Consider the following 70,844-nt stretch of genomic DNA (forward strand, 5'->3'; position numbering starts at 1 on the left):
AGGTGAAGGCAGAAGCTGCTTGATCTTATATTCAAACTTTTACAATGTAAATAAAGCAGAACAGCTGACTAACAACAGACAGAATAGCATCTTGATATTTTCATTCTGAATCTCATGTTTTTAAAGATCAGATCTCTTTTACCTCAGGTGACATGTAGCTCAGTCTGCGAATTTTCAAAAGAGGAGGAGCAACTCAGTACATACATGATTAATAGTCAGTATCCCAAGTGAGAGAACCTGTGAATTTTGAACTTTGTGTGAACCTCAAACAGAACTTCCTTCTAGTTAAGCAGGTTGGTTGAGGATTTTTGGTCTTCTCTGCTTAGAACTATCTCATTCTCTTACATGAACTTAGAATATTATACACTCCACTTATGCTGTCTAATTTCTAACAAGAATGAAATGTGAGACTCTACAATAATAATAATCACAGTATTATTCCTATTACTGCTTATCAGTGTTAGTATTATGGCATTTTTCCTAGTGCGACCCACTGCGAAAATTCCCTCCTCTCTCACACACAGTTAATACTTTTACCTTGCTTTTAATATACAGAATGGACATAGGACAGCCAAATATTTTATCATTAATGGGGGTTACTTAGCCCAAAAATGAATCAACTGTTCATCTACGTAGTCTCTGTGGTAGGCTGACAAGTGAAAAGAAATAGATTAAGAGTTCCATCCTTCTTCCTGGTCAAAAGTATGGATGCATGGTTGGTTACACAGACAAGGGATAAATCACTACTAATTCAGAAGAAAAAGATCCTGAGCAGGACAGCTTCCACTTTATATCTTTCTAAGAGCTGTAATGAAACTGCATGAAAGCCAATTAAGAATGATATTCCACAATGCCTAGTCCAAAGTTTTGCTGAAACAAGGTTATTCCTAGCATTTTGTTCCTCAAAAGCCTTTAAACTTGACTCTAGTTGTCTCAACGAAAAGTTTGAAATACTCTGTAAACTCATGGTTTGGGGATAAGAGTAGTCTGTTGGTCTGACATCAAAGTGAATCAATGAGCTAGCTGTGCATTTCAATCCAGTGCTTTAGCCATATATTCTTTTGCAAGTGTCTAGGAGCTGTCACCCTGCTATGCTGTGATAAAAATAATTGAATAGAGTTCCCACTTCATTTATTCCCTTATGATACTGCTGCTGGTAAAGAATACTCAAAACTGATGGCTCCAAAGGCAAGTTTGAAACTTCAAAAGCCAAGTGTTCTCATGTGCTGAGCTGCTTGTCTCCAAGGAAATTTGCAAAGAGCTGCACCATATATCAAAGAGAAGCCGTCCCCCCATATGAATGATGTGCAGAAAGAAGGTACAGTCAAGGATCTAAATAGCGAGGAACTCGGTACTCAAATTGGGAATCAGGAGAACCAAATCATTGTGGAGGAAGGGAAGGCTGTATAGAAATGAGGAGATAGAAAATAAAAGTACAAATCCAGTGAAAAAAAAAAAAAAAACATTTAGTAATTTGTGACTCCTAAGCCACATGCCCTTATGCTTTGGGGTTTTTGTTTCATTTTGTTTTTTCTCATTCAGTGCAGGAATTTACAATAGTCCTATAGGTTTGAATACTGCATATAAACACGCTGGGTTTGCCACAGCTTAGTGAAATTTGTACTGTGTGACAAACTATGTTTCAGCAAGATGGTGTCCTGACCTGTTGAGAACCTAGTGATGGGGAAATTGCTGAGAATCCTATCTGCTTAATACTGCTGCTTCTCAGCCAAGCACTGCTCATGGAAGCTCAACAGACATTCAACAAACCAGACATTTTTGTGGGTTGCAAGGTTACTAGATGTGCTCTGGATGCCATGTTTTCAGAGCATATTGATACCACATTTATTTCTTGGCCAAAACAGCAAAGGTCAGTGTGGAAATTTCAGCTTCCTATTAAAAAACAAAGCCAAAAACAAAACCAACAAAACCCAAAAAACTCTAATTTCAAATCTTTGTTAAATTATGTAGGCTCTACAATGTTTTTATCAAATTATGGCTGACAAATACCACTGCTCTGAACTGATGTTTTTATTTTATTTATACTGAAACTAAATTTATTCTAGTTCCTGAACAGGAAAAATACAAAGGCAGCACAACAGCCTACATATCTGTTTGATGGCACCACTTCAGAGAACAGCCCCAGAAATGGGAACTTGGGAGCAAAATCACTCCTGACACTTCTGCAGGAATGTGGACTTTGAACTGGGTTTTGCAGCTGGAGCTATCTGAGACCTTCTTCCGGGTAAGAAAATCTTTTGCAGGCAAAATTGCCCAAGACATCTCTTCCTTGGCATTGCATTTTATGCTATTAATTTTGCAGAGCTATCCATGACAATATCCCACAGAGTTCTTGCTACTTTTCACATACACACAATGGTACCATAACCAGATGGACAGCACAAGCTTGAATGAATTTATTCTAACCACTAAATTTCACTAGCATTATAGGAAGACAAATAGCAAGCAATTTACTTAAAAGTTTAAAGATATATCCCTTCACCCGATGTTTTGTTGGTTTGGTTTTTTTAAATCCCACATCCCATTTTTAAACAAAAATGAGTATGTTTGAGCTGGCCACATTTTTTTTTTCCAGGAGTAATTCAGAGCCTCAAATATCCTTCTCTCTCTTAGGTTATTAATAAAAAAATAAATCAAATTGCCTGAATGAAGGGCAAAAACCTTACAGTCGGATCTTTCAGTGCCTGCAGTTGTTCTGATTTTTTTTCATTGTTAATTTGTACTGTAACATGGCCAATATCTGTCTAAGGCCATGCAAAGAGCAAAGGGCTCACTCCCAGAATGTCATATGCAACGTATGTAAATAGGGGTGGTAAGACTGAGGTAAGCAATCATTAGGATTGTGCAAGACAGAGATAATAAGCAAGTAAACAACCTCTTCCCAAAACAAAGCACAAAATTACAGCTTTCATTAGAAAAATAGATGGGGTTTTTTGGTTGTTTTTTTTGGGGGGGGGGTGTTTGGTTTTTTTTTTCCTTGGTAAATATCCAACAGGTTTCCATCCTTGTTCCTCACTACTATGTCCTGTTGTGCTGGGAAGCCAGTGGTGTGATAAGAGTTTTACTGTGCATTGATCAACTAAAGGCATTGGTAAGTAAAGAACTTTTGCTGTGATAAGTATTTAACCATACTGAGGCCATGCAATTCTTGCAGGTGCAGACATGCTGGTTGAAAAGGACTTCTGTAAGATGCCTTACTGAAGCACAGCAAGCTGATGAGGAGGACTGTCTATCAGTCCAACAGCATTCTGTGCCTGATTGTTTTCTGTATAAATGTAAAACCTGCTTTTGAGAAGCACTTTCACTAGTACTTGACTTCAGTTGGGCTGTCAGACTCTCAGGTTTCAGTCTAATGGCTCAAAGCTGTCACCTCCATGATGAGGAACAAGGGTTCCCTGCTGTCTCTTCCAAGATCACTTCACTGATGTGACCTGAACTGGGTGAATCATGTCTTAAAGCACATTTTGTGGTGGAATAAAAGAATTACCTAAGATTTATCTCATTAAAAGGACTTCCAGAACTAGCTACCTCCTAAATATAAAAGTTTCATGGCATCTTTCAAGGCCTGGTTCTGATCTCTGCTGATAAAGTCTGCAACTGTGTAAGCCTTGGGACCTGAGGACTGTCATTAAGTTCCACACTTGGCATGATTCTCAGTATTTGATTGTCTATCAAATGTTGACTGCAAAACCTGTCTATGAAAACCTACTTTTTCTATTTCAGATCCCTAATGTTTATTCCACTTTTGTGAGAAATTTGTAGCATTTTGATTTTTATCTAAACCATTGTTGGTCAAATTATCATTTCTGTCTTTGGGAAATTATTTCATTGTTAGGAAACCCTGCCACAAGTTTGCCAAAGGTAAACAGGCACTTCAGCTCTCATAGAATTTTGGGGTGGTAGACTTAGATAACTTTGGAAGTAAATACATCTTAGCTCCTGACAGGCAAACCAACAAAGGTTTGTGTGAGGTTGAATCTCTGTAGGGAGTGGACTTCTCTGAAAGCTTGACATTTAGTTTTCAAGATTTCTTTTATTGTGCCATTCTTTTGATCTTTGTCTTACTGAATTCATGGGAGACAGCTTTAATGACAACTGCCCTGGTAGTGGGTAATTAAGATAGTATAAAAATTGAGGAAATCCTCAGAGGGCTGTTAAGAACTGGTTTGAGTCCATGAAGCTGGATCAGAAATATATACCAGGATTCAAGTTTTGTTTAACTAGTTAGCTGAATAACTTTCCTTATTTTATTTTGGTGTATGCCATTGCTGCACGTTTTGATGTGAGCTTAAAGGAGGAAGCACAAAGTAGCATACAGAGAAGTGGTGCTTCTTAAATTGCTTTTTATCCTAATGATAATGTTCTCACAGTAATATGCTAGTGATTATATTTATATTGTACTTTATCAGATGAAACATAACATGAAGCTGCTCTCTGTGGGTTATCTTTTCTGAAGCTTAAAATAAAGAGAAATAATTGAGTAACAAAATTCATGCTGGATTTTATTTTCTTTCCTTATCCCAAACTGTCAACCAAATAGTGCTTTTTTTTTCATTTTGACTGGTAGAACTGGTAGAAAATAAGTTCGATTGACTTTAGTACGTAACTTATTTACCTTGAAACTTTGCCAGCTCACTTATGTGGTCATTTCATTTTGTTTTTTGAGTTAGACACAGAATACACGGGAAATGATTACCTCAGATTTGACCCTCATATTAAAATAAAGGACAATTACTGTGGTGCAAATTGTCAGAATGTCACGTAGAGCTTTACCTTTTGACATTACTGCCTGTTACTGTTGTTCTGCTCAGAGAGGGCAGCAAAATATTGCAAATCTAGGATCCAATAGGACTTTGGCTCTGAAGCAGAATACCGAGGAAGTAACGTATCTTATACAAGATCTGAAAGGAGAAATTAAGAGGCAAGCAGATCATTACTATTTAAATTCACTTAAGCTTTTTACTCTTTAAGCTATGTGTGTTTGCTTATAGCGGAGATGCTATCAACAGAAACAGCTTAATCACTCCAAGTTTAGACACACAGCAGTCCTAATAGCCGTGGAAAGAAGAGTCCCAGCAGAAACACGATAGCTGGAGAGCTCAGGATTCATCCCAAACTGGAATACCGTATGACTCATTTGGCATGAATTCTTTAAATTTAGACATACAGTGAACAAAACATTGAAATGGATTTGCAGCACATTGAGATTGATGGCTGTGTTATATTAGGTGTTTTCATTACACCTTGAGATTTTCAGATTCTTATCAGCTTGCTTGCTTCTTTTCTGGTTTCCATACATAAAGATTACAATCAGAGGATAGATGAAATGGTTCAGACACTATACCTTGGTTTTGGTCTTTTCCTGAAGATGGGAGTCTATTTCCTACACAATGTAGGCAACTCTTTCCTAAGCAACCCTTTAAAATATAAACAGATAAATTTATTAAACTACTCTGCTTGATTTGTCACAGATCTGTGAACTTAGCAATTACTCTTCTGCCTTTCAGAGACTTGGTATTTTGGCTTTCACTGATGATGGTAACAAGTTCAGTTAACACAGGTAAACCTGCAGTGCTCCTGCTGTCAATGGCTTACCAGGCAGAGTTGGAAGAGGTCCCAAAGCTGACAAAGGATAACCAGGTACAGAGCTATGACCATTTAGCAACATTGTACTTTCAACACTCATCATCTCTTTAGTCTTGTTTCATGCCTCCTTCATTCTTTCATTTTGTCTTTATTCTTCTCTCCTTTACTTCTGCACCATAAGCCTTTTGAAGGCTCTGCACAATTTCAGGGAGCTGAAAATGCTTTCTGCATTTATAGTGCTACTCTAGATACTTGGATTTTAATAAAAAAATAAATAAAAAAGATATGCAATGATATTTTAACCCAGTTGTACCATTTAGACTCTAAATCACGTACAGAGTTTCCTGCAATACCCTACTAAATGATTATTGGTTTTCCTTTCCAGGGGCCAGCTCTCAAAACCAGAAATTGTGCTTGTAAGAGTTGTCTTCTAATATGATGGTCATAACTTGATTGCTTCATACTCACCAAGTCCCAAGAACAGAATTCCCCGAAGGCATGATTTGTCATTTAGGTAACTTTTTCATGCACTACTGCAAACAGCAAATAGATCAGCAAGTGATTTCTGTCATGTGGTAGAACCAAAGTCACCTGCACTCCCAAGTTCCCAAATAAGTTTCTGCCCAAATAATTAATAAGTATGTATGGAACTGTATACTTTGTTACTGTATGCTGTCTGTGGTGTTATGTAGATACCATCACACATCTTGGAATTAGGTAACTGCAAACTCCCATCGTTATCAATGACTCCTGATATGAACTATGACATAAAATTTTTCAGTGACATATATTAATATTCTGTATAGACATTTTCTGGTCCACATACACTCAGTATGTCCTCTGCAATTTCACAGTTGTAATAAATAAAGCCAGCACTATCCGTTCCAACAAACTGCTTCAGAAGTATCCTTCTGATTTAGCTAATTTTCTAGCTCATATACTGTGATGTGTGACTGGATTACAGCTGAAGGATATTGGGTTTCTGGTTTTAGAGCACATGTACCTCTGAAATAACATGAGATGGCATTTACTTCATTGGATATTCAGGGTCATAAGTTGATACAGTAAAGAATTTTTTTCATCAAAGTAATGCATTTCCTAGTAACTGCAGCTTGCCATAGAAACAATACAATTTCCCTGAGATATTTTTATTTTCCTGGGGGTGGGAAAGAGTCAGTGTTTGGTACTCTCTCTAAATACTAAGAAAACATAGTGGGAGAAAAACTTATAAAACATTTTAAAAACTTTATTTTAATTGAACTTTAGGAGAAGAATTGAGAGGTCTACGGGGTTTCCAGGTATAAAAGGAGATTTAGGACCTCAAGGAGTGAAAGTGGAAGAAGGAGATCATAGGAGAAATAAATTTCTCATGTTTCTATAATCTGGGTTTCAACCTTACAGTTTATCTTTCAAACAAAAATATAGGTGTTAATGTCCAGTATTCTTGTAACACCATTTGAGGAAAATTGTGTTTTCCAGAAGTGTGAGGAGCAGAAAGATAACCCATCTGTTACACAGGAGGTGAATTGACCAACATAACCGGGGAGAAAAAGCGTCTGGAATGAGTCACTAGTTTATCGTTGTCTGTGAGTGAAATAACAAACACCCTATTTCATGTTATAAAGAGTATTTTTTTCCCATTCTTTTCCTGTTCATGTGGTTTATACTTCAAGTTTGATTCATTTAAAAACATTTACACATGTGTTTTGCCTTTGAGAACTGGGATTTTACCCTTGAACAGAAGATGATTTGACAGAATTTAAGGCCCACCCAGTCTTCCTGGTCAGGAAGTCATTTCAAGTGGGAAAAATTCCCATGGAACCACTCTGCAATGTGGCCTGTGGTTTCTGTTCTGGAAACCAAATAGCTATCTCACATGGCACCAGGTCACAGGAGACCTAAGCATCTCAGAGACACTTGTGTAGTATAAATTACTAAATAACTTGTAGTAACCAATGACTTGCAGAGACAAGCAGGTTCAGTTACTGTTCTCTGGGTGCTCATGCTTTCAGCATTGCATTACATTTCTCTTACTGCCTCGGTTCTAGATCATTTTCTATGAGTAGACATGGATTGGGATGCTCTCTGCCTGGGCCTGGCTGCAAGTACTTGCTCAAGAGGTACTGTATGAAAACTTTCAAAGAATAGCCCACCAGTGCACTACTACCATGGTACAAATGCTGGATTAGGAAAAACACAAGGTCCATCAATGTTCTTAAACTAACAGGAGAAAACTACACAGGCTGCAATTTACCACATCATGAGCATCAGTAGAACAGCTCATATCATCACATAGCTCCACACCTTCCAAGGGGTGTCTCCCCTGCAGAGAGAACAACTTTGAAGTCATAGTCGTGTGTAGGGCTTGAAAGCTAACCTGAAATTGGGGCAAGAAACTGAAGAACATAGAGAGGCTGAAGAGCTGATAGCAGTAATCACTTCACCCATTTCCTTTTTGTCAGTGCTTATGTATCAGCACCCTAGAAAAGGCTGTCTGAAACCATCGTGAAGGTTTTACCTGGCACAGAATCATAGTGGGGGTTCGCTGCCCACAAGAGCATTGTGCTGGCACTATGCCCAAAACACCAGAGGAAAATTTAACTATGCATATGTCCCAGTGTTCATATCATTGTTATAAAGTGGTGGAGTGCCTTAACATTAATCCCAGAAACCTGCTAAAGACAATAACATAAAGTAACTTGCTCATTAAAGACAGTAACTGTTTCAAAAGAACTGCTGCTAGCAGTTTTATCTGCTAAATGAACAAGAGCTTCACTTTCCAATATTTTATCATGAAAGCCTGTCAAGCATGTAAGCTTGACTTTCCCGCTTCTCCTAAGATAATTTATACTTTCTGGAGGCTCAGTTTCCTAGCCCCTTTAGAGCTGTACCTATATCTCCTCTTCCTGCTCTGCTGTTTTAGGCCCTGAATTCTATTAGAGCTCCTCAGCTTTGGTTTCTGTGCTAAGGCTGATGGGTACAGAAGATCTGCAGCTCAGTTGTCTTATATGATTTTAATTGATCTGGCAAGCTATTTTGTCATTATTGCTGTTTGAGTGGGAATTGCTACAGATCCTGATTCAAGAGCTGCAGTACTATTTGAACTGGAAATGGAAAACCTTAGAATGAGACCAGTGATCCAGTTTCTTGTGAAATCCCAGTTTTCTTGAAATGTAGGTGTGGTATTTCCAGGTGTCTATTTTGCTTGACTTCTGTTGGATTCTCCCTACTACTTCAAGAATTAGTCTGTTTATAGCTGGTATTAGCTACTTCCGAACTACAATTGCGATAAGGATAAATAGCTAAAACACGATCAATTTTTTGTATAATACAGCTATGTTCACTTTTATTTCTAGGTTTGATTTTAAAGAATATCAAGAGTATTGATAAAAGAAAATTGTCTCAACTGGAAAATAAGATACTTCTGTAAATTGAAAGTCTTGTTGTACAAAAGCTGGAAATACACTTGCCTCTCCTAGGAGCAATGCTGAAAACATAGCCTTAAAACACTTAACACCTTGGAAGCAGGGTTATATGCTCTGATGAACAGACTGAAGACAGGTTTCTGTATCTGAATGGAGGAGCTGTAACTTACAGAAACTGGAATGCTGAAGAACCAAATAGTTTAAAAAATGAAGACTGTGGAATAATACAGGACTCTAGGAAATGGAATAACATTAATTGTTCAAATTCACATGCCTTAATTATTTGTGAATTCTTGACCTTATGAATCTGAGAAAACCCAAAGTTTTTGCTTTCAGTTATGTGGCTGACAGAAGTTTGTTCCTATAAAAGTGGCCTGGACTAAACAGAATTGGCGTATATTTATAATTGCCTTCTCTTTGACATTCAGTTTTGAATTTCCTAATAAAAAACAGATTTAATTTTTTTCAACCGTTATTAATTATATGTTATCTTACTGGTAGTAAGGCTAATAAACTATGGCATGCTCAGCATGCTGCTTGTACCTTCCTATGAGTTCCTCACAAATGCAGCATGGGGGAAGCAGCTTTTAATAATCTTGAAACTAATGAAAATCTTTTATGCATTCTGTATTTGAGCTTAGCTGTAAACTTGAAGAGATTACTTTCCCCATGTTGCTTCTGATATGTTCTTTTATCGTGTAAAAAATGGACAGTGAATACAGTTATTTCAGTATTTAGTCATGGCTTTGCTCCTACTCCACTTTTACTGTAGTTCTAAAAATTACTGGTAATGATCTCTTGGAGTATAGAGTGATATTTGTCATCTGGGTACAGAGGTGCATCGTACACAAGTGATTACTGACATCCAAATAATATATTTTTTGAGGTTTTAGCGATTTTTGTGCTGTTTTTCCCACATGATAGGAAAACTAAATGTGCTGTAACTACACAGAGGAATAAGACAGTAAAACACCCAGGTAGGTTTCTTTGTGTTCAATAGAACAATCACAACAGAACAAGATGTGTTCTGGCAAACTATAGCTGTCATTTGAATTACACAAGATATAGATCAAGATTTAAATGAAGAAGAAAGCAGAAATTTTTTGTCTGAAATTAAACACATGAGCCTGCTGGTGAAATGTGCTCCAAGTGGAATTTAGCTCATACAGAAAACCAGCAAACCCCTTATTTATGTGAATAGGTCCTTAATGTGAAAGAAGTTATACCATAGTTTTTTATTCTTTTCTTAATGGGAGCTTCTTTCACCTCAAGTGAAATACAAAAAGGTGATTAGCTAGGAATAGGTAAATACCCCAACAACAAAGCTGCTCAGTTACCAATACTGAAATTTTGACAATTAAGAAAAATGTTTACACACAGGCTTTAAGTTTTCAACCATGCAAGAATAGAAGATTTTCAATTCCTCCCTCAGCGATTTTAAGACATATAAGCTAAATACCTCTATAGAAAGAAGGACTGTGTCTATACTGGCAAGTTATGTGCACCATGAGAACATAGAAATGTATCTGTATAGAGGGGCAATGAGCTTGGTGCCAAACTCATCTGGTTTATAACTGTTATTTTCATATTGCATACCTATCTTTATAAATAATGACATTTCTTTTCTCTGCACCAGGTTATACAGGTATATCAAAAAAACAATTATTCAAATTGGTGAAAGGTGTGAATTTTCTAGAGTATGATTTATCTGCTGCTCTGCATTGTGTTCTCTTGTCATTACGAATGTATCTTTGCAGTTCTCAAGTGAGCTACATTCCTTTTAATCGGTGTCCTGCAACCATGAAAACTAAAACTTTTTAAATTTTGCCTGGGAGTTTTTTATCAATATTTATTACATGAAAATGCAGGATATGGTGCAATATCTGTAAGACAGATTTAGGTTCGTTTAGGACAAGAAAGAGACATTCTCGAGAGTAGGTACAGTCCTGTTGTGCTTCCAGGTTTAGAGATCAGTGGTAATTCAGGCTCCAATGCATTTATTTTGAATGATTATGTAAGTGTACTTTTTGAGATTGTATCCAAAAAACACTGTGACATATTTTGCCTGGAGCTGGACTAAAAGCAGCAATGTATTATGCCCCCAGTGGGCCAGCCAAAAGGTTACAATGACTAAACTGCTGATTTGAAAAAGACTTGGAGTACTATTGCGCAGATGTGAAAGGTTGTGTTCTTTCAACTGATGATTTTTTTTTTTTAGAAATGCTATTCCTAAATGCCATATCCATCACTCTCTAGAGATTCCAGCTCTGAAATGTAATTTAGACTAATTTTTATATGATTTTGCCTAGAAAATCTCCAGTACAGTTAGTTAGAAATTTATGAAGCTTCTTGTAACCTTATGCTAAGACTGTGTTCAGAAGGACTTACATCGTTCAAATGGGATCTATACAAACTGCAAAACTATTTGCAGGTAAGTGCAAAGATAATCTTATGTTAAATCATTGGGAGTTCACAAAAGCAGAATGGGAAAACATTCATATTGTGTGCTCAGTTTCATACAGTCTAAAGCTGTCAGACTGTATACATGAAAGGTGTACTTGCCCCAGCAAGGATGGTGTATATAACAAATCCAAGTTGCATTTCTCAGTTCATCTTTTGGGTCCTTAAGCTCACAGGCTTCAGTCTGGTATCAGTTCTTCTGTACCCAGCATCCCCCATCTTATTGGTTTACCCTGGTGTAAACTATCACAAGGTTTACATCTTGCAGGTTCCCCAAGCCGCTAGCTTGCCTTCCTTTCTAGAAACTCTGCTCAGTTACATTGATGAAAATTACACTGATGAAAATCCATCTCTGGTGGAGTTGCCCTGGAAATGAAGCTGTGTAAGCAAAATTATAGCTCTATTAATCTGATTTTAAACAGTAAAGTGTCCTGAACTGTTGCTCAGAGGAGCAGAATAGCAGTGCTGATATCTGTGAGATATGGCAGGCCATTGCATGGGAGAAGGATGATATTATGGCTTGGCAAAAATCCACAGGACAGGAACAAGACATGGAAATAGAAAATGAGCTTTTAGTAAGTCATATTACTTGAAACTTTAAAACTCAGGAAAGCACTGAGTTCTGACCTTTCTTACCGTGTGTGTTAGGGGCACCTTTCCTTAGGGACATCTTTATTTGGTAGGTGGTGAAAAGAGAGAAAGAGTTTAAAAATGTGGCCTGTTATTTTCCAAGAAGCTTCAATCAGCATCCCTGATGACCACTTAATTTTGCATTAATTAGAAGCTAATCTGTATTTGCTGCTATAAGCCTGATTAAAAGCATCTCATTTGGTGCTAATATGACCTCTGCAGAGCATTTGAGTAACTCAGGATGAGAGCAATATTTGTTAATCAGCTCCTGGGTTTATCTTTCTAAAACACAATTTCAGGCTAAGTACAGGCTTAGGAAGAGTTATCCTGACACATGTGAAAAAAAAAAAAAACCAAACCAAAAACAAAAAAAAAAAAAAAAAAAAGCTCTTTTCCTTCTCATTATATCACAAGTGCCAATATTCAGTGGTATCTGCAAGGTGGAAACAGGAAGCTATTTTAATCAGTAGCAACTTATACTTACTGCTTTAGTTTTTAATTACAACACATAAATATGGGAATATGGGGGAAGGGGTGGTTAACTTGTGCTCTGAGCAGATGACAAATGTTCCCTTACCTCTGGCTTGTTTCCACTGTGAAGGCATCACACTCTTGTGTGAAATATGCAGAGAACCATGCCAAGTGCAAGGTCCTACACCTGTGTCGGAGCAATCCCAGGCACAGCTACAGGTTGGGCAGAGAAGAGATTCAGAACAGCCCTGAGGAGAAGGACTTCTGGTGTTGGTCGACGAGAAACTTAACATGAGCTGGTAGTGTGCACTCGCAGCCCAGAAAGCCAACTGTATCCTGGGCTGCATCAAAAGGAGCGTGACCAGCAGGTCAAGGGAGGTGATCCTGCCCCTCTACTCTGCTCTTGTGAGACCTCACTTGGAGTATTGTGTGCAGTTCTGGTGTCCTCAACATAAAAAGGACATGGAACTGTTGGAACAAGTTCAGAGGAGGGCCACGAGGATGATCAGGGGACTGGAGCACCTCCCGTATGAAGACAGGCTGAGAAAGTGGGGGCTGTTCAGGCTGAAGAAGAGAAGGCTGCATGGAGACCTCATAGCAGCCTTCCAGTACCTGAAGGAGGCCTATAGGGATGCTGGGGATGGACTTTTCATTAGGGACTGTAGTGACAGGACAAGGGGTAATGGGTTCAACCAGGGGAAGTTTAGATTGGATATAAGGAAGAAATTATTTACTGTGAGGGTGGTGAGGCACTGGAATGGGTTTCCCAGGGAAGTTGTGAATGTTCCATCCTCTTGGTGTTCAAGGCCAGGTTGGACGAAGCCTTGGGTGACATGATTTAGTGGGAGGTGTCCCTGCCCATGCCAGGGGTGTTGGAACTTGATGACCTTAAGGTCCTTTCCAACCCTGATTATTCTATGATCCTATGAACTGTTACACAGTGAAGTCTGTGGCTTTAGCACTACCAAAGTGGTTCTACCTTTTGGCCTATCAGCTGGAGACATAAGGAAAGAGAAACGATTCCTGGATTGCAGTTTGACCAAAAATGCCCAGGAAAAGAAATAATGCAGGAGAGCCCAGAAACCTAGGTACAGTCAAATAATCTCTTTTTTTTTTAAGCTCTCTGCCAAACCTCTCAGCATTAGCAGCATGACTGGATTCTCTGTGTTATCTCTAGGGAATGAGTTTATCCTGAGGCACTTACAGTTAACATTTCTTTTTATGGTCTGTGATCCTAGTGATGTTTCAGGCATCAGTAGCTTGAGCTGTTTAGATCAGTTTTTCAGAGTAGTTAGTTGTGAGAGCTTTTTCCTGGCTGTGTGCTCTGGTTTATGTCTTCAAATAGCAGCACAGTTTGTTCCATGGAGCTGAGCTTGTGCATTAATCCTGCAAGGAGCTTCTGGCAGCTTTGCAGTGGGAGGAAGACTCTGTGGTGTTGAACTGGTTAGCATCCTCTTCCAGGGTGTTTAAATACAGGTAGAACTCCAAGCAACTGGATTAAATATATGTAACGTGAAAGCAGTAGTTAATCCATATTTAGGTGTCTGATATCAGAGACACCAATTGTGCTAACACTGGGATTCGTTGAAATGAGCCTGCATCAGCTCAGCAGCGCAGCAGTCTGAATTTCAGAGTTTTCATGCCACCTTAACAGAAAATATTACTACAGAGCCACAAAAAATGCAGGAGTATGTACATTGTCTCACAACTTTCAAAGCTGCCCCAAAACTGCCCTCTGTTCCTGCGTTGCTTTGCCTTAGTTTGGTCTCTTATTTACCCTCTTGTTTGGATACTCACAGCAACCGTATCATTATGAGTCCCAGTTGTTTACATCCCTAACTGTCCTACTCCACCTACATAGCTTGTACATGAACACATTTCAGAGATGCACCGAAGGCAGTGGGAAGGGGAAGGAAGGATTAAACCATCTGCTCGCGTTGCTATGCTTCAGCTTTCCCCCTCAGGCTTTCTGTGCTCTCCTGAGAGAGCTCTGGACAGCATCTCTTCTTCTTTCTGCCATCTGTACTGTTGGGCTACAACTATTGGCCCCCTTTGTCCTGTTCTTGAGATACATACAGAACAAGGATCTGGTGCTCCCCCACTGCCCCAGTAATTATTCCTAAGCATGTTTTTGAATCAAACTTTAGTTTTGATACAAGGACAACTAAACTACTGCAAGCTGCTTTAGCTGAGCATAATACTTCACCAAATTTAGTTGGGAATCCTGAAACCTCCTAAGCAATATCATAATGAATACATTCGTTACTCTTGATTACCTCTCACGTAGCACTTTACGCATTCAAAACACCTGTGCAAGAATGTCCCCTGCAGAACTGGCTTGATCAATGCTACTTTGCTTACAGATCACAACCTTTTAACCCCTCTATTCCTTTATGCCCTTTCCACCCTGCTTAATCAGCTACATACATCCAGAGAAGCAAGATAAAGGGGGTAATGACAGAAAAAGAGAAAGGCGGGAGGAAGTGATACATTTTTTAAAATCTTTTTACCTCTTTCACTTTTATTACAGAGATCTACAGCTAAACTGGAAAAAAGGGGGGTATTAACAGTACTTCCTAAGCCTGCTAAGTAGATGCTTTATTTGTGCATCAAAAACTAGTAGAACAAATATTACCCTGAAGCCTCAGATTGCGCTCTATGCGCTGTTATTTTCTAGTACCTGGTAGTTATCTTAAAGCTGCAATTGCAAGCATCTGGAGAATCTCAGCTTTCATTTTCAAGACTAAAATGAATTTCTAGCTTTCATAAGGAATGGTGAAAAAAGGTTAAAAGCCTTCCAATTGGAAAGTTCTACAAAGAAAATGAAAATGTTTGTTTCCTTTTAATCTCATGTTTTAAAGTCTATCTTAAAGCAGAATACTTAAAAGTATTTTTAAGAAACAGGAATTAAGTGTTGTGAACAGTATGTCAGGGCTCTATGGCAAGAAAAGTTGTGAGCTCATCGCACAATAGCAGTTGTAAAAGCTCTTCATGAAATGTTTCAAATGTCTGCAACACTTCAGTGTATTATAAATCGCTTCACTGAAAATTGTATACTCCACTCTGTCTCGAGTTACTGGGAGGTTTTAAGTGGCTTTAAATACTGCAGTTCTGAAATTTATCTTTGTCAAATGCTCTCAGAATAGTTCAGAATCTGGCCTTTATTCTGGCAAACGGTTTTAGTTGTTGGAAAGTGGCACTGTATGTTCCTCGAGCAAGGTAAAAGAACATGAAAGACAGGAGTTATTAGACAGTTGAAATCCATGGGTGTGGAATCATAGCTGGGAAAATAGATGCTAGAGAAATGGACTGTATCTTTTGCATGGTGACACTGGTACTGAAATAGTCAGGAGCACAGCTGCTCTTTCCAAGCTGTGAAAACTAAATTTTAGAAGTTAATACTTAAATATCCACTTCAGCTTTAAAGGACTGTCCAAGAAAATGGTGGAAATGGACTGACCTTGTGAAAGAGGCACTCCGTACACCCAGCAGGCTGGGCTCTGCACAGGCCTGAATACACATCCGAAAAGGAACAGTTAGGAAAAACCTTTGCTACACTTATTTTCTAGCTTGAACCCCTGGGACAGCCGAGTAAGACAGACAAGCAATGAGACTACTTTAAAATTAAGCATATTTGAAGTGCTTTTCCGTAGATTCTCACTCCTGACAAACAAGTATATTCCTGCCTGCCAGCTGCCGCTGTTTGCAGGTGTGTCTGTCGCAGTCCATTCCCTCACAAACTAGACGCCGTAAGATGCCACAGCCTGCTTTTATAGAGGGAATGCTACAACCTGCTTCCCTCTCATGGACATAGACAAGAGTATTCAGAGGACAGGCAAATATATGATTGGTGATAGACACCAGAAACTACCCTGGGTTTCAGGAGATGGGAGAAAAAACGGGTGTTATGTTTTAGACTCAGTTGTATATTCCTACCTGATTATGTATTGTTCCCTGAATCATTCTGTTACGTACAAAGATATTCTTTACTGGTTAAGAGATGATAAAAAAAAAAATCAGGAACTTGCCACTATTTTGTTCTGTTCCATGTGGATATCTTACTGAAATCTTCAAATAAACAGACAATGAAAAAATACTATTGGATGTCCAATGCTTTTTAAAATGTCATAGATTTGTCTGCTTGAATTTCAGTTGCATTGCAGCGATCTGAATGAATACAGCTAATTGTGCTGATCTTTCCAGTTCTGAATATTAGCTTTCACATTTTTTAATCAGAACAAAAGTCTTCGTACAGCCGAGACTTTAATAATAACAAGGTGCAATACGAGTATCATTTCAGCAACAATAATCTAAGAATATAAACATATCAAATGTTTGCAAGCAGAGCTCATACATTTTATAATGCCAACAGGCATAGGCCTTAAGCTTCTATTTTGGATGTGAAGAATTTCTGTGGTTAAAACTTGCCATTTCTACTGTATCAAAATGGTGAAAATATGAGCCCTCATTCTTTAGGGGACATCTCAAAATACATCCTGAAGCAACGCAACAAGTGTTGCAAATAATGCCAGTTTGATCTTAAATAAGCCATGCTTCTACTGAGAGAGTTCTCCCAATTTTAACTTATTTCCTTACCCAGTTGCTAATTATGAAACAAACTTTTCCCCCAATTACATCCTCTGCTTTATTTCTGTTAGTAGATGAGTAGTTTTGATCAAATCTCACTTTATGGGAAAACACAAATGATTTCAACAAACCGTGGGTTGGGTTTTTTTAAGATTTGGCTTGCAAAGTCTTTCAGAGAACTTAGCAATTGGCTAAGGCTTAGAAATCGGCTTGTAATTAAGGAGTAAAACTACAAGCATCTTTTAAAACATTAATAACCTTTTAGTCTAAGATTTTTTTTAAATGAATAATAAACAGAATTGCTGCAGATAACTACAAATACAGCTCTATTCAGTATTTGGGCTCCAGAATATTCTGTTCTGGAAGACCACCTACAGTCAGGGTGAAAGGAAAAGGGTTTTAAAAATACATGGATATAGCTGAACTTTTCTTTTTCTTCTTCCCTTACAGGAATCTTCCAAGAATATCCCTCCACTGAAGCCTCTACAATAACTGCACCTTATATAGTTTCAAGTCAGCACGGATAAGGTAAGGAGATTTATCTGCTTTCTTGGGCACTTCAGTCTGTGTTCTTTGCTTGGCATCTCGGTCCTCTAGGTGTCCTGCCAGCACCCCTAACATGGCTAGTCTGAAGCTGCCAGGGATTTACAGGCAGAAGTTCCAGTTTTGTCATGTGGAGCAGCATGCCTTTGTCACAATATCGTGCTGCTTGTAAGCAGAGTGTGATGCAGCCACTGAGCACAGCAAGGGCTGGGGACCCAAAGCAGGCTTGCTGCTGCTGCCTGACTCCCCTGACCCTGGGTAGCAAGATCCACTCCTGCAGAGGTGAAGCACAAAACTGCTGTGTTGAATTTCGGGAGCTGGATAAACACATGGTTGTGCTTCACCAGCCCAGTCAGGTGCCCAGAAGCTCTGCTTTTCATGGAAACTGAAATAATGAAGTGCCTTAATAATGCTTTAAGATGAAGTGCATCTGTCTGCTATGAAAGAGATACAAAGTGTTCCTCTATGCTTTTGCACTAATTAGCATCTAAAAATGTGCCATTACAAAAGAAACAGATTCAATATATTATGTACTACATGCTTCAAACAACACAATCAGCTAAAACATACAGAATTTTCTGCTCAATAACCTCGAAAGTTCTGTGCAAAATTAAATTTGGTAATACCTGTCATCTTAGGTTTTAGCTCACAGCAGCAATAACCACAATATGTGGTGTTTCCTGGGAATGTATTACCATTTGAGGTCCCTTCAGTAAGACACAAAGCAGCTTCACTTCACTGTGACCATCAGACCTTAAGAGCAGCTAGATGAGCTTATTATTTTAATGTGTAACTCTGTATTTTCTGCCATGTGTTTTCAATAACAAGTTTTTTCCCCAAGTACTTTGAATTTCAATTGCAATGACAATGCTTTTGGATACATATTTTTGAACACCTATCAGCAAGACATTAGGTGGGCCGTTTCCCAGCAATAACAGTGTAATAACAGCAGGATTGTTATGCTATCTGCAGGCTAGATTATATTTATTTTAAATTGATAACAAGGGCCAGGTGGCTGTTTATAAGGGCAAGATATGAATTATAAGTGTATGTTTCCAAGGCAATGTTGGCCACTGGGTGTTCAAGCACAAATTGCATCCTATTACCACTTCTGATAGGAGGAACTTGGGTACAGTTCATCTCCATGGGAACACAGTATGGCAGGACACCTCTATGATTATTCTTTGCACCGTTTCCAGTGGAAAAAGAGCAATATTTGCTCCATCCTGACACTACTAATTAATATTGCAGGTAGTAATTTTGTTGTGTTGTTGACCAAGGATCAGGAATCATTTCCCATAGTGGGGTGTAGTATTCCTGTAGAGGGCTACGTGCTTAGCATGGAAGATACAGGGAGAAATTACAAAGATGGTAATACAGCCTGTGGGATAGAAAAGTGAACTGATGCTTTGAAAAAAAAAAAAAAAGCTTCCTCCTCAATTATCCTAGGGATAGCATCTCTAAACTTTAGTTTCTCTAGCTGTGCAGCAGGTAAGATACAGACCTTCATTATCAGGTTGTGAAGTTAGAATGAGATAATTTCCAGGTTTCTGTTTGTTTGTTTCTAAAAGGACAGACAGAAGCTGCTGACCTTACGGTTAAATTTTTACTAAATCTGGAGACAGACTATGGGGAGGAAGAATGGGAGAGTACTTGTCCTGCCTGAAGAAAGGAGGAATGCTGTGTCTAAAAATCTGCCATGTTATTTCAAAGCAGGAGCCACACAGAAATACTGGTTCAGTCTAAATTACTTGTCTAGCAACTTGCCTACCATTTTCATTTAATCCAAGAGGATGCTTTGCTGATGCCCCGTAGTATGCTGAATATGAATCTGTGGTTTACATCAGTTGATTCACGTATATGAGAAAGAAGGAATCAGATATAATCTGAAAACAAAGGATAAGTAGTACTTCTGTTAAGATAGTTTTACATTTTTGGCAGGAGACAACCATGCTTGGTTTTTTAACAAAAGCTCTGAAAAACCTTGATAGTACAATTTGAATTTGCTTTTGCTAGAATGGAAAATACATTGAAAGACATCTAGATTTTTTTTTTAATTGAATTGCCTCAAGGCTTTTTTTCCTTTTTTTTTTTGTCTCAAGCTTAGATTTTCTGTACTTTGCAGGAACAATTCTGTGCAACGGTTTCTCGGTACAGACAGGCGGAACCAGCTCTTTAAAATCCAGCCTCTGTTCCTCATCTCTGCTGTCCTCTCTTTAGGAACCTCGTAATCTATATTCAGCATTCCTTCTTCTCTTCTATTTCCCTGCTTACACTTAGGCAAGCCTAGAAATCTCTGCCTGGGATCCATTCCCCAAAATAACAGTGTATTATTAAACTGATAGCACGTCACTGATACCATGTTTGTTCATAAATACAAGCATGTCTCATCAGCACTTACCTTCTTCCTGGAAGATGCTTAACCTCAAGTTGAAGCAGCATAAGTCTAGAGTACACATAGCACTAATGCAAATTTTAAGACTAATCCACAGCAGAACTTGTCTTCTGTCAATATTAGCAGTGTAGTAAGGTACCATACTGTATACGGTTTTCATCTTGTTCCTGCATCAGTGCACTGTAAATTAACAAAAGAAAGTATTTCTTATTTTCCAATGGCAGGAAGACTGTTGACCTTCCCATTTAGACTTGTCTCTCAGTAAAATCAAGCTGCAGGTGGGGAGGAGGCAGCACTTTACCCATTGGATTATTTCATCACTTAATAAATGGCAGTTTAGCTCCCTATGCTTCTGATGAAGGATTATGCTGATGCAGTGTCTTCTTAAAACTGATTATAAGTTCCTATGTCTTGATGATTTTAAGATCTGTATCAGCAAAGTAAATACAGTGGAAATACTAGGCAAATATAAAAATTAATGTTGTTTTGAAGGTAAAGATGGAGAATTGAACACACCTGCTTACCACACAGAGCAGCTATCAGGAACTTGCAGCACTGTGACATATTTAGGATTAACATCTTGAAGATTGCTAAAATAGACTACTGTGGCTGTACAGCACTGCATTTACATGAGTGTACAGCACAGCTCTATGCAGATTGTGCTATGATAAGGTTGTTAGGAATCAGCTCATTTCAAAACAATGTGCTGAGCAAAATGGAAAGTTCACCATGTTTTCTGTAAATTAGAGGTTTGAAGGCTATACAAAATGGGTTCTGGTTTTGAAATCACCTTGGCAGTTATTAGTTTTGAAGTTACTTTTTTTTTGAGGGTAGCATGAACAGCTGCTGTGCAAAGCAGCAGTCTTTCTGGGTACACAGCATCTCTGAAAATCAGATTCTGGGTTTGGGTTTTTTTCCAAGTTCTCTTTTGCTAATAGCTGAGCAGGGTTTGGGTTTAAATCACAAGCATTAGCAGCACAGCATATTTAGTGCATTAGGAAACATCAGAAGGAATCTTATTGTTCTGCTTCATGACAGCAAGGACACAGCAAATGGGGTTCACTGAAACCACTAGAGTACCCTGGCTGTTTTTGTGGGTGTTACCCAGTTAAAGATCTTCAGCCATTACCCCTCAGGTTTATCTGTAAATTTCAGAATACCAAGCCTCATAGCTATTCTACACGGGTGCCCGGTTACAGAAAAAATATTTACTTTCTTCCTTATTCTAGTGTATTTGTTTTCCCTAATTCTCTGCCACATAATAAGGAAAGTAAATCTAATGACTAAGTAATCTCTCACATTGGATTATGTTTTAAACTTCTTATCAGCTTCTATTGTGTAAGTATAATCTGATTTATGGGGAAAGAACTGTTACCAAATGTACGTTTCGTTGAAATTTTGGTAAAAGGTAAAAATATATGAAGTTTTTTTACATCTTAAGCCATTATTAGCAATGTTTTGCTCATGCCACACCTTCCTGATTGGACAGAGAAAGTGTGTAGCCAGTGGGGCTTTACTGACTTCCCTGATTAACGTTTCCAATTATTTTGGAATTGGAATTCTTTTTTTTCTTTTCTTTTTTTTTTTTTTTTTTTTTTTTTTTTAGTACTCTGTGTGTGATGTTGTTCCTGTATTAAAGTTGCATGTATAGTTGTGGGAAGGATGTGTATGGGCAGTGATGCCACAGAACAGTATTAACCATTACAACTCTTGCAGAGCTGCTTAGAAACCGGATCTACGTGAGATTGTGTTCTGGCAAGTTCAATTCCCAAGAACCTGGACATCTAATAATTTAAAATAATGCTTCAGGATATCTGGATCCATTAAATTCCATCTTATCATGCAACTGAAATTATTTCTTATAGCTGCAGGGATGCCAGAGGACTGCTGCCATTCAGAAACAGAATTACCCATGTCTTGATTGTGCTGAATTACCTGGCATCTCTGCATTACCAAACCACAGTAGGACTCAGAAACAGTGTTTCACTGACTGTGTACTATCTAATCCACATCTTATATGCTTAACGCCAGGTCTTTTCATCTATCTCATCTGGACTATAGAAGGAAATAGTTTCAACTGGTGGGTTTAGATGTTTTGTAAAATGAGTACGCTACATTCAAAGATTTGCTGCATATCAGGTAGAGGAAGGACTTCCGGATAGATTGTTTATAGCATACATTTATGGGTGTTGATAGACTATTTGTCTTCCCCCTCCCCCCGCCCTTTATTTTTTTTTTGAGATGACAGACCATGCTGAGCACTTTTAACTGCAGGATGAGGCTCATAGTTGTGAATGGAAGAGGATTTACATGACTAAGTACTTCTGATGGGAATCCTAAACATATTTTCTACTTTGGTATTTTCTCTTAGCTAGGTCAGCCAGTTGATATTAGACATTTCTGTATTTGTTGAACAAGGAGCCCAAAGATGTTAACTTACACCTGTGAATACTGGTGGGTAGAACACATTATAGCTAGGGATCATGACAAAACCCAAATAGATTTTGTAAAATAAAATTGAAAAGGAGAAATCACTCTATCCTTAAGAGATAACTGTAAATTGGCAAAACAGAGAAAAACTATGAAGCAGAGGTATTTCTGTCTTACAGGTGAGCGACTGATGTGTTGGCTTGCTGAGGTTCATAAAACAAACCTCAGCTAGGATCAAACATAAGTGTCCTTACAAAAGGTGGCATTGGAACCAGAAGGAAGTTACTCCCAAGATCCCAGTTGTTATTGCTAGGAAACCAGACGACCAAGGCTCTTGTCTGGTTTTCACTTGAAAATCTTTATATGCATGTATACAGATTTTTCCAGGATCCACCTCTGACCAAGTGGGGATTAGCTGTAATCTACATACAAAAGAGAATAAATGCTCACAGTGCTCACAGAAACACTGAGCATACATACAGCTAAAAAAGGATACGAAGATAAGTACATCAGATACAGAGATGGGAAGCAAAGTTTAGAATTCTGATCATCAGATCAGACTCTATTTGCACAGTAGCCTGCTTCCCTAACTAACAAGAGCACTTCTACAAAAGCCACTGGTGGTCACATGCCATTCTTTCTTTTTTAAAACAATAAAAATAATTGTTACAATATCACTTAGAATCACCAAAAGTTTCCTTAAATTTTTATAAGTGTCTACAAATCTGGAGTGATCTGTTAGTTCTAGATTGGTTTTTCTCCAACTTTGACTTTCTATTCTTATAAAAGAAATTTCTCAACCCTTATAATTGTCCCCAGTATTTGCATGAAAAGTGTGTAAGCAAAACTGAAAAGGCTCATTCCTATCCTCATTATTCAGTCTTCACTTCAGCGATGTCATTAAACAAACAAACACTATATAAAGGGGACTTGTGTGAACTGCTCTTTCATTTCACTTTGAAGCAGAACGGTAAGTTGAATTTCCTTTTAATAAATCACAAGGAGCTTCAGCTAGAAGGCAAACCTGTTCCTTTCCATTTCTGTGGTCATATTTACATTTTTAAATTAAGTTTTCCTTTATTAGTTTTTGGGGTTTTTTACTTTGCCTATATTAGCAATTTTAGTAGATGAGGAGATGCCTAAAGGACACCAGATTGTAATGACTGATGAAGGTCATTAAAACTGAATTAAAACTGAGCAGCTGCTTTTTCCATTTTGATATATAACTGATCAGGACTGTGACTCTGCATCATAATACAATTATGAGCCAAATGTGGTAGTCCATTCAAATGTAATTCCCTGAATGATCAGCACCAGACAAAGAGTACCTGTTGTAATTGTATTTCCTTATCTCAGGGTGGTAAGTCTTCCTAGTTACCTAACGTAGGTTTCTGTTAGAGGTTTTAATAACCTGCTTTCCAAGTAATTGGCTATCATTGCCAGAGGTGTCTGCTAGCCTTCAATATAGTAAAAGGTATACAACTTGAGATACTTCAGATTCAACACGTGAAATTTGACGATGCTTTTAATACAGCACATGTGTTCTCAGATGGATTTGAAATTTCCACTTCTTAAAGCGGAAATTTTTGACCATGAAGAATGGATGCTGCTAGTACTTAAACAGATTCTATATGAAGTGAAATAAAATTTTTGGCAGAAGTGTATATTCATACATTCAAGTGTATGTCCCACTGATTTCATTTTGATGAGACGTTCCTCTAGAAAAACAAGTAAACTTTACCCTTAAAAAAGTTGGTATTGTTGCAAATTTAGAATAATGTCAAAAGCCTTCTATAACAGAGACAGACTGGAAGAAATAAAAAATATTTTAGGTTTTTAAAAGCTCAGTTCAATTTTACCAACTTGGTCTAGTGGAAGGGGTCCCTGCCTATGGCAGGGGGTTTGGAACCGGATGATCTTTAAGGTTCCTTCCAACCCAAACCGCTCTATGATTCTATAATTTAACACTTGGTAATAAAAATAAACTGATATTTTGATTCTGCCTGGCATATATGCTTCAAAACAAATACCATGTTTTGTCTGATAAACTAAGGTGTTAATAATCTTGCAGCATTCAAAGCAACCAAGATTTTATTCTCAACTTTAAGTGGAGCTGGATTTAGAACATACTATATGTCATTTCTGATTTTCACTTTTAAGAATGGAAGATTTTAAGAGAATGTAGTACATGATCCTCTCTAATTCATGCTGAAAGAAAGGTGAAGTTGGGTATTATATAGTTTGAGAGTCAACCCAACAGGGTCATCTTATTAGAAAGCAATATCCATTTCAGCATCTTGAACCCTTCTTTATCTCTCATTATTTTAACTAAATGATGGCAATAACTAGATAACTCCATGCTATGGTGTCTGATAGTCCATCAGTTCAGGTTTTATAACCACGTAGCATAACCAGTGCTGCATACTCACTATCTGCATTGTAAACCCATGATCTATAGGATAGAAGTGTTTTATAGTCATGGTCTCTTGGCACTGAGATCATAACATTACTTAATGTTATATCTGAAAGGATAAAATTAGATTAATAGGCTTATTGCCAACCAGCAAAAATGCATTTTCTACAAGATTGATGTTTTCAAGCTTATGGAATTTTGTTCAAAAAAGATAGGAAAGATAACGGAGCTATAAAAATTTGCCCTTGTGTAAAAAACTATCACTCTGCTTATTTCAAAGAAATGTGCTTAAATAACACTGTGCTTAAAGAGACTGCTAACTAGCTCTGAACATCACAGCAACTACTGTAACAGACTGTGCTTTTCAGATTGGTAACATATACACCCATGTTTCATTGAATAAGTATATCCTTTAAAAACAGCTAATGGCTTAAGAGCTGTCAGTTACATATGAGCACATCATTTTTCAAGGATTAATCCAACAAATAGTGATAGCAAAAAGGAAAAAAAAATAATTTTTAAGATGGGGGCGAGGAAGAAGATGGGGGGAGAATATTCAGTTCTATAAGCAAATGTCTACAACTTCCTACAGAATCATTGCCTGACAAATACACTGGTTTTCTTACAGCTGGCCTGAGCAACCATGTTGTCTTACTCATCCTACATGCTTACAGCAGTAGCTGCTTTGTTAGTGACTTGCAATGCACTGCCTAAATATCCAGGAATCCCTGGGCTGCCTGGTATCCCTGGGCTGCCTGGTATCCCTGGGCTGCCTGGCAGAGATGACTTAACAGGACAGACACGTCTATCAGGTAATTAAACATCCCTTTATTTGCAACAAATCCTTGTCATGAGGATGCATGAATAAAACGAGTTAACACACAAGGACATGTGCCATTGAGGAAGCAGGTGTGCTAAGCAGAGAAGGGAAAACTAAATTAAGGACCTGGTTTAATTTTGCTTTTCTAGAAGAGAACCCTTCTCTCTCTCCTCTGTTGAAATGAGCAGGTTATCAATACTTAAACATATAACTGTAGTACACATAAACATACATGTATCTATCTTTGAAGTGCTTTTCCACTGACTTTCCAAACAATATGGTTTCTTTCACAGCAGAAGCTTTTTTTTTTAAGTATGAAGAAAATGTTATTACAGCATTTACAAGTGTAATTAAAAGGCTTCTGGCATGTTTCTGCAGTATTCAAAGAAGCTATGTGCAAAAGTAGCCTGGGAAGGAACACTTTGCACCGTGTAGTTTTCTTCCCATGTAGAAACACTTTCTCTGGATCCATTACCAAGTCTAAAGCACTATCAAATTCACAGATGTAATACATTTCAGTTTGATATTAAGTTCTGTTTCATCCTGAAGTTTCTAGAATGTGCATCAATTGGAAAGAAAAATATGCTGCTTTTTTCTCCAGGTCACAGGGGAGCTTCCAGAAGCCTGGTGAGGCCTCCTGTAGAACAACTTACTTGTCCACAAGGTGAGAAACAAGAAATAGGGGATACTGTATCATCATGTGAAACAGGCTGATGTCCTAGTAATATCCTGTCAGTCAAATGGACTTTTTATTGGGTCAAATATGTTGTTTTTTCACTGACTGTGCAGTGAAGTATGAGTTGCAACATGCAACTAAGAATGAAGGATATGCAGCATATTTTGTGCTTCCACACCATCATTTGTTTTAGTTGTGAATAATGGGATTACAGTCATGGAAGCACACTCATAACTTTATTCTATATGTAGGACCTTTGTTACCCATAGAGATTTGATGGGAAAAATAAAAAATAAAAAAAAAAGTTATCTACTGTTACAGTCAGTTCCTATCATTAGCAAGCAGTGCTGGATGGACTGTATTTCACACAATCTAGACCCTCCCCTACCAGTGTTTGTGGTGTCCACTGAGATAAGATCCTACTGTAAAGAAACAAAGCATCCACCCAACCCAGCAGGTTAAAAAGAAAATGGTATGGTGCCATAGAAATTATTCCCTCCCAAAAATCTCTCTTGTGCCTGTTCATTATTTAGAATGAAACAAATTGTTTGACAAACATAAAGCTTCAACCTAGAAAAATTCATTTTCTTCTGTGTAGAGGGGAATTATCATATTTTAATATGATAATTAGCATATTTCAATAGGTTGGAGGATTTTATTTGCTTTACTATAGGCTAACAATAGTGTAAAAACTACTGTGAAAATATTTATTTTACACCAGATGATGTTAAAAAAACACATTGTGTGCCAGTTAGCTTTGGAAAGTGATTGGTTTTATCCAAGGAATTATTCCTATTAGCAGTGCCTGCTTGATTGTATAATTTTATTATTTTTTTTACTTTGTAGGTCTAGCCAATTCTCTGAACACTGAACTCCACAAAGTTTTAGTAAATTTGAAACACCGACTTTCCAGACTTAAAGGCGGTAATTTTCCCCATTTTTACTTTTTCAGCTCACAATCAGTTTTAAGTGCAAGAGGCAAAATTACAGCATCATGACTTGCAAGAAAGGAATTGCAATTGAAAATGGTACTACATTCCAAAACTCAATTTCCTCCTCCAAAGCAAGGGAGATCAGAACTCATTTTCCCTGGAGAAGCAGATTTCTCTCAGGAACACTGATGTGCATTTATTCAAATATGATTTATAAAACAAAAATAATCTGAATGATGTTGGACTTTCCACATGAATTCATGGGAACTCCTCAGCCTTTTACCATTGCTTTTAATTTTCTCTTCATCTTTTCATTTCTCTTTCTTTGCTTGCTTATCAATATGCAATAGGAAGTTGAAAAAGCTAACTATTTGGGTTTTTTTTTCTTTATGTTTTAGTGCTTGTTTTGAAGGGGAAAATAAGAGAAGTGGGAGAAAAAATACTTGCCAGCAACGGGAAAAAAGTTGATTTTGCATCTGCATTAGCATCCTGTGAAGACGCTAGAGGAACTCTTGCAACTCCTATGAATGAAGAGGAGAATAAAGCTATTTTGGGTATTGTGAAAAAGTATAACCAATATGCTTACCTGGGCATTAAAGAGGGTGAGGATTCAGGTCAATTTAAGTACCTAAATGGCATGCCTGTGAATTACACCAAGTGGCACCAAAAGGAGCCTAATGGCAAAAGGACTGAAAAATGTGTAGAGATGTACACAGATGGGAGCTGGAATGACAAAAAATGCAACCTGCATCACCTCACAATCTGTGAATTTTAAAGAATGACCTTTCAGCCACCTCAGAGAATCAAGACAATGAAATATCCTGTGTTTCAGGTTTATGCAGCTTCTGAAATTATTCTATGTCAAAAAAATCTAAAATTAATCATATTATGGTAATTTTTATCCTACAGAAAACATCAAATGTGGTATGTGATTAACATAATTAAAATGTATCTAATCTGATGTGTTTATCTCTTTTATAGGGTTGTGAATAGCTCAGAATTCATTTTTCATGGCAAAATGTCTCTGTGCACTGTGCCTTTGTGAAGATAAAATTAAAATGTCCAAGGTTTACCTTGGGATAAGGGAAAGTCTGAGACTAAAGTTGCCCATAACATAATAGTGGAAGCATTTCCAAGTATTTAATAGTTTCTGCCTTAAGAGGTGCACAGAGATTTACTTCACTGGAGCAATTATAGTCTTAGGTTTTGTATGTCTCCTTGAATTACAGGGCTTTTAACTGTGTCATACTGAAGCACGCACTGATTCATTCAGCATTCATATTTAACTTTCATTTTATAAAAATATTACCAGTCCCAGACAGAACTAATTTTCTTAGTTTCTGAAGCTATTCTATATAAAACACTAATATAAACACTGCATTAGGTCTGTGTAGATATAGAAATACATATATAAAATACAAAAGATGGTATTTTCTTCCTTAAACATCACATTTCCTCACAAAACTATGACTGTTGCAGTGTTAAGGGCCACCTCTCTTCTCCCAAACCACTGAACATCCATATCTGGGGGAAGCAGGTAAGATCTGGAAGTTCAACCAGTTCAAACACCAGCTATTTCTCTGCTGATGTTATGCCAAGCACACACACAGACAGTGAGTCAAATCCACTGGGATCAAGCAGCATCTTTTCACAAATTATTTTCACCACTACCCAGTTTGGGGAATCTGGCGAGCAGTGGGAGCTCAATAAAGTACCATGAGTAGTGAATTCTCACACATTTTCCTTGCAGTGAGGAAATCCTGGGCTCATCAGTTATCATTTTCACACCACCTAAGAGGAAAAAAAAAAAAAAAGAAAAAAGGAAGCGCTGAAGTTAACATACACACATAAAGACTTCTACTTCATCTTCCCCTCCTTCCCCACATTTGGCTCTGTGGAGGGAGCCTACAGGAGCCTGGACTTGAATCTGGGTGGTGGTGTCCCTTGTCTCTAGCCTGCATTGAGGAAGAGATGGGATCTATCAACACGGTAATTTCAAGCCCTCTCAAGCGGGAAAGTGTTAACATCTTCAGATGCAAGAGATAAGGGATATTTTTGGCCGTAGAGGATTTTGGTACAGCACTGTATATAGCACTCCAGGTCATCTGAGAGCAGACAGGGACTTCGAAATGGAAAAAGTACACCCAGTATCATGTTGGATAGATCTCAAAACATGAACCTACTTTACAAAACAGCTCATTTTGAGAACTATGACCATGATACCATTTTGGCCAAAAATCTCAAATAGGAAGAGATTAAATCATGCCACGCCAAAAATTCTGACTTTGGGGTTACTTTGAGAAAAGATAAGGCTAAACTAGTACCCTTTAATTTTCCTCAGCTTAGCTCCAACTAGCTGCACTAAATCTGCTAGAAAGAGTTGAAGTTTCATTTAAAACTACCTCTATTTCTGGTGATTTAATTATTAGTAATTTAATGTGTAAACATTGTTAGCCATTTCTGAGCCTTTTATACACATCCTTTCTTAGAGCAAGATGATTACCTGGCATAAGAAGGCATCATGTTGAAGGAAGTGGAAAAACTAAACTAAAATCACTCTGCTAACATGATCTTCAAGACACTCGGATGCTTTTATTCCGGTTAAGAAAATTATTACTTTCTGTCAAAAGCTACTTTTTATTACATCAACAAGCAAAGCATCCAGCTTAGGTCTCAAAGACCAGTTTCTTTCTGCTTAACCCATTAATATTGGTGGGACAACAGAGGAGAGCACACAACAAATTAAACATGCATATGCTGCATAAAAATAAAACCTCTTCAGATTCAGTCAAAGAACTGCCAGGCAGCACTTTCCTCTCTGTGGTTCACACTGAGTTCTGTAAAATTTGAGGTAATTGGATGAAACACCTTGGTTATTTTCATAGAATATCTCCACATAACATCATAATCAGCCATTCTCTTGCTATGCACTAGCCTTCCCCTTACACCCTTCTGTAGCAACCATCCTTGTTCTGTGTCCAAAGTCTTCACTAGGCCTGATATTGAAAATATCAAGAGGAGGTCCTGCATGTTTATAAAAACATGCCCACATTCTTTTGCATGGATTTTATCTCCTAATTTTGATGAACTTCAGAGGGGGGAATAAACAAAGTCCAGTGTCAACCATCATACGTGGAAGAAATAAAATCCCCTAATAAAAGTAATATTCTACCAACAGGTTTGGAAAGCATTTTTATCTCATGGGATTCATATGTGATAATTAAAGTCCTGGTGAAGCTACATACTCAGTAGAATGTTACTTGGTTATTCTTTGCAGTTTCATAGAGGAACAGAAAAATATCCAGAAATCATTATTTTAGTCTTTTAGATGGCTTTCGTGTGTGTGTGTGTATGTGTAACCTTAGCATTTTAAACCTTGAAATGCTGCTTAAAGCACTTCATAGCATTTTTGTCTATTTTGCATGAAAGATCCAAATTATGCATTTATGCATCAACAGATTTTATTTTTTCTTAAATGGACAGAGAGGTGAGGCACAAGAAACACATTTTTTTTTCTCTGTTCTGTTACTGTAGGATAAATAATTTTGATAAAATCTATCCTTAGAAATGCAATGAGCTAAAATAATCCCTGGTGCACAATGACCAGACCAGGAAAAAGCCAGGTCAGTCTTTTTAAATTTATAATAATTTGCTACAGAAAAGCAATCTAACAGTAAGATCTTTAACTCAGGAAATAACTTATTCACTTCTCAAATGCTATAAAAGCTGATTTTGATAGTTAAGATCTCAGTACAAGTTAAAAGGTCACAAAAATTCAGTCCCTTCTGAAGCAAATGGCCTGCATATCACGTAAGAGAAATTTAATGTAATTGTTATTACAATATATGTAACAGTGAGAGGTTTTTCTAACCATAAAAGTGATGGATGTTGATTTCAGAGTGAATTTGCTCTGGTCTGGAGTGATATCTTTTATAACTGTATAATTTAATTAGGTATTTTAACTTAGAAAGACTATTAGCAATTTTGAGCAGTCAAAAACCAGTCTCCCAGCCCTATCAGTCCCCACTACATGTAAAGAAATGGACCTTCAATTACAGCAAGCAAGTATTTTTCTGTGACTTCCTGATTTTTGTAGAAAATTGATTAAAATAAACACAAGTCCCATGGTTCCTAGGAAAGATGAGTTCAACACCAGTGAACATAGTAACTGGCAGGATGCGACACAAGCTGGCAAGGCTACGTCCTCTAAATTGTGCCCAGTGTCTCCTTTTTTCATTATTATTTTTGAAGCCAAGTTTATAAAAATAATTATGTTCTCTATTTTTTTTCCCATAACATATATGGTGGAAAAATACCAGTACTTGCTGCCAGTATTATCCTAGCAGAGCTGCAAATATGTAGGCTAAAGGTTAATTGTACATTTTACATTTATTTGCAGCTTTTCTTTACAAGAACAATAAGTGCAAATGGGAGAAAGAATATTTGCCACCACGAAATTTGTTAGCTGGTTTTGAAACCACACTAAGAAGTGGTAGAAATACTAATGGCCCAATTAGAACTCTTATGAACCAAAGGAAAACAATGTTCTTGGGAGTATTGTGTAATGGCATAACAGACATGTTTGTTTGGACCACAAAGAGTGTCAGATTGCAAGTGATTTTCATTATCAGGAGTACTCTTATATATTAACTGACAGTTATACAAACACACCTGAGTTTAAAGCACAATCATGCTTGGGAATGAGAGGAGCACCTTTAAAAATTATAAGGGGACTTGAATTTTATTTGAAGTCCCCTTGAAGGGGACTTGAATTTTATTTTCTTCTCCTGATAGGAAATCAGGGTTTGGCAGGATTTCATACAATCACACAATGGTTTGGTTTGGAAGGGACTGTAAAGGTTCCAACAACCCTGCCGCAGACAGGGACACTTTGCACTAGACCAGGCTCCTCAAAGCCCCGTCCAACCTGGTGAACACTGCCAGGTCCTGTTAAGCTTCTCATCAACCAACACCCCTTTCTCCTCAAGGCTGCTCTCAATCCAGTCTCTGCCCATCCTGTACTTGTGCTTTAGGGAATGCCCCAAGCCAGGTGCTCAAGTGTGCTAAGCCAGGTGTGATTCCAGGTGAAACTTGGAATGAAGCTTTCATTTATCTCTGCCCTTGTGGCTCAGAAGCCAAAAGGAATGAGACAGCAAAGGTACCTTAACCCTTGAGGAGGATGAAGCAATGGTAGTTATGGTAGCAAAGACTATAGTGAACAATTTAATCATCCTCCACAGATAATGGAGGACAACTGCAGAATATATGGAAAAACAGTTTCATTTCATTCATGGACATGAGGGTTTTTTTTTTTTTCTCTCTCCCATTAGAATGCTGTTTTGCTATTAACAACTACTGAAGAGATACTGTCTTGTTTTCTATTTGTTACAAACACAAAACATTATCTTCCTGTGTTTTCCAGTTTAGCTGTATAAAGTGCTATACCAGAAGCACCTAGTGACTTCCACGTGAATCCATCACACATAACTTAAATCAGTGGAGCAAGGTGACAGCATCATTTACAAGCACTGATCACACTGACAACAGGTAAATACCGTTCATTAAAAAAAAAGCCATGTTGAAGTTTGCCATCCCAGATGTCCATATCTTGCCGAGTTCTCTGCTTCCTGTTTCTAAAGCTCAGCAAAACTAGCCTCAGCCCTCTGCTGAGAGAGGGAGGACACTAGAGTCCTGCATGTTCTTCCTGATATTTCAGGGCATAAGTGAGTTGCTCAGGGCAATGATTTGGAAGAGAAAAGAAAATGCAGAAAGCACAGGACAAGGTAGTAATAAGATAGGAGGGAAACAACAGCAGAACAGCATAAAGTCAATGTGAACAGAAAACATGAGTGGAGTTGGGGTCATCTAAGTAAGTACAGAGAAAAATGAAAGAATTTTCAAGGTTGAGGTATGACTAGCACTATGAAGGAAAAAAATAACTTTCAGGAGGTTAAGTGTACAAATGACTGGCTAATAAACAGGGTCATGGAAGGAACACACACCCACTTTCATAATCCAAAATTCAATTCTAGTGTCTGCATTTCTCAAAACAGTCAAGAAAGGAGTGTTGACTAATGTTTGTCTTTAGCATGTTTTGTGTTTCCCTACCTACATTGTGCAATGCAACCTGCTCTCAGAACATCCTTTATTTGCTAAACTAGCATTGAAATTATAAACCTCTCAATTATAGATGTGTAAACACAGAAAGGTTGCTTCAATACTCAAACCTCATTTGTTCTTTATCAGATCTGTATCCTTGACTCTGAGCTTCTGTGAGATACAGACCAAAAGAAAACAATTTACAAGTTATGACAGTTATATCGAATATTCCATTAGACAATTATAAACAAGCACAGTATAAATGCAAGAATGTTTAGGTGTCTATTTTAATTTGCTCCGTCTTATCAAAATGCTGATGAAAATCAAGAGAAGTTTAGAATCTATCAGATCTACATCAGTTCTTCTCAGGAGTCCACCACAGTCACCCTCCAGGTTTTCCAGGCCATTAGACAGCATGTGAAACCCAGTAATGGGTGCTAAGCCCCATCCTCTTCTCACGCTTCCGTCACATGCAGTTTCTTCCAGATGCAATCCTAAAATTACAAAGGCCCAGGTGCTGCAGTGACCTTTTCTAAGGCTCCTTTGGATACCAGGTAAAAGCCTGTCTTGTGTCTTGGGTTACTTTGTGAGGTTTTTGCTTGCTTGGTTTTTGTTCAGTTTTGGGTTTGGGGTTTTTTTAATAAAACAGTTCAAAAACTTCAGCTAAAAGAATGTTAAAAGCAGTAATTCAAACATTCAAAAGCTAAGAAACTTGAAGTTTAACAAGAAACATTAAACAAAGGTTACCCATACAAACAGCCCTCTTCTGTCAGCATACATGCAATTGGGTACTGCTTATTTATTTTTCACAGGACTGGTGCCTTTTCCAGGGCACTCAAGACACAATGCTGAGGAATTAATCAGGTTTCTGTGGGCACATTAACAATGACAAAGGACTCTACATCAGCTGCTGAGCTACGTATGAAAGTGCAACGTACAGGTGCAGAGAGCCTGTGCAGGTGATCTGGCCTTGCTTAGATCCAGTAGCACTTTAGAATAGTATGGATATTGCTCACATTCTCCACCTAATCTCAGGGCACCTATTCTTCAACTGACTCAGCTTTTAGCTTTGCTGCATGCAATGAGGGTGCTGACCTGACACCACAAGGATGATGTGACCACGTCTTACACTTGTTGAACTGGAACACAGCTCAAACTCATTTTCTTAAAAATCTCCATTAAATAGAAACAACTCTTAGGTCAGAGTATCTTCAAAATACATGGCAATGCATTTGCATTTCAGCAATGATCCGTATCGTGAGGCCTCTGTACTTACAAAACTGGTTTAGAACAGCTTTTTTTTCACTGGAAGGTCATTGTTTTATTGGATAAAATTATTCATGATATATAAGCTTCCCCTGGAGTATCCTGTAAGTTATTTACAGAAGTGTTTATGTGGCCATTACCTTCACATGTGATGCAGTTGTACCGTTGCTTTTCTGTTTGCTGCTAGTATTAGGAGATTGTTTAGTTACAAGACTTCAGTAATTATCACTGACAACTTCTCAGTCTATAAAGAAAATTATGATGGTGTTCCTGGTGCATATTTCAGTTGAACAAGTTTTAGCTTATCTTCAGTGACATTTACAATTTAACGTTTACACAGCCGTTCTGTGGAAACATTAGCTATTTCAAATAAGTATTGAGAAATTCTTTGTTCTGCTTTAGGGTTGGGTTTTTCTAAACATGTGAAAGTGTTTCCACAAATCAAGAAAGTACCCTCAAAATTTTTCATCGCATTTTAAGAGTGTTTACCTGTTAGAGAAAATAAACCCCTATCATTCAAGTTAAAGTTCATTACATTTCTAATTCATATTATATTACATGTCCTTCTCATTTCCTGTAGATAACAGCATGAATCTCAAATTACATACCATATAAATTAGACCATTTAATGAGTCTTCCTTATTTCATATTGGAGCTGCTAGGTAAGTTGAACATCTTTAAATAGTTTTCCACTTACATTATGTTGAATGCTATTAAACTGCATGACAAAGCTTTCAATTTTAGATCTTTCTTTGTGTCTCAACATTTTTATTAAAGCTTTCACCTACTTTTACAGAGAATACCACCTGAGGTGAAGATACGTTGAAAGATGGATGCCATAATGGGAGAATAAGTTTTAACAATTGTTTTGCTCTTAAACCAATTGACAAAGACAGCATGTCCCAGTTTATCTTAACCTGGCTTTCTCTTATTAAAGCAGACATGCTTATTGCTCACGTGTAAAATTAAGGCTGAAATTTTAGCTTTTTGCATGGGGAAAAATGGCATATAGTGGCATTTGCTGTACAAAAGAGCTGTGAAGGGGATATTTTGGTGGTTTTTTTTGTCTTCAGAATCTTGTAGACAAGCAAACAAATACTTCAGTTATTCAAAATAACCTAACTTGGTAGTATATCAATGACTTTCATGTCACTAAGGGCAAAGCTTAAGGTACATAAAAAACCTTCAAACTCAGACAGCAAAATTATGACACAATGTGGTTTGTTGTGTTGTGTTTTTTTTTCATGCAGGACTGTACACTGGAGAGTAAAACAACTTGTTTTACATTTGGCTTTAAATAATGCTGGCTCCACAGTTGTTCCACAAAATCTTAGGCGTAGCTTTTCTCCTGCTCCTATGCTGTGCTCAAGGTAAACCTGCAAGAATTCTTCAGCTGCCCAGTGCTGCACATATGCCTGAAAATGGGCTAAATGAAGGATTTATACCAGGTACATGCAGTTATCATTTCATTTTTATCTAGATGTATTATTGTGTTCCATTTTTATGCTTTGTAAAACTCAGCAATATTTTGTATAATCTGATGTGGGTTCTACTTCTAGAAAATAAACAGATCTTTACAAATTCTTTGAAGGAAGTAACATGCTTAAATCTCTCTTACTTAATGATACTATGGTTCAATTCACAGAGAAAAGATATTGTCCATAACACATGACACAAGAAATTTGTTTCTAGGTGTTAGGTTGGACCTGCAAGCAAGCGCTCAAATAGCCTGAAGGATTCTGTCAACAATTTCTAGACATAGTTAAAAATCAACTAAAACTACTGTGTGCCAGTTCTTTGCCTGGGCTGGCTCAATCACTTAAAGAAGGAAGACTAATGCAGTTTGCTAATACAAGTTTTCCATAAACATCACTGATCTGCAAGTAGTTTCCAGGAATGTATTCCCTCTCCTTAAAAAGATCAATGTGTGAAAAGATACCCAATTTAAAATACAGCAACAAACTAAAATAGGCCAAATATTTAAAAGTGAATATTCATTTCACATTATTACTTCTGTTTTACCTTAAAAGCCAACATTCAAACTGTAACACAAAGTGCGTAATAGCTGGTTTTGTTCATAGGTTTCCTACCGCTGGCTGATAATGAAAAGGAAGATGCTATCCGTCAATTAGATCATGAGATTTCCAGACTTGAAGGAGGTAATTTATCTGCCTTTGCTTTCTGCTGTAGTCGGATTAGCGAGCATAAACAAGATGAGCAACAAAATGGCTTATAAGGAAAAAAGGCAGAAATTTCTGCAGTTCTACTGCAGTCTAATTATATTCTGTTCACTGTTAGATGGGAAAGTGATAACTCTCAAACGGCGGGGAGGGATGGATTACTTTTTCATAACTAGTGGAAGACACCTAAGGTAAAGTCAGAAATGTACCAGATTAAAATTTCTGCCTTGCAGAAGTGCTCCATGGGCACCTCATGCTTCAAACAGACTAATTGAACACTAAAAACATAATAAAGCAATCACAACCAGATCACATCTAAGGCCCTACTAACTCAAGGACTGACATACACCCTTGTATACTGCAAACTGCATCAGAGAGCTTGTACAGTCTCAAAGAAAGCATTATACTTTTCCAAATGTAGAATTGCTCATTCCCTTCTCTCCTTCTTCAACCTCTTTTGTGCTTCTCCTATTTAATTGTTTATTTATGTGTTTCTTCCCTTCCCACACCCCCCTTTCTCCTCCTCTCTTACGATTTCTTCTGGCATTTCAGTGTTCTTTTCTTTTTTTTATCTTTATTTTCAAGTTTTCCTCTCTTTTACATTTTCCTGGTTTAATTCAAAGTTATAGAGGTGTCCTGGTTTTGGCTGTTTAAACAAAAAAAAAAAAAAAGCATGAAAGAGTAACAGCTTTCACCTCATCTTACAGTTCTCCACTTGGAAAAGATAATAACAGCAGCTGGAGGAAAAATATTTTCTACCAATGGGAAAAAAGCCAATTTTGAAACTACACTGAACACATGTAAAGAGGCTGGAGGGTCTATTGCTACTCCAAGAAGCCTGGCTGAGAATGATGCTATTCAGTACTTTGTGAAAAGTTTTAATACCTATGCCTACCTGGGGATAAAGGAATCTCTTATTCCAAGCACATTCCAGTTCCTAGATGGTACAAAGCTGAACTATACTAACTGGCATTTAAATGAACCTTCTGGCAAAGGGGAAGAGGAATGCGTGGAGATGTACACTGATGGTACTTGGAATGACAAGAAGTGCAACCGGAATCGCCTTATTGTTTGTCAGTTTTAGTGCTTCCCCCCACCACACTCTGATAGACTCCCTAGAATACACTTGCATATCCTTTGTCTCTTCATTTGTAGCTAGTGAACTCAGATAATGCAGCATGAAAAATAAGTCACTCTTTCCCAGCCTGGTTTGCCTTTTAAACAAATGCCAGCCATAAAGGGGAAATTACTTAACAAAAGCAGTGGTTATTTTGTCTCTTCTGTTATTCATTGCCCACTGAGTTTCTCGATATGACTGCCTACGAGTTCCCTCTACTCTGTTAGCCTGCTGACATGTTACAAAAGCAGAATAGATTACATGGGCACATACCTGAAGCAGCTTGCAGACACATGATCTTCCAGCACCCCTTTACCCACAAGCCTCTAAGTTGTATTTTGATCCCTTTCTGCAAGCTTCCCTCAAACCTGCTCGTACACTCCACTACCACTGCTGTTGCTCAGCCCTGCATTTCTTTGGCCATCTTCACGCAGAAGAGACCCTCTGAAAGGAAAAAATAAACAGTGCTGCTAGGGTGACACAGAGCTACGAATGAGCACAAGGGGGACTCAACCACCTTACCTTTCCCATTTAGAAGCAGCAGGTCTTTAACCTTCATATACTGAAAAGTGGTGGCTAGAAGCTACGTGACCTGAGCCCCTCTAGCAACAGGTAATCTCTTTCCTGAGTCAAAGTGGTAGCAGCACAAGCTGGCCAAGGTCCCATGCCATTTAGATTGTGTGTGGAAGAAAATACACAGAAGCTGACAGGAGATAAATGCCCATGCGGTTTAGGGAGATAAGCAGAATCATAATTAGACCAATTTTAAGCTAGATAGTAGAGAGATTCAGATACAGCTAATTTTTGGGCACCAGAGATGCTTGGCACACCTCTGTAGGAATTTCTATCGGGCTTGGTGGATGCCTACATTTCTGAAGCAATCTATACCCTGCACTCATTAGGAAGCTGCTCAGAGCCTGCACCCTTCAGCTGAAACTAAAGGATTAAGAGAAAGCTTTCCGAACAACTTTATTACTGGAGTCCAGTCACTTACGAAGCTGAGTATTCCCACAGTTAGGTTCACAGTTGTGCAGTGTAACAGACACATCCAGAGATGTCTATAATATTTTTTTCCTTCATAAGCTCTGTGACATGGTACAAAAGCTGTTTGAGCATCTGGGCATGACTCCTGGGCATGCCTCCATATACATAAAGCCAGATGCCTGGCTATCAGCCATACTCACATGCACTTTGTTAGTCCCAGCTTGGTCTTGAAAAGCTGAGGAAGGAAGCCAGACCAGCTCATCTTACCCTCTGTGTGACAGTCAGACAGAACAGTCAACATATAAACATAACTGGGGAGAGAAGGTGAGTTCACAGCTGCTGTGAATGCAGGCGTCAGCAAAGGTACTGCTTGCAGACTCATAGCCATGCACATCCCTGTTATTCCAGAGCGGCAACTGGCCATAAACAACATTCCTGAACTGGCTTAAATTCAATTACTCAAATATTTTGAGTATACGTTCTCACCACCTGCTCCGTGACAAGACATGGATCCTCCTGGCCTCCATTCAGGCCTTTGCTTGATTTTATGGCCTGTGAATCATTCTTGCTGTTATTCTCTGTAAAATAAACAATTTATCTTACAGCTATTTACCTAGCATGATGAATACAACACAGCTAATGTCAAACCAAGACACCTTTCTGCTTGAACAATTTGGTGTCTGCAGGTGGTCTACCTCCATAGGTTACTTAATTATTCACTCCAGCAATATTCAAATCCTTCACCACTAGAATGCATACTAGATAGGACCATGTTTTCCTGTTTCAGGGGCTGTAAACTTATCCAAACATATGCACAGAGGAAACTTTTGTGAGCAAAGTCCTCAGTTTACCCAAAGCATCTTTCTGGCATGTAAGGAGCCAGTAACAATGTCCTATTTCTGGAGTTTTCCACTCATTGTATTCCAGTGAAGTTTAGGAAGTTTACAATTATTAAAATCAACCTGAGAATGAAGTTGGAACCCCCCAAATGTTTAAAGATATGGGAAGTTTTTTATTTTATCCTGCTTATCACCAGGGGGGTAACAGTTATCTTAAAATTAGATTCTATTACAGGTGTGTGAAAGAAATTGGCTGCCTTCAGTTCCAGTCTAATAAATGTCCTACATCAAAAGTGTTCCACCCTCACCCCACGTTTGGGCATCTGATCCTGTGGACTCCCACGGAAGAAGATAAAGGACAGTGCATCACTGTATAGCTATGGATGCTAGCCCCATGCATACACTCTAGCTACTTGTGGTACTAGATAAGAACTTAAAGCTTCCAACAAAGCAAATATTTCTCACCCTACCTGAAGTTGCTCCCTCCAGCAACCCTGCTGGAAGCAGGCAGGTCTAGAACCAGTAGTTTTGGCCTGAAAAGGAGATTGGTTCATCATTTGGGCACCTAATTTTTTTCCTAAATCTGAATGAGAGGGCAGCACTGCACCTTCTGGTTTGTAGAAAGACAGCATTCCCCTAGGCTGGCAACTGCTTACTTCAAAGTTACTTTGTGAAACATTTAAGAACGAACTTTATAAGCCTAATATACCTTATCCTAACCTCAAATACTAGTTTTGGCTCGTGAGAATGACACCACTCACATATCTACCCATATCTACCCATATCTACCCATACACGTACTAGATTACCCAGCTTGCTGACCAGCCAAACTGTGGTGATGTTCAATTTTCAGCCAATGGAGGTTCCTGCTTCCAAAGGTAAGAGTAATAACACCACCACTAGGATTAAATAAGATTAAACTGTTACTAATCTTAAGAGCTACTGAAAAAAACAGGATAAGCAGATTTCTTGGAAAAAAAAAATATTAAAAGAAAGCTGGTTTTGGCAATATCGTTGAAATATTAGTGCCAAATATCAAGACAGATGGAAGTCGCATGTCAAATTTGGGGGGAAACAAGTTACTGATTCTGCCTTGTATACTGGAAAACAACAAAAATCTTGGGAAAAATTTTTCTTAACAGTTATTTTCTGTAACAATACCATAGTTCATATTTTCTGTGTTTTGTAAAAGTTTGAAAAAACCTATTGCCAGTTAAGTGAATTTGAGGGACTTGCTTGAAATCTGAACTTCGGTTTCCATAGGTGCAAACATACACTCCTTTGACGTATCCGTGCCAAGACAGATAGTTGCACAGACTTAAATATCTCTATCAAAAGATTTTTAACTCGGGCTGCAGTTTGGCCTTCACATCTTCCCTTGTCATGAGACAAGTGTTAGGTGCAGTACTGTGTACAGATTAGAGAGCCAGTTCTCAGGGACTGTGTAATGCCATCTCCACAACTGCATGCACCAGAGCCAGAGCTGGCTTAGCAAAGCCTCTGAAAAGATTTCTACATGCTTTTCACTCCCTACAACAGAGACTGGAGTAGCCTGACTGTAGCTGTGATTTTTCAAGTATGTAAATAAAGTTAAGCTTGTAAGTAGCAAGTTTGCTGTTGGAAATATAGTTGGAAGAGAGCTGGGCATATGAACAATTTGGAGAGTTGGATGTTCAACAATCTTAGGGGCAGCAGCCTTCATGCACTGAAAGCTGCATGTGCTACTCATTAAGCAACTCAGATTCTGACTAATTATTATCAGACTATTCACTTCTGAGTAAATAAGATTATTTACAAGGAAAGCCCAAGTGGTTTCCTGGCTAAAAAGGGGCCATCATTTTTTGCTGCAAGTGGCTGTCTCCTGAAGCAGCTTCTGCATGTGTGAACAGCCAGCTATTGTTTTGCTGAATCTAAGCAAACTGTGGTCAAGACTGAACAGCTTCATCCTTTCTTTGGAAAGGATTGTGCCCCTTTAAGAACACCAAGTGGGAGGTGATATAGGCACTGCCATAAAAATAAGTACCTGTGCAGACTGCCGTGCTCACCTGAGCCTTGCACAGCTGCTGGGACACTGCTCTCCTTGGTTTGTCTGGCAGTTTGAACATCTTCTCTATCACACGCTTCTGCTGCCTGACAGCGGAAAATGGACACCCAAAGAAAGCAGCTTGATTTTATCCTGCAAGACTAGAGGACACTAAGAAGGTAAGAGTGGACCGAAGAGAGATAAATGCCTACAGGACCACACAAGGTTTAGAGAAAGCCAGAACTTATTTCAGGTAATCAAACTGAGAAAGATGTGAACATCCAACTCAAATTCAATTGCTTGCTGGCCTTCTTGCAAAAATAAGGGGATAGCTAAATTACTGCTAATTTTATTAAGAACACATCAGGTGGGAAGGGATGAAGAGTAAAATATAGAGCTTTTATATGTATTACAGAAGAACAGTATATGTAACATATAATTTAAGTTCATTAATATCAAAATAATTTGCTAAATTGTTAATAGTTACATATGCAAGTGCACTGCATAAGACAATGCCCTATTTCCCTTTTAAAGTTAGCTGACTGTCAGCTTGTATATGTTTATTCAGAAGTGTTTAAAGTTAAACATTTCAGAACAGGAAATTGCCTATTTGACTCACAGATGTATATAACCCTTCTTTGCAACACAATCAAGAGTCGGAAAACTAATGGACATATGCCAAGAACTCTAAGTTAACACAAAACTATCTTATTACATGAAAGACAGAAATCAGAATGTACACTTCCAGAAATTCCAAAAATTCCAGTGATTTATGTATAAACAGCTGAGAAACACTTCTGTTGCATTTTAACTTTCATTGTAGTCACCTGTTTACATTGCAAGTGAGGTGAAACATACTTCAACTAAAGCACGCTCAGAAAAATTCCAGTGTACTGCTTTTGCATTATTAAATAGGCTGTCTTCAGTATAGCTTTAACATCTTCTCCCAAATTTCATATATCTAATATCTGTAACCATATATTTTTAAAATTCTGTAAGCTACATTTGCACCGTGTAGTGACTTTACTCAGAGAAAGCTAAATATGCACATTTACTTAAAAGTCAACACGCTAAACTACAGCACTACCTACTAAAATACTTTAAACAATTAGTACTGAAATATTTATAACTAACATTTTATCCACTTATTACCTGTAAAGGAGATATAATACAAGCAAATTCAGTGATATTTCTTTAAATGCTTTATGATTCTGAGCATTTTCACAACACTGCTGGTTTGAAAGGTTTGGCCCTCTAGAAATCAAAGCAGTGTTATTAGATCTCTGAGGTTTTATGTAGTTGAAATACAGCCTTCTCTAAGGTAGTAAACTCATTAATTTGATTTCTGGCTTTTACAAGAGTTTTAAGTGACACTTTAAACTTGCAGTATAGTCATCTCTTGATCATGACCCCCATCTCAAGTCAATTACTGCGCAAGAAATCTAGGTCTGAGCACTTTCCACATTCCTACCATCTGCTATGTCTGCTTGTAACACACAGTCATAGAAGTGGCATAGAAATTCACCTTTCTACAGTTCCACGCTGTTAGAGGGCACACTGTGGACATTGCAGCCATTATGACCTCTTCAGAAAACTAGTCTAGACATGTGTAGTTATCTTTAAAGATTAATCGGAAGTTGGCAGTTGTGTTGAACAAGTACACAGAAACACTTGTTTTCCCCACTTGAAGGCTAAAGATTTAAATCGCTGAGTGGAACAGAAAGCAGAACAAGTTCGTGGTTGTTGCTAGTTTCGCCCTTCCTACTTTCTCTTCTATTAAAATGCGTACATGCCTGGGAGAAGGGGTTTTGACACCTCTGTGAAATGGCAAGTGTTCTGCACCTCCAGTTGTGCTAAAGCAGCTGAGAGCCGATCTTTGTATCTAAGTGGGCAGCTATCACATCTAGATAATAAAACTCCTCCCCACATAAAGACCTATAAGGCCTGTTTGTATAAGATACCAGAACTTCAATATCATGTGTCTGGTTTTATCACATATGCTAAATTAGCATAATTTTGTGGAACTGCTGACCTACAAAAATGATTGTGTAAAGAGATAACTTCAGTCTTTACGATTTCAGATCTGTATTTGTTTAGCACTATGGATCGTGTTTTTTCACCCAATCTGACTGTATTAATCTCCACCAAGCAATCTCCACCAGAAAAACTAGTGATTGAACAGTGTCACAAAGATAAGTCTGGGACAAAGGTATTTCCAAAAGTGCTAATACAACTACATCATGTAGAAGTTCTTTTGTACTGTTTGCTCCAGCTTCAGTCTGTTTCAGTAAAAATGAAACTCCAAGTTTATACTGAATTAGACCCTTCCTTTGGGGACGGAGAAAAGAAAGGGAAGGATTGATTCTCACTTAAATATTAGTGTACGGTACGATGAATAGCCCAGAGCTTTCATAGAAAACTTAACCTGGCTGATTGGTCTTTCTTTAAGGCACAGTTTTTTTCAATGTAAGAATAATTTTTCCTCTTCCTGCCCCACAGCATGAACATGCAAAAGGTAAACCAAATTGTGCTTACTTGAAAAGATAAATGATAAAACACCAGTGCCATGCTACCTGCTTCAGACAGCAACAAAACCAAGCCTCCCAATATACATCTCCAGCCGGGTCTTTCCAAGTGATACACACTGCTGGGATCCATATGACTACATTTGTCAGTATTTTCTTGCCTACAAGAACATCTGGAGTGGAACCTGATGCTATCGCCAAGAGTTTCAAGTAACACTAGAAACAAAAATCTTGGAGCAGGCCACCCAGCACAAAATTAAACACTGCATTCACCTGCTTGGACATTAGTCAAGGGTCTAATTTCCTTGCAGTGCTTCCATAAATATTCAGACACACAAGCCCATAGGCAAGTTTATTCTTGCTCTACAAACAGTTAGCAAGTTTTTTACTCAGCAAGAACAGCTTCAAGTAGCTTGCTAGTGGCAAATTCATTCTGTTGCAGGCAGTGAGGTTCTTATCTGCCTGAAGTCATCAAACTCCAGAAATCATTTAAGAGTGAGGATTTTGCACACAAGCCGGTCTTTACAAAAGCATGAAAATATGGGTGTAAACCTGAAATGCTGCGCTGGGGGAAATTAAGGCATTGCAGCTTTTCTGTTGTAACTGAAGATAAGGAAAGGCAAACTGTCTTTGCCCACATTTCTTGTTTGCTTCCAAATGAGTGTTTTGCTCTCAGGTGCTTTTTGATTGACATTAAGTGCTGTAGTTAATAAGCAGAATATTCTGATAGAAACAAGAGAAAATAAAACTCAATTCACTGATATGAAACAGGCCTTGGAGAGTTTGATCCATTATGCACTTACACGTTTACTAGGCTCCAAAGAATTTTTTTAAAGCTTGTTTTTCTGTTCCCAAGGTTAGCCAGCAGTACTGGATTTGTGACCTTTCCAGGTAGAGAGGGGAAAAATTACATTATAATTATTCTGAAGTTCGGAGGAGGAAAAGAAATATACAAATAGATGCCAATTCAAATACCAGCTCATCTTTCTGCTCCATGCAAAAAGTCTTCAGAAGAAGCACAACTGAGAGCAAATAACAGGTTGGGAGGCCCCTGCCTCCGCAGATACTTCACTCAGGGACCTTCTCATATTACAGTGACACCTATTTGCTTCAGAAGGCTGTCTTAAAGCTTTACACAATTCCTGTAGACTGCAAATAAGCCTCTTATGCATAATGATGTCGCTTCATTCAGCATTTGACCTCATCATGTGTTGAGGTATAGCTTCCTCCCCAGTTGCAATAAGGAGATAAATAATCTGGGTTTTCATGAGGTTTTCAGTAATGTTAGCTCTCCAAAATGAAAATATATTCATTACTAATTTGGAAGAAATAAATGCAAGATTAGCAGAGAAAAATAACTGACTTGTTAACATAGGTTCATTACAGCTAGGATCAAAGATTACATTCAGTACAGTAATGCCTGCTGCAGGCAGAACAAACACTCAGAAACAGTTTCAGCTGGTGGAGAAAGATTGGGGTAGATTTCTTGCAGGATAAACCAAAAGGCAACTGTCTCAGCTGCACCCTCCTTCTCTACTTCACTGGAAGAGAGCAGCCCACGCTAAAGAGTGTATCACCCTGTCTGCCCATATGTAGTTTTGCTTTTTACTAATAATTAAAAGTTAAAGCTTCAAATCAAATGGTCAAATACGATTTTCTGGCTTTTCTTTATTGCAGCAAGCTGTAAACTGGCAAAGTATATCAGCTAAATACACCATAGTGCAAGTCTCTTTTTCTGCTTATGAAGTCCTCAGCAACAGTTGTGTGCCATAATCTTAAAGATGCTACAATTCATAAATGGATCTCCTTCACTGCTAAGGAGATCAGTGAAGCAAACCACAACCTAAGACATGCATTTTTACAAGGCCTACTTTAGATTGCATTAAACATTTGTGGCTACTGAAGCATACCAGCTTCATTTCTTGAATTATGTAACAAAGTCATTATTTTGTTTTCTGTGGAAGGTGTGAGAATAGAATTGTGATTTTTTTTCTAACTATTCTGTCCACTCCGCTAAGATGACCCTTTCTTTAGTGTCCAAAAAGGTCTTCTGTCAACTATAGTTCACAACAAAAGCATTTACTTGTTTAGCCTTCAAGCAAATCTTAAATGAAACACTGGAAATGGAAGATAGAACCAGAAATCCCACTTCTCTAGTAGGCCTATTTTCCTAAAATGTAATTTACTGTATTCTGTTCATTGCCTCCAGCTCCAATTCTTGCAGAGGCCTTCACTTTTCTACCTAGTTAAATTCAGGAGACAGATCTAGAGCCTTCACTGCAAAATATTTAATGGTTTAGAAACCAGATTTGATATTCTCATGCATTCACTGATGAGGACTGGAGACAAAGAACTTGCAAAACCCAAGTGACAGTGTGTTTATTCTGAAAGAAATACCACTGCTTTTGTGTTTCTAGAGCTATGTGTGCATCAGACACTGTAAGTGTGAAAAACACCTCACTGCCTTAGCAGTCCCAGCTCTTCTACAGCTGTGCTGAATGAAACACAGGCTGGCTGTGGCTGACAAACAATACTTAGAGGGGCCACTGAGTCATGGCCTCCAGCCTCTGTGCCTCCTGATTGCACAGCAGTACAGTTTAACGGACTCACTTGTCAGTACACCTATTTCTATCTTAGATGGATTCCACTGTCATAAATGTACCTTATTTATGATGTATCTTACTGAAAATTACGTAATATAGTACTACTGATGTATGATAACCTTTTTGTCATATAGGCATAGTTACAGAGTTCCTGATGCATTCATTTCCCAAAAGACCACAGCAAGCTGCATATGCACCCTGGGGCTGTGCAGCACTTGCTCACTTAAAAGATAAGAGCCCAGAGTTTTAGAATGCAACATGAGTGCTGGGAAAGTACAGAATAGGTGGGTGAAGGACAAATTAATAGTTTGAGGACATTACATGGGACTTATTATCAGTTATTGGCCATTAGCACTTTTTCTAGCTAAAGCCAATGTAGTCTCACTGGATTTTTGTCTTAGCCAGGTGCTGAGGAGGGATGAACAGAGCAGAGAACAGGGATGGGGAATTTCCTATGCAAACTACGGCCAAAGAGACCCTTGTCTAAACAGGGAAACTGCAACAAATTGAAGTAGGGGAATGAGGAAGAGAATGAAATAACAAACATCAAGAACTGAGATAAAACTGAAAAAGGAAAAGTAGCAGTGGCAACAGGTTAATAGGAAATGCCTTACAGAGAAAAAGGCAGGAACAAGAGGCAAAGCAAGTCAGAAATTGAGATTTTTAAAGGAATTTATTGACAGACAAAATTTAATTAGAGAATAAGAGGCGCACCTCCAGTATTCCCAGTGCAGCAATGACGAAGCACAAGGCAGCTCCTGAGCACAAACCTCCCTTCTCCCACAGCTGCCTCACCTGGCTGCAAACAGCCTCAAACTTACCTTCATCCACTAACCAGGGGAAAGAGAATAAAATCACGAGTGCCACAAGAAAGGTCAGAATATCACACAGCCCAACAAGCCCCAGAGCTCAGTCCACATTAGTCAGAGCTGCCAGTCTGAGCAGATGAAAAACAAGCAAAACCAAGCAATTTTGTAGATGGGTGAAAGCAGACACAGCCAGCTCAGGGGAGCAAACCTGGTAGGCAGCATTCCAGCATCAGCGACTCTCCCACCACAGATATGTGTCTTAGCTGGCAAGGAAGCAGCAGCCACAAGCTTACTTCAGGCTCTGAGCTCAGGAAGCTTCACCCATGTCCTCCATGCTTCTCCCCAGTTTGCAAGAGTTGACATTAATCTAATTGTAAAACTTGACACAGCCTTATGAGAGTTGAGGTTTCTGGAAAGGTCTGGGCACTGCTGCATGGCAGACATCAACCCTGGCTGGGCAGACACAGCTGGGTCTGAAGAGAGAACATGTTTTCCACCCCCAGAATCTGTGTATTTCTTTCTCAAAAAAGGCTGAACTGGTAACTTAATAGCAAGAGAAGGTAAACACATAAGAAAGGCTGACACTAGAAAGCCATGGTTTGACTGGGTAGCAGGGGCCAGTTCATTTAGCAGCCAAAAGACACTCCATCTAGAGTCTGTCTAACAGATTACTAGCCTTTGTCAAAGATCATCACTACTTCAATCCTCCAGGATTTGTTACCAGACTTCTGCTGCTTCTCCTTACAGGCCACAACAAATAATTTACCTGAATGTGATTTTCACACTCTTAAGCCAGGTACAAAATTGCTGGCAACCCATTAGCTTTCCACATAATAGACAAATTCTTCTACTCTCCCTAAATAAGCATACTGCATCAACCCTGTTTCAGTCTTCTCCTTTACAGAAGAATCAGGATTTAATGATGGAAACCCAGTACATCACCCACTTTGAAAAGCAGCAGACAAATCTGAGATCTCCTCTGGTGAACTCAAGGCAAATTCCCAGTAACTTCCTTAATGCTAGAGCACAAAGTCAAGAAATTGTAGTTGGAGAAAAACCCACTCAGTTCTTGGCCATCTCCTTTATTCAATCTAACAGCTCTGGCTTCATTATGGCTTTCAGGTGTGTAGGTCCTGTGCTGAAGGAATTGCACGGAGCCCTTAGACACACCTGTTAACAGTTCTGTCTCCTTGTCTCAAAACCAACATGATTTAACTTCTTACTAGCTGGTCTACTCTTTCTTTTTCACAAAACTAAAGAGATGTATTAGCTCTGTTTCTGTTCTGCATGTATGCCCCACTGCCTAGCTGCTAAACCTCTTAAGCTCATATTTGTTTGATTAAACCATTTCAAATAGAAATCAGTTTTCAACAGAATTAACAATTTCATTATATTTGTAGTCATTTTCAAAGCACATAATTCTTTATTGAGTGTCCATTGAAGCTCTCTGGTAAGCAAAGAGTTTCTAAAGCCTGCTTTATAGGGGAAAAACAAAAGAGCTAAAATACACATTCTGATGGCTGTATTGGGTTTGTGTAGCAATGTTTTGATAGCAGGGAGGGGACTGCATGGGGGGGCTTCTGTGAGAAGCTGCTAGAAGGGTTCATCTTGAAGAAGTTCATAGAGGACCATCTCCTGTGGAAGAGGCTACAGCCTGCAGCAGGGGAAGAGTGTGAGGAGTCCTCCCACTGGGAAGGAAGGAGAAGCACAGACAACCTGTGATGAACATGTGACCACAACCCCCATTCCCCATCCCTCTGTGCAGTAGAGATTTTGTGAATAAAGCTAAGCCCAGGAAGAAGGGAGGGATGTGGAGAAGGTGTTTATAAGATTTGGGTTTATTTCTCACTATCCTACTCTGATTGATAATAGATTAAATTCATTTCCCGAAATCATAGAATCATAGAATAGTTAGGGTTGGAAAGGACCTCAAGATCATCTAGTTCCAACCCCCCTGCCATGGGCAGGGACACCTCACACTAAACCATCCTACCCAAGGCTTCATCCAACCTGCCCTTGAACACTGCCAGGGATGGAGCACTCACAACCTCCCTGGGCAACCCATTCCAGTGCCTCACCACCCTGACAGGAAAGAATTTTCTCCTTATATCCAATCTAAACTTCCCCTGTTTTAACCTGTTACCCCTTGTTCTGTCACTACATCCCTGACAAAGAGTCCCTCTCCAGCATCCTTCTAGGCCCCCTTCAGATACTGGAAGGCTGCTATGAGGTCTCCATGCAGCCTTCTCTTCTCCAGGCTGAACAGCCCCAACTTCCTCAGCCTATCTTCATATGGGAGGTGCTCCAGTCCCCTGATCATCCTCGTGGCCCTCCTCTGGACTTTTTCCAGCAGTTCCATGTCCTTTTTATGTTGAGGACACCAGAACTGCACAAGTGATCTCTCCCTGTCTTTATCTCAACACAGAAGCCTTTTGTTATGTTTTCTCTTCCCTGTCCATTGAGGAGGGGAGTGATAGAGCAGCTTTGGTGGGCACATGGCATCAAGCCAGGGTCAACCCACCACAATGGCAGATAACTTACAGTTCTTTCTTCTTTCCATCATATGCTTTTATTCTCAGCTTTAGTTTTGATACATGACAGTGTAACAATAACTTTTTATATTGAAATGAGAGGTGAGGGTTTTAAAAATGAACATTTTAAATAGAAGATGACAAAGGCTTTCCCAAGACTAATGAATGACATTTCTAAGTGGATGTAGTATCTTACATCAGCATCAGCAACTGCAACTGAGCCAAATGGGAGAGGCAGGATGATGCTCCATGGAGGCTCTCAAGGGGACAGTGCAGGAGAGGGGAGGAAAGAGAGAGAGAGCAGGAGCTCTTCTGGGGCCTGCAGCCAGGCAAAATGGGTGTGTTCTTCAGGATGAGCATAATTGGCCAAAGAAGCTGACAGCCCTATGCTGGCTAAACCAAACACATCTATACAGTTGTAATGCCTATTTACAAGAAAGTAATGCAGTGTAATTTTTGCTTTACAGCTTCAGACTTTCAACATGGAGAAGATCATGGTGGAAACGAACCTAGCCCCATGGGAAATACTGCTGGTCATTTTTGCTGCCGTGCTGATAATGAGTTTTCTCATGTTTCTGCCCCCCACTGCAGTGGTGATCTGGAGGATGAAGCGTGTACCACAGATCTCGCTGCATGGCTCAGTGTGAGCCAGACCCGGTACAAGCTGTAACACCACCAATCCCTTTAAAGAATGGTTCAGAATGATAACATCTCTCAGGTTCAGGCACTTTTACTGCCTAGGATCCATCCAAAAGGGATGGGTGTCCCAACCTGTTGCTGCTATGTTCCTGTGAAAAGAGAATGTGTATAATTTTGTCCTCATGTACTACAGTTCTAAACACTTTGCCTTCCATTTTTTGGCTATGTCGTAATTACTGTTGTTGGCTTAGTTCCTATACAGACTCTTGTCTTGCATTGTAATGGACTGAAAACAAGACTGAAAGAAAAGTGAGCATAACACAGCATTGTTAATTAATATCTGGAAAGACTCCTTTTCTATAGTTACACAGTAAATATTACCAAAGCCTTTAGCTGAGAAGACTGCTACCTATGCAAGTGTACATGCCAAAAGCATGCAGTGTATTCTGTGGAGGTAGTGCTTTACTCTGGTTGTAACATGAAATGTAACAAACCTGACAAGAATGGCAAAATAAATAAGCATCTTGCAATTCTTCTGTCTGATCTGCTAAACCTACTGGCCTAAAATATTTTTTTCTTTCATAGAATCACAGAATGGTTAGGGTTGGAAAGGACCTTAAGATCATCTAGTTCCAACTCCCCTGCCATGGGCAGGGACACCTCACATGAGACGATGTTGCCCAAGGCTCTGTCCAATCTGGCCTTGATCACCAGCAGGGATGGAGCATTTACTTCTTTGGGCAACCTGTGCCAGCACCTCACCACCCTCACAGTTAAGAACTTCTTCCTTATATCTCATCTGAACTTCCCCTATTGAAGTTTAAACCCATTACCCCTTGTCCTATCACTACAGTCCCTGATGAAGTGTCCCTCCCCAGCATCCCTATAGGCCCCCTTCAGATACTGGAAGGCTGCTATGAGGTCTCCACACAGCCTTCTCTTCTCCAGGCTGAACAGCCCCCACTTTCTCAGCCTGTCTTCATACGGGAGGTGCTCCAGTCCCCTGATCACCCTCGTGGCCCTCCTCTGGACTTGTTCCAACAGTTCCATGTCCTTTGTATGTTGAGGACACCAGAACTGCACACAATACTCCAAGTGAGGTCTCACAAGAGCAGAGTAGAAGGGCAGGATCACCTCCTTGGACCTGCTGGTCACGCTCCTTTTGATGCAGCCCAGGATACGGTTGGCTTTCTGGGCTGCGAGCGCACACTGCCGGCTCATGTTCATTTTCTCATCGACCAGCACCCCTAAGTCCTTCTGTACAGGGGGTGCACAACCTGTAGCTGGGGGTGCCCAACCTGTAACAGTGCTTTCTTTCCTTCCATGTGAATTTTCCTCTTTGCAAATCCCAAGTGCCAGAACACAGAGAGTGCGAGAACACAAAGCCCTTCTCATCCTGAGGTTAGAGCATGAACATGAGGGATGGCCCAATGCTCAGACATGCCCGGCCAGAAACTGACTTGAAGTTAATGCAAACATACAATAACTATTTGCCTGAATTACATTATGCAAATTTACACTGGGAAATAATATGATTAAATTTACTTCAGTTTTTAACTGTGTCACAGAGGCTTATTGGTTCAACTTCCCTTTCTCATACATAAGTAACAACTTAGATGGAGGGAATAGAACAAAACTGCTTCTCTGCAAGTTTATGAAAAAACAAACAAACAAGCCCAACAATGCAGTCTCCAGCTTAACATCACATTCATGCCACATCAAATGAAAGCTTCCCACCCTAATTCTTTTGCACTGTGGGACACTCACTAGCAGGATTTCTGATGCACAGATTTGACAGTTTCTGTTAGTTTACAAGAGCAATGGGTTTTATTTCTTTATGAAATCCAATACTGGGTTTCTTTTCTTTTGTTGGCTGGTTTGGAAAGCCATAAGAACAGCCTAACGACTCAGAGAAAAATGGTTTTTAGCACCAGCAAGAAAATGACACTGGAACATTTTTATTCTTCAGATACTTTATTTGAGCATCAGCTGATAATGAATTGGCCGGAAATCAAAACCTTGAAGATATTATAATTTCATGCGATAGAGATTATTTGTTTGCCAGAAATAAAAAAATAAAATAAAATAAAATAAAATAATTCAGTGATTGAAAAAATGTTTCTTTTCTTTCAGACTGCAGCATTTTTGCCTCCAATGAAATGACTGAAGTTACTGCCTCAGTTTATAAGCAACCAAAGCAGCCAACTCATTCCTTTGTTGTTGTAATTGTCTGCTACACTCATCGTCATATTACTGTCTGGTTCTGGGCCCAAAAGCAGCCAACGGGTTTTTTGCTTGTAATGGCTGGCATCAGAGTCTGAAAGATGTGTGTAGTTTTATATATCTGAATCTTTTAACTGATTAATGAGGCAAAGGTCAGTTATACAGCATGCACCATGTAGTTATGATGCCTGTGTCTGAGATTCACAGGAATAGGGAAAAGGTAAAGAAGAGAAAGGAAACACAAACAGATGAGCTGGCTGTCTTTAGATCTATGGCTTCAGTGTTTGCTCAAGAGAAGAAAATTAAAGCAAAACCTCAAGTGCAAATTCCACTGAAAACCAAGCAAACAGTAACTAAGCTTTTTGTTTAGATTTCATAATAATCCACATGCACATATGTTTTGTTGCTACATCTCCACAAGTAAACTGAATCACCAGGGCTAAACTGTCTTTTGTCTTAACTTGCATCAACTGCCAGGTGGACAATGGCTGGGATTTTCTGCCCTTCACAGTTCTTACTCTATGCCTTTGTTTTTCCAGAGTACACATGCTCATGGGGAGTGCAGGGTGGGGGTGTAAAAGGGGGAGAGCTCACAGAAGAATGGGGATTGGAGCAGGAACAAGCGGTCTTATATGCTATGAGAAGAATCAACAACAGAAAAAAATCACTTGGATATTTGTTCTTGTTTAGAGCTGTCACAAATTCAGATGACCAGCTAAAATTTTTGCTGACTCTGGCAACAGCCAAACCTGCCCCAGATTAGACTAGGTTTAGAAATAAAATGAATGGGGAAAAGCAAGGAGGATTATTAGCCAGATGCTATGAACGTACTGGGCTAAGACCAGCAGCTGCCCCAGCACTACTGCACTGAGACCAGAGCATCTCAGCAGGTTGTCCTGCAATCAGCCCCTAGAGCTCTACCCTAAATATGGCCAGTCCCAACTCTATTACAACCACACTTCATCTGCTTTTGCGCTTTACCTCTAAAGCCAAGCCAGACCTTGTGGTAGCTATAAGGAAGGCACTGCAAGTGCATGTGTCACATACACCCAGGTTGTGCAAGGAAGTATGAGTGCAGAAGAGCACTTGCAGCCCTGCATCCCACAAGGCAGACATTGCTGTTAGAGCAAATCAAGGATCAAGAGAACTTTCTTTCCAGAACCACTATGGTTTTGCTCCACAGGGACTAAACAGAGGAGACTGAAAGCAAATCCCTGGCACACAAACTACAGAGCTTCTCATGCAGGTCCCTCAGCACCAACCACTTTCATCTTTCTGGCAGAAGAGACATGGTACAAATATCTGCTAGTTTAGGGCTACCCCACTTCTCACATGTACTGAACTGGGATAGTACCTTTTTACTGCCATTTTGCTTGGTTACAGCAAGCATACAGAGGGTACTTCTTGACTCCTAGAAGTGCATTGCAGTATACCTAGAGGCTGTGTCTTTCTGTGGGATCTCCTCAAGATGATAAATACAGGAGAAACCCTAGAGTTGTCCCACCAGCAAACTACAGTGCTTTAAGTTTGTAGTTCATGTAAATCACAGCACCTTGAACAGCTGTATGTACAGCAGCATTTAACCCCCAACCAAGCAGGTACATGAATAAAGAGCTGTACACCTATGACCAGTGACTTGCACTGCTTTAATGGTCATCAGAGAAACAAAACAGTGATTAATTGGCACCTGTAAAAGCAACTAGAAGTAAAGTAAAACTAACACCTGGCAGAAGATGATTTCTGATAACAGTTACTGTGTTTAACTAATGACTGCAACCATGAAAAAACTCTATTTCTTATTTAATTCCAGCTAGACAAATTTAAGCCATAAAAGTGAACTTTCTTTGAAACACCTCTGCCATGAGCTATTCTATTAGGTTTAGCCTATATATCTGTACCCAAGAGCTGAAGTCAAATTAGGACTATGATCTCTAGTTCTTTAACCAAATAAAAGCTGTATGTTTACATGTCTTAGCAACAATTTCACTGCTCTGCTTCTCTTGTCAAAATGCCTGTGTCAGATTGCAGATGGCTGGTTGGCCTGTAGCACAAGCTTTTTGGTGCTAGTAACCACAGATGATACAATCAGCATCCTTGTCACGGTTGGAGACATCAATGCCTTGCTCGCCAAGCTCTTTGAGGAACATGTTTAGCTGATCAGTCTGAGTTTCAGTGAAGGCTAATGTGCGCAGACAGGTACTGTTGGTGGGGAAATAGGCAGATTCAGCTCCACTGACGGCCATCTCAGAGGCTGGAAAGATCAAAGATGATAAAAAAAGAAAAATAAAAACCCAAAACCTCCAAGCAGTTGACCTACTTGGCTGAGATTTGTCTTGATGTTTAAACAAGCACCAGTTACCAGACTAAAGACTTCAACTTGGAATAAAAGTGCCCAGATGATTGTTTTTGGTAACCCTTGGGAAAACACTGCTCTAGCAAGAAGGCACTGTTAAAAATAAAGTATTTTCCACTAACCATAGGAAAGACAGGTTGGCCCTTTTGTGTATCTATACACCCATCTATTTTTAAATTAACTCAATAACAGCGGAGTCAGACAGCCTGCCTCAGGTCACAGATTGCTCACTGGAGGCAATGAGAGCAGTCTTAAAACTCTTGGGCTGCCACATCAAAAAGGCAGCAGTGCTGGCTGGAGACCAGCTACTGTTTCTTATTGTATGTACACACAGTGAATAGTGTAGATGTTGACCAATTTTACCGAGGTTCTTCAAGTACTGTTGTAAGATAAAGAGCAGTTTTATGTTTCTCTGCCGTCAGGAGGATCACACAGACCTTGTGCAGTAGAAGGGTTGTGTTAGGATGGCACCTATTTACTGTTTAAAAAAAAGAAAGGTGCATCTCCCCACAAGCATTGCTTACACGTCATGTTTGCTACCACAAACTGAAACAGCAATGCTCGGGCGTTAGTGTTCGTTTTAAAGCTAACATGATTTCTTGTTCAGCAGTTTCCAGCCCAGCAGTAGCTCCCACAATGTCACGCAGGCCAAGGGTGTCATACAGGCCAAGACTGTCACACATACCAAGAAGAGAGACTTTTCTTTCTTCCTTTTTTTAAACAAAACAGACTACCATCTCTGTGACTTGATGTGTCTGAGAAATACTCACGGTTACAAACAGCCAGTGCCTTTCCCCCAACAAGCTGTGTTGTCCAGGAAAAACCGGTTCTGCTGCCACATACTTCATACAGTCTACTCCTTCTGAGGAACTGGAAGTCATAACCCTTTTTAAACAAAGATGGGGAAAAAAAACAAACAGTGTCTTAGGCTACACATGGTAACCATAAGGTGAAGAAACACTTGGCTAGTGAAGGTCTAGACAAACACTACAACCTCCCTGCCCTCAGGGAGAAAAAAAATAACAAGGAAAATTATACATTACACAATAAACACTTGTACATTAATGAATAGATGCAGCAATATATCAGCAGTAAACCATGAATGTTACCTTGTTGCACATGGGTTTGCAGTACTGAGCATTGTCAATGGTGACACACACCAGCCCACCATTTCTAGGGGGTAGTGGGAGCGGGCAGGGAGGAAGCTGCTTGCAAACTTTTGAGTGGGTTAAAAAGAAAAAAGAGAGTGAAAGAACAACCCATCAGAGTGCAAGTGAGTATAAAAGCCCATCATCCCCCACTTCCCAACCAGACCACAGGCATACTCACTGACCCAGCCACGGGTGATAACTGCCCCACTAGCTGATTTTGTCAAAGTAAGCTTCTTCTTTTGTTTAAAGCCTTCCTTTCCTTTCCTTTCCTTTCCTTTCCTTTCCTTTCCTTTCCTTTCCTTTCCTTTCCTTTCCTTTCCTTTCCTTTCCTTTCCTTTCCTTTCCTTTCCTTTCCTTTCCTTTCCTTTCCTTTCCTTTCCTTTCCTTTCTTTTTGGCAACACATGATTTTTCCATCACTTGTCACAATGACAACAAAGACCTCGTCAGCCCAAGTTACACTTTAAAAGTGGCATTTGTATTCACAGCACTGGCATTCAGTGCTACTGCAGACAAATTACCCAAATATTTCTTTGGAAAATATGAGTGATGCCCACTGCCAGACACAAAAGAGGCTCCTGCTGGACAGCAGAGCAGGTCTTGCTGCCTCTATAACTGTGAGCTGTAGCTCAGCATTGAAGGCTGGGCTGTGGGGATGGTGGGACCCCACGTGTTGGTGCTGCCATGCCCCCCAGATGCCTGCCAGCCCAGTGGTTAAGCACCCTTGTTTTGCTGAGATGCCTTTTATCTTATTCTTTGTCCCCTTCAAGACATGCAGACACTTAGCTCACTCTGACTGTAGGTAAAGATATTTTCTTAGTGCTTCTCCACTGCCACTTTGTTCAACACCCATCAGAGAGGAGCATCGCTTCAAGAGGGGCCTCACATTTCTCTTGAACAGGGCGCAGGAGATCAAGCATTTCTTGCAGTGTCCAGACAAGGAAATTGATTGAAGATTTTTTACCCTCAGGGATCATTTCATCAAAACAGTTTGAATATTTCTGTGGAGTTGGGGAAGAAAACAGCTAAGTTGAAGAGGAAAGGCCTTGGAATTAATTCATGAGAGTGGTAATTATTTTTCTTTTTTTTTAATGCAGAACAAGAAACGTCTTGAAAATGATCTAGCTGTAACTAATGCTAATTACCCCACAATGTTTTTGGAAGAAATCAAGCAATGCTTTTTTAAAACAGCAGCTAGGGTTTTTCCATTATATTGAGTTCAAGGGGGAGGACTGATGTGAGTTGTTTTTTTCTTTCTTATATATGAATTGATACCTTTATAAACAACTGTATGTATCTTCTTTCTGTATGAAACATTAGGTTATTATTCTTATCTGCTGCATGCTGCTATCTCACAGACTTTCTCTGTGTGTGTAAAAATACATATTTGTGAACGCGTTCCTATATTTTAACTGGGTATTGCTGTATACCTGTGTAAATAGCTTTCACTCCATACATATGTGCCTATACATGTGCCTACTGCAGAGCCATGCTAAACTCCACAACCGAAACACCAGTGCATGCCATCATTATAACAGACACCAGTCACTTTAAACTCACATGCATGCAGGAAAAAGAGCAAGTCAAATTTTCAGTGACAGCTGCTGAATCAGTAGCCTGCAATGGCTAACTCTGCTTCTCAGGCTGGAGCCTGCGGAATTATTGTTGAAAATTATGGACATCAGTCATAGAAATAATACCATTAAAATCTCTTGGGCAAAAAACTCAGACACCTGGGAGAACACCTCCTTGGCAAGTGTTGTCCTCAGCCTTCCCCTCCCAAGTGATGAGAATGATGCCACAGGCAGAAGTTCACAGCTTGTACTGGTACAAGGACCCAACTCCAGCCATTAGTTCCACATTACCATTTCATAGACAAGTGGCTCGGCTGTGTGTGAACATTTTTTTATAGACTCTGCTCTGGTGTTTCTTTACTATTTCTGCCTTATTCAAGGGTCACTGTCTGATCACTCCCTTATGATAGGCCTAGCCCATAGAAGACAAGGGCACTAACTCATAAAACGTAGGCTGTCAGATGACTGGCTTTACTTGCATTTAAAAAATCTAGCACTTTATATTTGAAATAATAAATAGAAGAGATTGAAAACAGCATTATGCTTGTAAAACAAAAGACATAACTGTTTATTATCAAGTCACTTTTGATATGTGGAGGAAAGCAAAACTGGAAAATACACCTTAAAAGCGTATATTTTTGACTAGCAGCAGGGCCAAAGACATAAGTCAAATGACACTGATCTTTTTTTGCTCTTCCATCTTACTCCCCTCTGGGCCATGTACTGTTGTTTCAAGCCATGTGTCACCAAAGCAATATGCAAGTTGTGCTCGGGCTGCACAGGCATAAGTGGTGGAGCCCTGCTCTTTCTTCCCACCACCACAGACTGTACATGTAAAGCACGACCTGGGTTAGCCGATGCAGCTACCTTCTTACCTTAAGACTCTCATTGATGTCATCTATGGTTGCACTTTTACATTCATTTGGATTAGCAAAAGCTCCAATTTTAGTAAAATCTAAAAGACAAACAGAAGCAGGTATGTAGCTGGTTTATAATCCTCCCTTCCCAACACATGAACAAACCCCAAATACCACATAACAGTACTTGTTTATGGCAATCATGCCACTATTCTGCAGTCCTAGTGCTACCTTTTATAACTTTGGTGATCAGAGCTCAAATGTGAATAACCTGTGCAGAGGCTGATCTATTCTAAACAGTTAGCAAGCTGATTGCTTGCCTGTTTGTGGCCACCCAGAGCTGGGTTCCCAAGTGGGATGCTTCATTTCTCTAAGAAAAACAGCCACTATTTAAATAACTGGGAGTCATATCCAGGAATGGCATATCTTACCTGCAAGAAGCACTGCTAAACTTATAAAAACCAGTGTTTTCCAAAGTGGGCAGGAGCTGAATGGCATTTTTGGTGCAGGAGACCAAGGCTTAGCTACTCGTTGCCTGTGGAGCCTAAGAGCTGAAGCAGCAGAGTCAGGCGCGAGGCTGCATGTGGGTGAGTCACTGGTTATTTACAGTGTGCCTTGCTCCAAGGCAGTGCTGTGATAAGGCATTAGGGAGATACACATATTGCCCAACTTGCTGGGAAGCCAGCACAGATTTCGACAGCATGGTTTTAGGAGGGCAAGGGGAGGTCTCTCAACACAGCACTGAGGTGGTCTGGCTTTCAGATTAACTGTTTTTTCTGTGAACATGTTTAGTGTATGCACACTCTTGAATGCTCTTGCTCTTTCACCACCTTCCCCCTTCTGTCTGTGTCTGTCTCTCTTTCTCACACACACATTATACATTCATATAGAGGACATAATTATGCCTTACGACAGGACTCAACCCTGTATCTCTTCTCCAAGAAGAGATACGTCAAATGATGGCTAAACTGATTCAGAGCAAGGGGATGTGCTCTATATCCTGTAGCACCCAGAGTTTAGCTGCTTGGTAAGGAAAACAAGTTTCCAGCTTCTGGGTTATTAAATACAGATTAACCAAAGCAGCAACAGCAGTACAAAAGGAAAGGAAAAAAAAAAAAGTCCCAAGAACACAAACCTACTTTCTATGTATATTATATCACCAACTGCATACCTGCTGTGTGCATGCTGTGTTAGCAGCTGCATGGTATTTCTACTTGTAGGTTTGAGGGGTTTTTAAATGCCTCCACAAATCTCATTTGCTTATATCCATTTATGGGAAAAGCTGAATTGTCACGGAAGTTCAATCATTTCTACCCTATGCATTCATTAGCAGATTAAGACAATTGCCCAGATAACGCTCATGTGCTCAGGGTGTGACTGACCCTCTGTAAAACACAGGTTTCAGAGTCACGGCGTTTCACACAGCAGCCTATCACACACACCCCACTTCCAAGTCTTCACACTGACCTCACATGCCCACCAAATCAACAAGACACACGTGCTCCCTCTCCAACAACCTGTTCAATGGTTGTTATTGTTAGCAGCAGAGCAGAACTGCTCACGTTGTCTGCAGATGTTTGTTTTTGTTGAGATAGGACATTCTGATTTCATGCTATGTTATGGAACACATTTATTTATACAGCGCTTTCCCAGGTATCATTTATTTTTAATTCATTTGCTTCTGCTAGCTGTAGTATAACACATCATGAGCAGGAGATTCTGAAGAAGTGGCAAGGCTTCCATCACATCAACGAAGGCATGCCTTCTTATGCCAACTCAGGGAAGTCTTGATAAACAGGAATGTGTAAGACTGCAACACTTCTACAAAACAGTTCTGTGGCAGTGTGTATGGTGACTTCCCTGTTGTTAGTAGTAAAATGCCTTTGTATATGTATTACTGCTAACTAAGTTCATTAGCAAAGGCAGTCTTTCATGAGCAAGGCCAAGGTTTATATTTCTAGGCAGACCAATAAGACCTGCTTCCAAGCAGTTTACATGTTTGAAGCCGACACACACAACTCTTTTTCCTTTACAAGATGAGCAATATGCAGTAGGGAAAACTGTACCTAGGAAATTTTTGACAACAATATTCTTTAAGATGATGCATCTGCACTTTAAGATATTTTTCTGCCAATCTATATCCAGATGTCCAATGAGGGCCACTGATTAATGCTGTAAGTCCAGGGGAGGATTACACATAAACCTACTACTTGTTCATCTCCACTTACACATTGTTGATAAAGTGGGACAACTTCTGGCTTGAATGGAAGTCTGTGTGTTTGTGACATACTTGAAGAGAGTGCATGGCAGCTTTTCTTTCATGATCATCACAGTCATGCACTCTCCATCTCAGCAGCTGTTTGGAAGACACTGTTCAAAGTGGAAAGAAACATGGGGTGGCAGCACTTCTCCAGTGTAAAAGATTTGACAGGATGCTGCTTACACCACAAAGCTAGGATTAGGTGACTTTTGGGGGCCACACATATGTAACCCTTGTATTGCAGGATTACGTTTGTCCTTTTTGCCTATTGACAAACCAAGCTGATTAGAGAGGATAAATGTGATATCAACACCCTCCCAATTTAAACAAAACTGGGATTAATCCATAGTCCTTTGCAAAAAGTAGTTGTTCTCAGTCTAGATCATATTCAATCCATTTATGCACGTCACTATCTGCATCAGGAGTAACAGAGTATTGGTACCCAGATCTAGTAGCTGAATACTGGCACAAACAGGGACATGCTTTCGGCACAAACTGGCTCCCACAGACATGGGACACACAGCCATCTAGCGGCTAGTTCTTTGGTGAGACACCGCTGGGCAGGCTAGTGGTCCAAATTTTAACCTCATGCTATACATATTTGTTGATGTTTTGCAGTTATTTCTATGCACTTCATTTTATTCTACAAGAACATCAAACCCAGTAAGGCATGCAATAAACCCAACACTTTGGGAGCAAAAGTTATGAGAGAATACTGAATAGCATAAACCTAAGAGTTAAAAATAAGAAGCTAATACTTTTTCACCAAGTTTCTATTAATCACAAGAACTAAACAGAGATCACACAGGTAGTGAAAGATAAGTTCGTATCACAGTTCCAAAATCTAATAAAAGTCAATTACCTTGATAAACTAAAATCCTTCAAGAGTGTAAGAGGCTGAGTTGACATGGACCTTAACATTAAAAGGAATAGGAAAAGAGGCACCTTTACATACACAGTAGGAAAAAGCCTTTTATTCACCCACTGATATTTTAAAGGAGAACACGTATGTTTCAAAAACACAGGTAATTGAAACACAATGTTAACAGCACATATGCAATGAAGGTGGTTTAAATATTATATATATGTTAACATCTTCTACAAAAGAGGCTGAGATACAGGTATGTGATATTCAGCCTTCTCCCATCAAAGCAACCCCCACCTGTATGCAATGCAAACTCCAGTAAGGAAATTGGACCCCAGAATTTCCCATTGTCTAATTAGAAGCAAGAGATCTGCTGATCCTTAGTCAGAGTTAGGAAAGTCATCTTCTCTTTGCCCATCATAGGTTTGAGGTTCAGCCGTTGGTTTGCGTACCTGAGTCATACTTTGCCTTTATCAAAAGAACCAACAGAGCAGCAATAAAAAGTAAACTGTATTTTGTTGTCTTATGCTGATTGATTAAAAAAAAAAAAAAAACAAAACAGACTGTCTTTATATCTTAGATGGTGAAAGACAATGAGGGCTAAGAATAATCAATTTCCAAGAAAATATCCTTTTCTTTCTTTCCATTTAAAATCTAAAATTCCTTTTGCTGAATACAAAGCTGTCAGATTTGATTTTTGGAAGCATCCTCATAGTTAGTGGACTCCTCTTCCTTTTAGTCTTCAAAGGATGACTGCTAATATCAAAACACAAGTGTTTTAGGCACCTCCCATGAGAATTCATTTCTTCCAAAGTGACCATAACAGGCAGTCTTCTGGTAAATGGGTTTTTTTAGGTCCAAATCCCTGTATGTATAATAAAAAACAGAGAAAATTCTTCACATTAAGATACTTCATGGTAACTACAATTAAAATCCTGATGTTTATTTCCATTTCACACCCTTAATCAAGCAGGCATATTCTGGAGATGCAAGCATACCAGTGAACATGTCCAATAGAGAACAATAAAAGTGACAACAAAACTTAAATGTGAAGTACTTTCGGCCTCAGGAAGTGACTATTGTTAAGAGTTACTAATTTTAATGGGAAAGATAAAATAACTTTCAATTCCTTTTGTGAAACAAAATATATATTTTTTTCACAGTAAAGTAACTAAAAATTCTTAGAATACAAATATTATTTCTTTGAATTCCACATACTGTATCAGGCCAAAAAAGTGTATGTTTCATATGAAACTTGAAAAGTACGTCTGCCTGATATGCTGTTTTAAAAGATCTGTTGTCTTAAAAAGATCTGCTGTCTTAAAAGATACGGCACATCAGTAGATGCATAGAAAGTATCAACTGTGAAGACTGACAGACTGAAAGAAAGTCTCTTTTATACTGCATGAAATGATCCTATGCTAGTTCAAGAGATTGACTCTTACATTTTAACTTCTACTGGTTTTCAACAAATTGTTTCTAGGGTGTGATCACCAAGATATTTTCCTTTTTGTGTGTTTCTGTACCTGACAATGACTCCAGGCCGAAGATCAAAGTTTTTGTGCACAATGTCCAGCAGCTCTTTCTCTGTTTTTTTTGAAGTTCCATAAGTGAACAGTGAAATGGACAGTGGATGCGCGACCCCAATGGCATAAGAAACCTATGACAAAAAAAAGATAACATATTTAGCAAATAAACATGGCACCTCGGTGGGCAGCAGTATGCAACAGAAGAAAGCATTCATCTTAGGAGAACTACGAGCTCTCCTTCACTTCCCACATTTGCACAATTTGTATTTGTAGGCAAAAAAAAAAAAAAAAAAAGATAAAACTCTGAAAACGCTAAGATCTCTGGGTGACTTTCTTCCCCATTACCTGATCAACCCATGTTAATTTCCATGACAGTAAGTGTCAGAGGGTTTAAGGCTCCAGAATAACAGCCAATAAAATGAAAGCTAAATGAAAATCTCCAGCTTCAAGAAGCTGATAGGCTGTGACATTACAGTGGTCTTGAACCAAGCACATCAGGGTCTTCCTTTTTTCAGCCCCAAGCTATCACCAAGACTGCTTTGACTAGTGTCTTGTATGATGTGTATTCAAGGTATATTTGAAAAGGAAATATGCTTCTGTGCAAAGCAACATGCACAGCAAACTATACCTGAACCAGAACACGGCGACAGAGCCCGGCTGTCACAAGAGACTTGGCCACCCAGCGGGCTGCGTAAGCAGCTGATCGGTCCACCTTCGTATAATCTTTGCCAGAAAAAGCACCACCTCCATGGGCTCCCCAGCCACCATAAGTATCCACAATGATCTTTCGGCCAGTAACACCAGCATCACCCTGTATCCATAAAAGAATTTCTTCATTTTATAACCATTTTATTATAAGTCTTAAACAAGGTTATGCATCCTTCAGAAGACTACAACAACTTGTAAGTAAGTTACCAAATGTGGACTGCTGTGTGCTAGCTGAAGGAATTAACTAGTCTCACCAAACTACAACAGTGGTTAAAATGTTCTTTAAAGACACATTCATAAAACAAACCATACACAAACTGTATTTGGTAATCAAACAAATAGGTCTACACCCAGATAGCTAGAGCATGCACTGGCTGTTTCAAAAGTAAATATTCCAGACAAGATGGAAACTTCAGTTTAGAACTGACATACCTAACACATCAAAACAACAGAGAGTACTTTTAACAAACGTGATGCCATATAGGAATCACTGAGAGATTTCAAACTGTTAAAAATAAATAAATAAATATAAATATCAGGCTTTCATATCTTTTAATAAAAATCTGAAGTTTTGTGTATATTAAATAGTAGATGTCTTTTTCATATTTACCATCAAAAGGCATGTCAGTGCCACATTATACATCATTGCATAAAGGCTGGCATACAATACTTTCAGCACCACTTCCAACCCCAAAATATCTGTAGTCTAATTTAAACTACACACAAAAGATATGGGGTAGTAGGCCGTTACAGCTCATTGAGAAAGAAGGATTACTTTTCAAGAACAGATACGTCTACATGAATATACTAAAAATATTAAACAAGGAAGTGCAGATAACCTCCTAGCTGCCTACACAGCTATCCTGATTGCTGTTCACAGCTACTTGATATTTTCATTTGATCTTGGTTAGCTAATCAGTACCTGACCAATTGTCTGACGCTTCAGTTTACTAAATGCTTGAACTTTCTGGTGTGAATGGAAACACGGTCACATTTCAAATTCAGTCCCCACCTCGGCAGGCAGGTTTGAAATTCTCTACAGGATATCATGTCAGTAAAATTCAACTGCTGGAATTTTTGCACAGCAAACACAAGTGGAGAGTCAAAGTTTTTCTTAGAAAGACTGTGCATACACACAGAAGAAAACCTTTGGCACTGTTTGTTCCAGTCTGCTAAAAAAGCAGTGAGATATAAATCTGAATTGCAGATAGTTGAGCTTGTTTAAAGGATCCTGGCCTTGGGTTCTTCTGCTTGACTCAGACCTTAATTTGTGATGAAATTCTGATGATACATTTCAGGTGAAAGGAAAAAACCAAACCACCCCTCATTTTAAAGTTGCTGAAAGAGCACAAATGCATTTGCAAAGTGTGTAAGCCACTTTTGTGACAAGCTGTAATGTCCCTACAGTACCAGCTGGTGGTGCTGTTAGGAAAACGGTGGTAGGAGCAAAAGCACTCATTTTGCCATAGCCAGAATTCAAGGTGCCACCGTGCTCAAAAATATAGGGTGAAAACCCTAAGTGAAATACATGTGTCTTCTTTAATGAACTGAGCTGGAGATTAAGACAGCCTTCTATAGCTGGCGTTGTTAAAAATAAAACCGAGTAATACTCTTCTGAAAAGAGTTCAAGATGGAAAAGATAAGGAAAGAAGTCGTTATTTTCTGTTTGCCACAATGCTATTGTAAATTGCACATGTGATGATAGCAGTTGTAAGGCCATGGCCACACAGGCAGATTGACCCATACTAAGTAAGCTTATCACAGGTTTAAACTGCAAATAGATTGCAACGTGTGTGTGTTTGTACGTGAAACATGAGCAATACAGTTCCACTACAAGAACTGAAAATGTATTCCTGCTTGGCTTACCATATGTAATTATATTACATTTTTAAATGGGTGCAGCTCAGTGCACACCAGAAAATTTTCATATGTGTAGCCTTCTTTTTGTATGAAGCTCTGATTTCTGCATTAGTTCATTTGCCTCAAATTACAGTTCAAGTTTGCGTCTCCGTTTGTCTATAGTCTAGGATGTTAGTGATACACAAAATTACAGTGATACAATCAATTCAACTATACAAAAATATGTATAATCATTATTATAATGGTTAATCTCAACACCTTCCTACTTGTTTAATGGTGCTAATGTAAAAAAGACACAGCACCTTAGAAATATTTCTGGCAAATTCCAGTAAATGAATGAATTTGAACAGCAAAGGAAAAAAATATCTATTTTGAATTGTTGTAAAATTGGACCTGTTTTCAGGAAGAAGCTTTGAAATTTGCTCAGATAGTTTTGAAGGGAACTGAAAACATTGGTAATGGTGAATTTGTTTTAAAAAACTAAATCTCATTAGTCCTGATCCTACAGCGAGTGGAGTTTCTTCCTGACTTCTGTGAGCGCAGGATCGAATCATAGCTCCCATGTTGTCTAAATAAAGCAAAAGAAACATTTATTTTCTCACCAGTAGGAGCCTATCAGGGGCTGATTTTCAGAACAGATGAGCACCCTCAGGTCTCATTGGTGTCAGGCAGAACATTATGAGCTATACAGATACAAAAACCACGTTCACTGTAAGAGAAATAAAACTTGTGTCTGTCTCTCTGTAAGAAGTGTTTTCCATGAGAAGGAACTGCATGTCTCAGTGCTGAACTTCAGAGGGTTTGAGGAAACCCAGAGCTGGGCTGTACATTCCACATGCAAGGCAAGATTCAGCTCAACTTGCCTGCCTCGTCACAACACATGTATGATATAACCATGACCTCAAAGGTTGCTTTGGCATATAGCACATGAAACCCTGGGTGCTTCTAACACATAAAACTGCATTTAATACTTCCAGTAGGCAGCTTGTGTCTTCCACCCTGTGACAGACATGACAAAAAGCTGAGCATTTGTTTTAGGACACAGACGATGACAAAGGCAAGCTGATACAAGCACCAAAATAATACTACACAAACCTGAGGTCCTCCAATAACAAAACGTCCACTAGGTTGAAGGTGATAAATAGTTTTCTCATCCAAGTATTTTGCAGGGACAACACCTCGGATTACACGATCCTTCAGGGTTCTGCGCATATTCTCCAGCGAAATGGTTTCATCATGCTGCACAGATATCACAATGGTATGAACACGGACTGGGATGACTGCTCCATTCTCCTGGATATACTGAACTGTGACCTGAATTGAACAGGGAGAAGGAGGAAGAAAAAAACAAAGTTACTATAAAAGGTATTACTGCTCTACATCAAACATGTTACGCTCTTCCAAGAACAAAATTGTAGCAAAATGTCAATGCTGACATTATAATTGTCACTGCTCACACTGTTGCCAAGGTATGAGAAATAAAGCCTATTTTCTCATTCTTTATTTTTTGCTCAATATGGACAATCTCATTTTCTATGAAGTTGTCCAAAATGTGTCTTTCGTTTGGGATTTCCAATGAAACTCACAAGCCTCACAAATCTACATTCTCAGTGCCTCTTCAAAAGCTCCAGCTGAATCCCTAAATACAAACAAATCCTTTAAATCTCCTGACACTTTTTCAATGAGCACAGACCACTCAGGTCTGAAGGGTTAAATGTTTCTTCACTGGTAGGTGGTTAAGTGCTCCTAGCACTCTGGTGCAAGTTAACCATTTTCCAACAGTTAAGGAGACAGCATCACAAGCTTTAGAAATGCTCTATCTGCTACTTGTAGTTTACCCTGGTACTCTGAACACCATCAATTGCTGTCTAGAAAAAGATTTAAGATTTCTGGAAAGAAAAAAGTGTTAGTTTTCAACTAATCTGTAGCAGTATTTACCTGTGTTTTGGAGTCAGGCCTTAGCCAAGGAAGTTCTCCATTACGCCTCAATTCTGCTAACCTGGCATTCAGCTTGTGTGCAAGAATAATTGTTAGAGGCATACATTCTTCTGTTTCATCTGTTGCATAACCAAACATCAAACCCTACAGGAGGAGAAAATATACTTCAATCGTTGTTAAAAGCACCACAACCAAATGCAGTGAGATCTCATCTGAAGCAAAGAGTAAACAATAACTTTAGGTTTACTTTCTACTGTTTTATATTACAGTTCAGGAAGCCTAAACTCAGATCAGGCTCCAACACGTTACAGTGTAATGAGAAACAAACCTCATTTCTAGAATTTTTCACTGAAAGCCTGAAGGTTTACATATTGAGCTGGAAACCTAGACAAAAATGCAGACACTTTTGTGAAGAAATCAGGTTCTTTCACAGGAATGAAATCTGTTCAAGAAAAACAATTTCAGAACTATTCTGTCATGGGAAAGGTGGTATCATTAGCCTGGAAAGGCTGTAGAGGCTTTTATGTACGAATGCAGACACACTTATACTGCAGCTTCCATTTGAAACTTCAGTGGAATGGATGTGAATACTCCACACCACGAACAAGGTACCATTCAACAGTTTAAGGCACATGCCTCAGATTTTCAATGCCACATGCTTCTAGCCACAGCATCTATGGCTATTCAGTCATGTTCCATGCATCAGATCATCATTTCTTAAAAAGAGTTAGCAGCATTTTCTTTCTCCTCACCCGGTGTACGTTGTGGTGAAAAAAAAAAAAAGAAGAAAGACAGGAAGGTACTTTGATGTGATGGGAAGGGAGGTCATCAAAATGCCAAAGAAAGTCAGATATCTTTTCATCTTACATAGAGTTATGTCCTCAAGACAGCATAAAAGCATTTTAATTTAGTCGTCGGGAGATTTTTGAGCAATATTGGCTTGGCTTCTGGACTCTGATATTGCCATTTATGGTTCTCAACAGCATTGTTATGAACTAGTTATTACTAGTAATACTGTAAATGCTAAACTCACTCATACTAACATCGGTTAGATTATGGCGTCTTTCTCTTGGGAACATAACATAATTATCTACATGTGTTATTGAGCTCATAGAAATGCAGTTTAGACAGCCTTAATTATGTGGAACATCTATTACAATAGATGCCTCTGGGAAATAAGCGAGAAATAAAAGTACTCTGGTGCATTTGCTTTCACTGTACTAACGCTGAAGACAGTTGAAACATTGCCTAATTTTTTGCTGTGTAAAATCTCAAAAGCTCCATGAAAGTTAAAAGATCCTTTGTTTATTCCATCTTACAAAACAAGCCTGGATGCAAGATGAATGGCTTAATGAATCTAAAGATACTCAATTAAAAAAAATTAAATACAGTAGCAAATATTCTTTACTAAGTTCTAAAGGAGACATCCTCAGCTACTGCAGACTGGCAGAGCTTTTCTGGCTTGCATGAAGAGCTATAACAAACACCAGGCAAAAGTCTGCCCTCAAAGAACTTCCAATCATTTTAATAAAAATATGTTCTTCATTCTGGGGTAGCCCAAAATTGAAGTGTGGAAATCTTTACATGGGTTTTGAGTTAGGAAACAGGGCAGTAAGATGGGGTAAACTTTCCACTCAAACAAACAGCTTTGTTGGTTTAGATGTGATGTTATGTTTACCTGATCTCCAGCACCAACATCTTCTTCATCCCTGTGTAGATGAACACCTTGGGCAATATCAGGTGACTGCTGTTCCAGTGCCACTAAAACATTACAAGTCTTGTAATCAAAGCCTATTTGGAAAAAAAGAATAACAGTGAATTTGTGATCAAAACCTATTTGAAAAAAAAAAAAAAAGTAGCAGTGAATTAGTCTTTTTCGTCACAGTTAAGGAAAGTAACAAGGAACCATATGAGGGAATTTTCATTCAGAAGGATACCACATTCAGAACTCAAAACCTGTTATTTTTGGTTATTTTTTTTGTCAACAGAACATTTGAAACCCTTTGGGGGAGGGAGTGCAGTATATAGGATTGCCTTTATTGCTTCTTACTGCTTGTTTTCTCTTGCACTGGCATCCTGTGCCAAGCTAATTCAAATTATGAATTAACTGCACGAAACTAGCAAAAAAAGTAGATTATGAGCCTCTGTCAAATAAACACTATTAAAAACCTCTACATAAATTCCAAGGAACTGATGTTTTCAGCAGTTGAAGGCTTTGTTCTCTGATACTTTATTTGTAATACATGTGAAGTTGTTATTGTGCCTAAATCTCTCATGGAAGTTTGTTAGAGAGCCACCGCAAGTCTCACAGCAAATCTGGAAGTGGGAATTTACTTTACATTACTTTCTAAGGTCAAAAGGAAGGTTTTTGAAATTGAAAGACTTACAGAAGGCAAAATTTTCTACCTGTTCCTAGGTATGTTAATCGTAACTTTCTTCTCTCCAAATACAGCCTTTCCTAGACTGTAGCTACTGGCAGCTGCTGACCAAACTGTTCAGCCAATACAACATACATATACACATC

The 70,844-nt window shown here is 38.9% G+C and overlaps 4 protein-coding genes and 2 long non-coding RNA genes across 14 annotated transcripts in view; 3 read left to right on the plus strand and 3 right to left on the minus strand.

Moving 5' to 3' along the window:
• Positions 1-3,007: 3,007 nt before the first annotated feature.
• LOC136010099 (pulmonary surfactant-associated protein A-like) lies at positions 3,008-28,350 on the plus strand. Of its 9 annotated transcripts, XM_065670754.1 has the most exons (11): positions 3,008-3,112; positions 5,529-5,661; positions 5,993-6,121; positions 7,087-7,193; positions 11,342-11,463; positions 17,631-17,708; positions 21,835-23,518; positions 25,590-25,773; positions 26,383-26,445; positions 27,304-27,381; positions 27,788-28,350. In XM_065670754.1, the coding sequence occupies exons 8-11, from the start codon at positions 25,605-25,607 to the stop codon at positions 28,162-28,164; spliced, it is 687 nt and encodes a 228-aa protein (XP_065526826.1). In that variant the 5' UTR covers positions 3,008-3,112; positions 5,529-5,661; positions 5,993-6,121; positions 7,087-7,193; positions 11,342-11,463; positions 17,631-17,708; positions 21,835-23,518; positions 25,590-25,604; the 3' UTR covers positions 28,165-28,350. The 9 variants fall into 9 exon arrangements, 5 of the variants coding, with proteins under 5 accessions (XP_065526826.1, XP_065526825.1, XP_065526824.1 ...); XM_065670753.1 differs by lacking the exon at positions 21,835-23,518; XM_065670755.1 differs by lacking the exon at positions 3,008-3,112 and adding an exon at positions 3,123-4,942 and having other exon boundaries at positions 21,835-25,773.
• Positions 28,351-29,291: 941 nt separating this feature from the next.
• On the plus strand, positions 29,292-38,193 carry LOC136011143 (pulmonary surfactant-associated protein A-like). The gene is made up of 7 exons (XM_065672809.1): positions 29,292-29,378; positions 32,812-32,936; positions 33,965-34,042; positions 35,335-35,416; positions 36,005-36,202; positions 36,836-36,913; positions 37,642-38,193. Exons 5-7 carry the CDS (start codon positions 36,055-36,057, stop codon positions 38,016-38,018), a joined length of 603 nt encoding a protein of 200 aa, XP_065528881.1. The 5' UTR covers positions 29,292-29,378; positions 32,812-32,936; positions 33,965-34,042; positions 35,335-35,416; positions 36,005-36,054; the 3' UTR covers positions 38,019-38,193.
• Positions 38,194-39,124: 931 nt separating this feature from the next.
• On the minus strand, positions 39,125-39,573 carry LOC136011144 (uncharacterized). Its single transcript, XR_010611232.1, has 3 exons — positions 39,522-39,573; positions 39,236-39,270; positions 39,125-39,136 (listed from the first exon to the last, which is right to left on the minus strand). It is a non-coding gene; the product is annotated as an uncharacterized LOC136011144 (long non-coding RNA).
• A 2,299-nt stretch (positions 39,574-41,872) lies between these two features.
• On the plus strand, positions 41,873-51,534 carry LOC136011145 (uncharacterized). The gene is made up of 2 exons (XR_010611233.1): positions 41,873-42,076; positions 50,833-51,534. It is a non-coding gene; the product is annotated as an uncharacterized LOC136011145 (long non-coding RNA).
• Positions 51,535-52,959: 1,425 nt separating this feature from the next.
• Positions 52,960-59,785, minus strand: LOC136010100 (uncharacterized). The gene is made up of 6 exons (XM_065670758.1): positions 59,592-59,785; positions 59,179-59,258; positions 57,616-57,730; positions 56,690-56,796; positions 56,351-56,465; positions 52,960-55,478 (listed from the first exon to the last, which is right to left on the minus strand). The coding sequence occupies exons 1-6, from the start codon at positions 59,656-59,658 to the stop codon at positions 55,291-55,293; spliced, it is 672 nt and encodes a 223-aa protein (XP_065526830.1). The 5' UTR covers positions 59,659-59,785; the 3' UTR covers positions 52,960-55,290.
• Positions 59,786-62,366: 2,581 nt separating this feature from the next.
• MAT1A (methionine adenosyltransferase 1A) overlaps positions 62,367-70,844 on the minus strand; it is a 16,917-nt gene continuing 8,439 nt past the window's right edge. Inside the window, exons 4-9 of the mRNA XM_065670759.1 lie at positions 69,999-70,111; positions 68,321-68,464; positions 67,478-67,696; positions 64,443-64,625; positions 63,812-63,945; positions 62,367-63,150 (exon numbers count right to left, since the gene is read on the minus strand). Of these exons, the coding sequence (XP_065526831.1) occupies positions 63,048-63,150; positions 63,812-63,945; positions 64,443-64,625; positions 67,478-67,696; positions 68,321-68,464; positions 69,999-70,111 (896 nt within the window). The 3' untranslated portion in view covers positions 62,367-63,047. The remainder of the gene's footprint in view (positions 63,151-63,811; positions 63,946-64,442; positions 64,626-67,477; positions 67,697-68,320; positions 68,465-69,998; positions 70,112-70,844) is intronic.

The sequence above is a fragment of the Lathamus discolor genome, chromosome 3 (assembly GCF_037157495.1).
Source record: "Lathamus discolor isolate bLatDis1 chromosome 3, bLatDis1.hap1, whole genome shotgun sequence".
Taxonomy (NCBI): domain Eukaryota; kingdom Metazoa; phylum Chordata; class Aves; order Psittaciformes; family Psittacidae; genus Lathamus; species Lathamus discolor.

Bases quoted from the DNA above. Each gene is read 5' to 3' on its own strand.
- LOC136010100 (XM_065670758.1), bottom strand. From the start codon at position 59,658: ATGCCATTCAGCTCCTGCCCACTTTGGAAAACACTGGTTTTTATAAGT. The intron at 59,259-59,591 runs GTAAGATATGCC...TTTGTCTTTTAG, and splicing joins TTTAGCAGTGCTTCTTGCAG to ATTTTACTAAAATTGGAGCT. The intron at 55,479-56,350 runs GTGAGTATTTCT...TGATCTTTCCAG, and splicing joins GGCACTGGCTGTTTGTAACC to CCTCTGAGATGGCCGTCAGT.
- LOC136010099 (XM_065670754.1), top strand. From the start codon at position 25,605: ATGTTGTCTTACTCATCCTACATGCTTACAGCAGTAGCTGCTTTGTTA. The intron at 26,446-27,303 runs GTGAGAAACAAG...TTTACTTTGTAG, and splicing joins ACAACTTACTTGTCCACAAG to GTCTAGCCAATTCTCTGAAC. The intron at 27,382-27,787 runs GTAATTTTCCCC...TTTATGTTTTAG, and splicing joins ACTTTCCAGACTTAAAGGCG to TGCTTGTTTTGAAGGGGAAA.
- LOC136011143 (XM_065672809.1), top strand. From the start codon at position 36,055: ATGCTGGCTCCACAGTTGTTCCACAAAATCTTAGGCGTAGCTTTTCTC. The intron at 36,203-36,835 runs GTACATGCAGTT...TTTTGTTCATAG, and splicing joins AAATGAAGGATTTATACCAG to GTTTCCTACCGCTGGCTGAT. The intron at 36,914-37,641 runs GTAATTTATCTG...CTCATCTTACAG, and splicing joins GATTTCCAGACTTGAAGGAG to TTCTCCACTTGGAAAAGATA.